Below are 71983 nucleotides of genomic sequence, written 5' to 3' on the forward strand. Positions count from 1 at the left end.
TTCACTCATTCATTCATTCAACTTCTGAACAATCAGGTAAGCTTTATTGACTATTTATATATGCAAACAGAAAGATCTAAAATGTTGCACAATCCACTGGAGACTTTCCTTTTTTAATCTTACAAATAGTTGTATTATGTAAAATTTTTACAAATTTTTTGTTGTTTTTCTTTTCTTTTTAAATTTATTATAATTTATTCAGATTACATCTCCATTGTTATCCCCTCATTGGTATCTTTATCTTCCCACCCTCCCTCCCTCTTCCACCCTATACCCCTCCCCTAGACCTCTGACTGAAGGGAACTTCCTCTCCCCCCATATGACCACCACCTATCAGGTTTCATCCGGATAGCCTGCACTCCCTTCCTCTGTGTGCCACTGGATCCCATGGTGGGGAAGTGGGGTGGTGGCTCACAATTAGTTATTAACTCCAGCTCCAGGGGATCTGTTGCCATCTGCTGGCCCCCACAGGTACCTATACACTGATGGGATACACACACATATGCATTAAGAAAAACAAACAAACAAAAAACACCACTAATGTATCCTCAGGAAGCAGACTAAACTAGAGAAGAAAAAAAGCAGAAAAGGATAAGTCAGTAAGATGAGAGAGAAGTCATACGATTTTCATTAACCTTTTTTTTTTTTGGTGTTTTTTAGTTTTGATTTTGTTTTTGTTTTGTTTTTTTTTTTTTTTTTAACAGGATTTCTCTGTGTAGCTTTATCTATCCTGGACTCACTTTGCAGACCAGGCTGGCCTCGAACTCACAGAGATATTTGCCTCCCGAGAACTGGGATTAAAGGTATGTGCCACCACCGCCCAGCCATTAATTTGTTCTTTAATAATTACTTTTACAATACTCTCTGAATGGCTAGATCTAGGAGTTGGGACTCGGCGTGATCAGAGTGTGCAGAAATCCTTGTCCCCAGCAATTCTAAGCTTAGGAGGTCTCAAATCAGAAACACACGGAACAAGCCAGTAGCACTGAGAGTAATGCAGAATGCTGGAGAGGAAGAGTCAGAGTGGGCCACCCTGAGAAGGCAACCTTTACAGAGACCCGTGAGGATGCGCCGTGCAGGCACCTGGGAGGAAAGCAGGGAGGTTTCAAAAGCCACATGCCATTTCCTGATTGTTCTGCTTCCTTCTTGCAGTTTAGATGTGAGCTGCTTTAGCCACCATGCCTGCCTGCTGTCTGCTTCCTCTTCACAATGATGGTGATTATCCCACTGGAACCATAAACCCTCCTCCTCCTCCTCCTCCTCCTCCTCCTTCTTCTTCTTCCTCCTCCTCCTTCTTCTTCCTCCTCCTCCGCCTTCTCCTTCTTCCCCCTCCTCTTCTTCTTCTTTTAGGTTTTCGAGTCAGGCTTTCTGGGTTTAACAGCCCTGGCTGTCCTGGTGTCCTGGACTCCTTTGTAGAACAGTCTGGCCTCGAACTCACAGTGATCTGCTGCCCCTGTCTCCCGAGTGCTGGGATCAAAGGCATGTGTCACCACACCCAGTCAGCCTTACTTCTATAAGTTGCCTAACCCATAGTGTTTAGACACTAGAAAGTAACTAGTAGGAGCCTCCCTGTCACAGCAGAAGAAACGGAGGCTAACAATGATGGCACAGCCATCTTCCTAAGCTTGCAGGGCTATAATAGAAAACAGCCACATACCCAAACCTGCGTTCTTTATGCCACACTCCTATGCCCCGAAGCCAGATATCGTGGATAAGTGGGAGGCAGATGAGGGAGACTGTCCTGCTCTGGGTGCAGGTAGGGCTTGGAGGCAGCAGGAGGGCCTCTTAGCTAGAGATCCCAGAGGGAAACGATGAACTAAGCTTGGGAGGCAGATGGCAAGCAGATGTTGGTGCCTTAGCATACTGGAAGGATACTTCTAAGTTTCAGCCACTGGCCTACGGGGGCTTACTTTATTTGACTCAGGGAACTGCAGTGCTAGATGCTGCCAGGAGCTGCCAGCAGGGATGCTGACAGCCTGTTTCAGAACCCCCGTTGGTCTGCCACTCGCAGAGCCTATACCCCTACTCCTTCCTGTTTAAATCCTCCTAGTTCCCAGACATAACTGCCCACTGTGCACAGCCTTTGTCAAGAGGAATGTTTTCCCTCTTGGTTCATCACTAGTACCTGGCGGGGTGTGTGCGTGTGTGTGTGTGTGTGTGTGTGTGTGTGTGTGTGTGTGTGTTTGGCGGCAAGAGTACCACACTTTCAGCAGATAGCCAGGAACAAGCTGGCTGAGGAAGCATGTCAGAGTTCAGAGGAACTAACATTCCTCTCTGAGGTTCTAATCATACACCCAGGACTAACGAGTAGAGACCATCAGATCTCGGCACTCAGGCATCCCTGCTGCATTTGGCCTTCCTGTTAGCTCTTTGCTGGCCTCCTCGGCCCAGTGGAAGTGAGAAGGCCACCACTCCTTATGCTAACAACCAGGCAGGCTCTGCCAGAAGACGAGGTGGGGAATGCAGACTAGGCTCCAGACCACAGAGAGCTTCTGCTTCTTGCCCAGGGAATTTGAGGTGGGCCCTCTGGACTCCCCTCCAGGGATAGGCAGGAGAGGTGACAGGGCCCAGACCTGAGTGAGCAACAGTTACCTCTGTTTGAGTGGCAGTCACTTGATTGATCAGCAGTCTCCAAGGGGACTCCTGCCCATGATTAAAATGGCCCAGGTGGGGTTCTGCTCAATCAAGTGGTTGGGTTTCTTTTTCCTGGGAAGGGCCGGCATGGATTTTGGGTATGAGGAGAACGGTCTCTTCACCAGTGTGGCACGGACTTGAGATACTACACCCTGAAACGTCTTGCCAAACGCCTTGCCATAGGGCGCGCGCGCGCGCGCAAGACAGAGAGAGAGAGAGAGAGAGAGAGAGAGAGAGAGAGAGAGAGAGAGAGAGAGAAGAGTAGCTCTAGTTAATGCTTTCAATCCGATAACATACTTCTGTTAGTCCGTGCAGGTTGCAGCAGCACAATACTGCAGCCGGGCGGCCTGTCTCCAGAAACTGAAGACCAAGGCAAGGGCAGATTCAGCTCAGTGTCTGGGTCATAAACGTCCCGTCTTCTCGCTGTGTTTGCAACGAATGGAAAGAGTCCAGGGGCCTCTTTTATAAACACGCTAGTTGCATTTGTGACTCAATGTTCACAGCTAATCCTACGAACACTGTCACCTTGGGTGTCCGTTTCCAAATCTAAATTTAAAGGGGACATAAATCTCCAGTCTGTAGCAGTGGTTGGATATGTGTCTCCTCCCTCTGAATTGGCTGTTGACTTGGTGAGCAGAAGGCCCAAGAGCAGGAGGAAAGCACTAAGTTGTGTATAGGAGGGTTCCCACTAGACACCCAGCAAATAGTTCAGAAGAACCCTTTCAGAACAGAGACTACGATGACGCTAGAACCAAACCAAGCCAAACCCAAGTCCACTGGCAATTCTACACCTAGCAAAACTATCTCCAGGTGTGAAAAATAAGCAAAATAAATTTTTTTTTCCCAAAAAGGCAGAGATTGAGGCACTTTACCACAACCAGACTAGCCCTTGGGAAAATACTCAAAGGACTCCTATTTTAGAAACAAAATTTTGTGGCCTAGGAGATGGCGCAGTGGGCTCAAGGCCAAGGTAATGTATATTGTGAGCTCCAGCCCTTGTGGTCCCAGCGCTCCTAAGGCAAGGTGGGGGGAGCAGACTGGAGAACCTCTGAGGCTGGGAGGGTGGGAGGAGCTAGCCTGCACAGCAGAAACAAGACAAGACAAGGCTATCCCCTGGCCTCCACATGCTAAATTTTTAAGTGAATTGTTAAAAATAAAAGTATAAGCCAGGTATGGTGACACACACTTTTAATCCCAGCACTCACTCAGGAGGCAGAGACAGGCAGATCTCCAAGTTTGAGGCCAGCCTGGTCTACAGAGGGAGTTCTAGGACAGCCAGGGCTACCCAGAGAAACCCTGTGTCACAAACAAGCAACCCCCCCCCAAGAACAGAAAGAAAACAAACAAACAATATAAGAAAAGAAATGAATAACAGCAACAATAAACAAAAATACAAGGCTGAGTGTAGTGGCGCACACCTTTAGTGCCAGCACTTGGGAGAGGCAAGTGGATCTCTGTGAGTTCCAGGCCAGCTAGGGCTACATACTGAGATCCTATCTAAAAATTAAAAATTTAAGAACTAAAAGTAAAGGAACACTGAAATGGAAAGAGCTCTGCCCAACTTCCTTTATGCAGCCAGCATTATTCATACTGAAACAGCGCGCACACACACACTATAATAGCACATACAAAAGATCAAACAGCAAGGTCAGGTAGGGTTCCTCCCTGGGATATGCAGATGCTCCAACAGAAATACACAATGTGCTACACTGATAGGTGAGGGGGGGAAAGCTTCAACAGACACAGAAAAAACATTTGATAGGATTTACATTCGTTCATGGTACAAAGAAAAACAACTCAGAAGATTAAGCTTAGAAGGAAAATCACACACACACACACACACACACACACACACACACACACACACACACAGCGCCAGTATCAGACTGAATGGGGGAAGGCTGAAAGCATTTCCTTTAAGATCTGGAATAGGGCAAGGATATCCACTCTTATTTAATAAAGTATTGGAAGTTTTAACAAGAGCAATTAATCAAGAGAAACACATGGCATCCAAATTGGAAAGGAAGAAGTTTAATTATCCATGTTTGCAGATGACATGATTCTACTCATAGAAAGAACCAAGTATTCAATCAAAAAATGTCTGAGTTATAAACATAGTTAGATATTTAGCAAAGCTAGAAGATATAAAGGCAACATATAAAAACAGTAATAGCTGATGCACAAATAATGAACCACATAAAGAGAAATTAAAAACAATCTCATTCACAATATCCATGTAAAAGTTTATGATGAAACTTACCAAGGAAATAAAAGATCTCTACAATGAAAATTATAAAACAGCGATGAAAGAAATTATATAGGGCATGCCAAGAAAAATGGAACAATATGCTTTACTTCATAAATAGGAAAAACAGTACTATTATAATAACCATACTAGGGCCGGGCGTGGTGGCACACACCTTTAATCCCAGCACTCAGGAGGCAGAGGCAGCCAAATCGCTGTGAGTTTGAGGCCAGCCTGGTCTATAACGTGAGTCCAGGACAGCCAAGGCTAAAGAGAGAAACCCTGTCTCAAAAAACCAAACCCAAACCAAAACAAACCAAAACAAAAACAAAAAACAAACAAAAACAAAAAACCAACCATACTATAAGTAAAATCTATAGTTTCAATGCAATTCTCATCAAAATATCAACAACTTTCCTCACAAAAAATACAAAACAATTTCTAGTTAATTTGGAATAAAAAACAAAACAAACAAATAAACAAAAAATGGGAATAGCTAAAAAAAAATCCTAAGCATCATTAAAAATAAAAGAAGGGAAGGAGGAAAAAACTAGAGGCATAGAGCTAAGGCAGTAGCTGGGTGGGGGAGCACTGCTTAGCGTGCATGAGGTCCTAGGTTTAGTCCCGACACTGTTAGAACAGCAAACAAACAAACAAGAAAACACTGTCTTGCTGGGCAGTGGTAGCGCACACCTTCAACCCCAGCATTTGGGAAGCAGAGGCCAGCCTGGTCTACAGAGGGAGTTACAGGGCAGCCAGGGCTACACAGAGAAAACCTGCCTTAAAAAACAAAACAAAACAAACCACTTCCTGGAGAATTTGGAAGTGTCCCAATATCTAATTTCAAAACACATTGCAAAGCTATAGTAACTAAGGCAGCAAGATACCAGCATAGAACAGACACACGGGGCTACGGAGCAGAATAGAGCAGAATAATCTGAATTCGTGCAGCTGGCTTGTTGCTTTCAAAAGGCACCAAGCACAAATATCTGAGAAAAAGACAGTCACACCACTAAATGGTGCTGGCGAAACTGGATCTGCATATGCAGAAGTGAAAACTAGATCTCTCTCTCTAGTGATAGGACAGAACTCAACCCCAAATGAATCACAGACCTAAATCTTAAATCTGAAACTTATTACAAGAAAACTTAAGAGGGACACTTACAGGTGTGTCCACCCTGAGACCTGTAGTCTACATGCACTCAGGAGGCAGAGGCAGGCAGAGTTCTGTGAGTTCAAGGCCAGGCTGGTCTTACAGAGTGAGTTCCAGGACAGCTAAAGCTACATAGAGAAACCCAGTCTCACCCTCCAGCACCCCCCCCCCCGAAAAAAACAAAAAAAGAAAAGTTAGGAGATTTTTATGTGTTTTGCTTTTGTAATTTGATTGGGCAGGTCTTGAATATGAACTTGCTAAGCGACAATGTCATGTTGCAATGACCAAAGGCTGCGGGAGGCTGGCTGTAAGCAATGATGATGTAGGCAGGACCAGAGGCACAGGTAATCGGATTATGTCAGACTATATTATATACAAGAAGCTCCTGCCCAGCCAAGGAAATCATCCGCAGTGCTGAGAGTTGGAGGCTACATTGGCAAATTAGAAATCTTATAAGAGATGCTGCCCAGAAGTCATAAAGAACTCAAAGATGAACACCAAATGTTTAAATTAGGCTAAAGAACTAGGGGCACCTCAAAAGAAGGCATATGCAACGTCTAGCGCCTGCATGAAGAAAGCGCCCCGTTTGCAGTCATCAGAGGAACGCAAATCAGATCCACAGTGAGCTACACTGTAGGGCACTGTCCTCTCGGCTGCTGCCATCTTCCTGACATCAGCTATGCCTGCCTGCAACAGTCCATCACAAATGGGCCTGGGGATGCCCTTGATAGTCCAGCCATTCTTCCCAGCCGTTTGTGTGCAGTTCTACACAAGGCCCCAGGGCTTGGGGAGGGGCTAGCATGTGCACACTGAGGAAGGCCTAGGGGAAAGGTCTCTATGAGGACATGGCAATGCTGGGTAAAGATTTTGCACTGCAGCTGTTTTGGGGTCCCCTGTGCTCCTTTCAGTGCCCCCCTCATCTATGCTCTATAGAGAAGTCTAATAAATTGGTTCTCCATTAAGAACTGCTCTTACTTTACTTTTCTTTAGGACCATAGGAGGAGGGGGAGGCATTGCTCACATCTCCAGGGAAGGAATTTTAGCCACAGATATTATCTCCCCCACATTGAAAGGCCATTCCTGGGGCCTGGCGGGGGCGGGGGCAGGGGCGGGGGTAGGGGGAGTGCTTGTAGCATAGTCAGGATCCAAGTTTGATCTCCAACACTCATATAAAAAGCCAGGCATGAGCTGGCGGTGGTGGCGCACTCGGGAGGCGGAGGCAGGTGGATCGCTGTGAGTTCAAGGCCAGCCTGGTCTACAAAGTGAGTCCAGTACAGTCAACTCTACACAGAGAAACCCTGTGTCAAAAACAAAACAAAACAAAAACAAACAAACAAAAAGCCAGGCATGGCGGCCTGTATTTGTAATCTCAGCACACGTGAGGAGACACTGGAGCCCTAGGCTTAGTGCTCTGGTCCAGCAGGCAGGCCCAGGACCCAGTGAGAGAACCATCTCAAAAAACAAAGTGTAGAACTTGGAAATGGCTCAGTGAGGAAAGTTGTCGCCTTGCGATAATGAAGACATGAGTGGGATCCCCCAAACCCACATGAATATGGGAAGTTCACCGCATACAGCAGAGGGATGCTATCATCAAAAAGACAGAAACAAGCGCTAATAATAGCGAGAAATGAAGGATGAAAGTATAGCTGTATAGCCAGGCATGGTGCATACACCTTAAATCCTAGCACTTGGAAGGCAGAGACAGGTGGATCACTGTGAGGGCAGCCTGGTCTACAAGGCAAGTTTCAGGACAGCCAGGCTACGCAAAACAAAAAACTCAGCCCCAAAAAACAAATGAAAAAAGCCTTCTATAACTTATATGAAAAATTCATATATACATATGCACATGTGTATGCACAGAACATATTTGAGTGCTATAAAATAGGGTGCCCATTATGACACCATAAAGCTCAATTATGACATCACAATTCTCTATAATGGCATCACAAGTATGAATTGTGGTGAGGAGATGCTCCATTGTGCCATCACTGCATTAAATTATGACACCATAATTCACCGTGTGCTATCACACTGATGCCCTGTGTTACCAAAGGACTCCACTTCGCCATTACAGTGTTCCCTGTGTCATCACTGCCCTGCTGTGTTGGCACAATGAGCATCATGGTGCTGCAGTTGAGACACACTTTACATTGTGATGGCCAAGTGGTGCATTGGGACGTTCCAATGGAACATTCTGATGTCCATAGCCAAATGGGGCACTGTGGCGTCACAACAGAACACTGACTGAATACTGCAGCATCATGAAGGTGCAGTGGAGCATCATAATGTTGTAACGAGGCATTCAGTACTCACAGTGTAACGCTGCCCCATCATGAAGGTGCATCCTGGCGTCATTGCAGGGCATTGTGATGGCACAATGGTGTATTGTGACAATGTGAGGCAGCATCACAACGAGACAGGGGGACATTCTGATGGCAGGGAAGAGAGCACTGTGATGTGATGCTGTAACTCACGTTCTGATGGCACCATGGTGAACTTTGACATTATCATTTCAACCTAGTGATGGCACAATGGAGCCCTGAATCTTGGCAATTTACATTTGTGATATCACAATAGAGTAGTGTGATGTCATAATTGAGTGGAGTATCCTGACGCAATGGCGAATACTGATGCCACGTTCACATTGTCATGGAAAAATAGTACAGCAATTTCTCTGCTGATGGCACGACAGTTTGTGCACTGCCTAATCCCCAGGAGATCATCCTCAGAGGAGGAAACAGGGAGAGAAAAGAAACTATGTTTATTAAATTGTTATTGCTGTGACAAAAAAATACTTTAGAAAAACAATTTAAGAAAGAGAAGTTTATTTTGTTCATGATTTCAGGTTTCAACTCTTAGTTGGTAGGATCCATGCCTTGGGTGGAAGAGGGAGCTGCGGTGGGCTGCTTATCTGACCCCACCACAGGGAAGGGAAGGGAAGGGAAGGGAAGGGAAGGGAAGGGAAGGGAAGGGAAGGGAAGGGAAGGGAAGGGAAGGGAAGGGAAGGGCTGAGAGGAAGAGGAAAAGGGGGGAGGGAGGGAGGGAGGGAGGGAGGGAGGGAGAGAAAAAAGAGAGAGAGGGAGGGAGAGAGAGAGAGACGGAGAGAGGGAGAGAGGGAAGGAGGGAGAGAGAGAGAGAGGGAGAGAGGGAGGGAGAGAGGAGAGAGAGAGAGAGGGAAGGAGGGAGGGCAAGAGAGAAAGAGAGAGAGAGAGAGCCTGTTCCCAGTGACACACCTTCTCCAACAAGGCCACGCCTCCTAAGTCTACAATACTTCTATCAACTGGGACCAATGTACCAAGGAGGCCCCACTCTCATCCACATCACCACAGCCGAGTTCTGGCCTCCCCGAGTACCAGCCACGCGCATGGTACACAGATACATGAAGGCAAAACTTCCATATATAAAATAAAATAAATTTAAAAGAAATGGAGATAAACCGTGCTTTCTTCAAGGCCATTTTGTCCCTGTGACTAGAAGTGGAAGGTTTGAAACTGTCTTTTTCCTGTTCTTAAACTGTGATGTACACTGGACATTTAGCAGGGGTGGGGTGGGGGCTTTAACCGATGTGTCTGTGTGGACCCCCGGCCGACAGATTCCAATATGCTTGATCAAGATTATCTGAAATCCCCTCGGTCGATTTCAATACTAACTCGGGCTTCAGACTCCACTCCTCACACACGAAAAGACACAGCCCCTCACTAGCAAATGGCTTGCCAGACATCCATTCATCGACTGCAGCCAATTTTCTCTGATGTGCCCTAATAGGAGGGAGCTGTGGCATGGATAATAGCAACCAACAAATAATTTAAAACTAATTTCTACTTGGTTTGGGAATGCAGCATGTGACTTCCTGGCTGCCGACTGGCCTGGCTAATTCAGTTTGGCTCAGATGAATGGGCCTTTACTGAGCTAACGAAACAGCTCAGCGGAGGTGTGGAAGGAAGCCTGCCAACTGAAACGTGCTCTCCCCAGACTTGCAGACACACAGTCACTGTGTGGTTGAGGGGACTTTGTAGGGTGGGACCCAGCCTGTGAAGAGGTCATAGGCGGAGTGGGCTCCCTTTGCCCCAAAGCACTTCTGTGACCTCTATATTGTCTATTACCTCCCTAGAGAGAAGAGGATGCTGAGGTTCAGAGAGGCTGAAGCGCACTACAGCAGAGCCAGGATAGATGCAAGCTCATCATAGCAAAACCTTTCTCCCTGAGCTGCTACATGTCCTAAAACAGGTGCAGACGATTTGGGTCAGACCCTTGGATCTGTCCTGCCAAATGAACTCTGCCCCCAAGGTTCTCAGCTCAGTGTAAAGGTGGTGGCAAGGAGATCTCAGGAACATGCTGGAGGCAGCAGGAGACTCCTCCCCTGACTGAAACAACAGCCCCAACTGCCACTCCGAAATCTGCCACCCGTGTTAGTGCCCAGGCCGTATCTTCGAGGAATTGAGCTAGTCCCCACCAATGAGTCCAGTAAGGACAGGAAGGTGGCTCCATTCCTGAGAGACATGGAAGCTTTGTTCCAGCTTCCATGGCTTCCTGGAGCATGGACGCCTCCTGTCTTCCTTTCCGTAGGGTCTGATTGTGACCATCCTCTGATGGCCCAGCCAGCCTTTTTCAAAAGTCCTCACCACTACCTCTGGTCTCCCAAGAAGACCCAGGGCTAAGTTAGCTCTCTTTACTTGTGTCCCTACTTATGTGGGAAAGGAGAGGTAAGACTACTATCCTGGAGGATGCACCAAACAAAAGCTGGCCACACACACACACACACACACACACACACACACACACACACACACACCAAAACAAACAAAACCCAGCTGTTTGCCTTTATCACAGGCCTCAGTGCCTGGAAGGAAGGCAGTTTAAGTAACGAGTAGTTGATTAGCACTTTATAAGGAAGAATCAAAATTTAAAACCAGGTGCGATGGCACACATACACCTAGCACTCTGGGAGGCAGAGGCAGGCAGATCTCTGTGAGTTCGAGGCCAGCCTGCTCTACAAAGTGAGTCCAGGACAGCCAAGGCTATATGGAGAAACTCTGTCTCAAAAACTAAAATAAAATATAACAAACAAACAAACCCCCAAATTATTGTAGTTACCTCATCTAGAAATGTTAGAAATTCATTCCTACTGTCATTACACCTTTGGGGCAGACATTTGATAGTCAGCTTTCTACTGATGTAATAAAAAAGCCAACTTAATGAAGGAAAACTTTATCTTAGCTTATGGTGAAAGGACCGGACAAACTCCATTTTGAAAAAGAAACTCCATTTTCTGTTAAACCTAGCCAAGGGCTGAACTCAGATTCCAGAAAAACCACAAACTAGTCTTAACAGAAAAATATTCCCTAGCAACACAATCAGCTCCCCTTGGGGAAAGTCCGAATATACTCTCTGCTGGTCAAGCTGACCAGCAGGTGGCCTGGCCCATAACAACAAGCAATTAGGAGAAGCCAGGTCAAAGTTCCTAACACCGCCATGACTGCTTCAACCAATCTTTTCTATAGGCCAAACTCGCCCCTACACCTATTCCCCAACTACAAAAAGCCAAGGCTTGTAACTCCCTGCTTACAGCTTTTTCTGCCCAAATGTCATCCAATCATATACTGTAAAACCTATTTCTTTGTTAAAACCTAAAAAAACCCTCTCAGTTGAGACTCGAGGCCACTTCCTGGCATCTGCTGTGTCAGTGCATTGGAGGTATGTCCCGGGTTCGAACCTGCAATAAAGACTCCCTTGCATTGCATTTGGACTTGGCTCTTGGGTAGTCTGTTTGGGGAGTCTCTCAAAATTTGGGCATAACATATGGTTTCTGAGGGTTCATTTTATATAAGTAGGCCCCACTGTTTGGGGGGCTTGTGGCAAGGTAGGACATCAAGTAAGGTAATGCATAAAAGAACAAAGCTGATGCCTCATGGCAATGAGGGGGGAGGGAGGGGAGGGGGGAGAGTGAGAGAGAGAGAGAGAGAGAGGTATGTGTGTGTCAGGGTTTCAATATACTCAAGGACACACCCCCAGTGACCTAACTTCCTCCGTTAGGCCCCACCTTTTAAAGGTTCCTCCACCTCCCCAACAATATCCACAGACTTTTAGCATATGGGCTCTTGGAGAACATTTAAGATCAAAACTGTAAGTAAATACAAACACTGCAGCCTCAGGAAGTGCCCATTAGAGCCTCTCATCATCTTCTGCTCCAGAAGAAGGGACATAGATAAGGGATGTGTTGACACTGGCTCGCCAACACCACTGAATGTTGCTTTGTGGGTACTAAGCCACTACTGAGAAACAGCTCAGGATAATTCCCTAAGGGTTGACTGAGGCAGTGGCTCAGTTGGTAGAGTGCTTGTGTACCATGCGCAAAGCCCTGGATTCCATCCCCAGCAATGAGTAAATGGGGCAGAGTGGTGCGTGCCTGTAATCCCAGCTCTGGAAGGTGAAGGCAGGAGGGTCAGAAGTTCACAGCCATCAGTTACATGGTAAGCTTGGGGCCAGCTTGGGTCATATGAAACTTCATCTCAAGAGAATATTCATTTGGTATAGAACCAGTACACAAAATATGCAAGCATTAAACATAAAATACAGTGGAAATTGAGAACATGTTTATACTAACTGCCCCGTCCCGCGGGGTCTTCAAACGGAACCTGGGAGGGGGATGTAAGGCTGAAAAAGAGACAGGACAGGGAGACACGAAGAAATGGGGGCAAGTCTGGATTCTGATCAAACCCTGTTTATTGAAAAATTTTACAGAGTTTTTATAGGGTCTCAGAGAGGCAAGGGCAGGGTTGCTATGGAAACCTAATGGCAGCTATTCTGCTCTCTAGCCCAGTAGTAAAAACTTTACGATAAAGGAGTAAACTTTGAGAGAATGTAGCTGATAGCAAGCGGGTTCCTAGGAGCTAATGGGGACGCTCCGCTATATATCTCAGTAGGAACAACTTCAAGCATAGGGAGGTAAGTTCTGAGGAATGCAGCTGCAGAGATAAGGTAAGCAAGCAGTTTCTCAGGATGGGGACTGAGTGGTGTGGCCTCGGGCTGACCCTCAGCTTGCTACATGCCAAACAGAGGTGTAGAAAATGGAGCCTATAGGCAAGCTGGAATTGCCTATGTTTTAGGCCAAGAGCCACTAAGGGTGGCACCTTACACTAACAATGAAACAGATATGTGTCCAGGAAGAAATTTAACAATAGGTCTGTAAGGTCTGTATGGTAATACCCTCAAAAACCTTGCTGAAGGGCAAATACTACCAAGCAAACAAAACAACCACTTCTGGAAGTTGAAAGAGCTTATTCTCTAGTAGAAATAATGCCAGGCGGTGGTGGCCCATGACTTTGATCCCAGCACTCTGGAGGTAGAGGCAGAGACAGGCAGATCTGTGAATTCAAAGACATTCTGGTCTACAGAGCAAGCTCCAGGACAGTCAAGGTTACACAGAGAAACCCTATCTCAACAAGAACAACAACAACAACAACACACACACACACACACACACACACACACACAAACTCCACAAAAATACAAACAAAGCAAAGAGGTAACAAATAAGTGACCAATTTTCTCAATTGTCCATTTCCTACTTACTTGACTCTTCAGTGACACTGTATTAACCACAGTCCTTTCTCTCCCGTAATTCAGACACACTCACCCCTGTGGCTTGCTCATCCTGGGGGGACAGCTCTCCTCCCAATGCCTCATGCCCTCCCAGTGAGGGCAGACTTTCACCTGCAGTGGCTGTCAGCTCCCTTCTCCTATGGAAACCAGCCAGTCCCAGGCCAAGAAGCCCAGTTTTCCCCTTTGTGGTCCACGTTTATCTGTTCTCCAGTCTGGATCCTCCTGCCCTAACTATGTCAGGGCCACTTGGAAGCACTTAGGGGCAGCCCCACACAGCTCAAGACCTGTCCTGAGATCGGTTTATGCAGCTTTTATCTTTTTCTTTCTGTAAAAGACCAACTCAGTAGTGCTGTCTCAGCTTGACATCCACTTGAGGGTTGGCTCACGTATCCCCGTGGGATGTGGGATAAATCTAACTCCTTTCTCTCCTTTCTTCTTCTTCTTCTTCTTCTTCTTCTTCTTCTTCTTCTTCTTCTTCTTCTTCTTCTTCTTCTCCTTCTCCTTCTCCTTCTCCTTCTCCTCCTCCTCCTTCTCTCAAATGTTACATCCTGACCAGTTTCCTCTCCCTCCTCTTCTCCTGGTCTCTCCCCCGCCTCACCTCCCCTCTCCCCTAGATTCATTCCCCCTCCACTTCCATTCAGAAAAGGGCAAGTCACCCAGGATATCAACCAAGCATGGCATATCAAGTTATAATAAGACTAAGCACATCCCCTCATATCAAGGCTGGACGAGGCAACCCAGTATGAGGAAAAGGGTACCAAAAGCAGGCAAAAGAGTCAGAGACCATCAAGCTACACTAACATAATATATATGCAGAGGACCTAAGTCAGACTCTACGCAGGCGCCCTGGTTGTCGGTTCTGTCTCTACGAGCCCCTATGAGCCCAGGTTAGTTGAGTCTGTAGGTTTTCTTGTGGTGTCCTTGACCCCTCTGGCTCCTACAATCCTTCCTTCCCCTCATCCACAGGATTCCCTGGGCTCTGCCTACTGTTTGGCTGTGGGTCTGTGCATCTGTTTCTATCAGTTACCAGGTGAAGCCTCTCTGATGATGGTCATGCTAAGCCCCATCCAGTCTGTAAGTGTAACCGAGTGTCATTAGGCAGCATTTCATTGACTTTTTTAAAAAGTTGGTTGTGTTTTGTCCCATCCTAGGTCTCTGGGCTATCCAGCTAAGTGCCTCCAAGTGGCCCTGACATAGTTAGGGCAGAGGATCCAGACTGGAGAACAGATAAATGTATCCCACAAAGGGGAAAACTGGACTTCTTGGCCTGGGACTGGTTGGTTACATAGGAGCTGACAGTCACTGCAGGTGAAAGTCTGCCCTCACTGGGAGGGCATGAGCCATTGGGAGGAGAGCAGTGCTGTTACAGTATTTTGTATCTGTTCCACCTACAAAGCAAATAACTGATACAGGGAGACTGAAATGTACTTTAAAGCTGGCAGCACTTTGCCGGGCACAGTCTAAACTGACTCTAATTTACTCGTAAACTAAACAAACTACTCTAAACCTTATAACATACATATAGTCCAAGCACTTGCTACTATGACCCCTGGACCAGTCCTCGTCAAGTGCCCCTTATCCTCCTCCAATCGTCAAAACTCTCTCCTCCCCCTCCAGGAAGTCCCGCCTTCCACTTCCTGTCCTTCTGCCCAACTGATTGGTTAAACATCGCTTTATTGACGGTTGATACGTTCACTCAGCATTCCTCCACACACAATGCCTCCAGGATGAGCAAGCCTCAGGGGTGAGTGCATCTGAATTACAGGAGAGAAAAGTTTGGGTCCTGGGCCTCCCTCTGGTAGCATGGGTCTCAAGATGCACCAGTAGTTGGGCAGTCCCACAATTTCTGCGCCACCCTTACCCGAGCACATTTTCCAGGCAGGACAAATTGTAGGTCAAATGTTTGGTAGCTGGGTTGGTGTTCCACTCCCTCTACTGGAAGCCTTGCCTGGTTAGAGAAAATGGCCTGTTCAGGCACTGTGTCCCCCATTACTAGGGCTTTTCACTACTGTCACTCTTGTAGATTCCTGGGAGTTTCTACCTGGATCCCCAAATGGCCCCTAATTCCAGTCATCTCTCCCTGTACTCTCTCCCTCCATCCCCGCCCCCCGCCCCCGGGCAACTCATAAAATCTATTTTATTTCCCCTTGCCAGGGAAATCCATGTGTCCCCCCTCTTGAGCCCTCCTTGGTACTTAGCCTCTCTGGGTCTGTGGAGTGTAGCTAATATCCATTTATAAGTGAGTGTATAGCATGTTAGTCTTTCTGGGTCTGGATTCCCCACTCAGGATGATTTTAATTTTTTTCTAGTTCCTCATTTGCCTGCAAATTTCCTGGTACTTATTTATTTATTTAGGTTTTTTGAGGTGGGATTTTTCTGTGTAATAGTCCTTGGTTGTCCTATATTTTTGCTCTGTAGACCAGGCTGGCCCTCAAACTCACAGAGATCTGCCTCCTGAGTGCTGGGATTAAAGCTGGGTGTTATTTTCTTTTTTAAATAGCTGAGGAATACTCCATTGTGTAAATGTACCACATTTTCTTTATCCATCCTTCAGTTGAGGGACATTGTTGTTTTCAGTTTCAGTTTCTTGGTTGTTTCCAGTTTCTGGCTGTTATGAATAAAGCTACTATGGACCGGGCATGGTGGTGCACACCTCTAATCCCAGAAGGGATTAAAGAAGGTTAGAGGGGAAATGGGCATAGAGCTCTATAGGCTGCTTCCTGCTGATTAGGGATGTCGAGTTCCTTGAGGAACTCCCATCTTCCTCATTAGAATCTCCAGGCATCCAGCAGAGCAGCAGTAGCAAGCATAACGGCAGGATGAATCAGCAGCAACCGCTGCCTTCTCTTTGGTGCGCCCCGACTCTCACTACATACACACCCTGTTGTTCATAGTTGTGTCAGAGTACAAGAGGGAGGGTACTTCAACGAGGAACTACTTGGCCTCGTGGATTCCAATCCAGGCTGAGCTAAGCATCAAGGCAGGGAGTGTTCTGTAGGGCAAAGTATCTCACCTCGTGGCAGCATGGACTGTCACAGGAGCAGAAGGAACACAGGACACAACGCGGCTCTCCTAGGCATACTGCTAGTGATCCCCTCCCTCCGGCTATGCCCCACCTACTTTTTACCACCTCAGACTCAATAATTTCCCCAAAGCCCATTGGCTGGCAACCAAGGCCCAGATGAATGAGTTTGTGGAGGACATTTCCTGTTCAAACCATACTGCTCCACCCCGGCCTCCAAATCCTCAGCTCTACTGCATAATGTAAACTGCATTTCGTACAGTTCTCAGGCTTCCTAATGCTATGGCCCTTTACTACAATTTCACATGTTGCGGTGACCCCAACCACAAAATTATTTCATTGCTACTTCATAATTGTAAATTTTCTGTTATGAATCATAATGTGAATATCTGATGTGCAGGATATCTGGTAATGTGACCCCTGGGAAAAGTCTATCAACACCCAGCCCCTGCCCCCGGAACAGGTCCTGACTAGCAGGTGAGAACCAGCGTAGGTACATCTCAAGTGCCTATAGTCCTAACATTTCTGGCACAGCTGGAAAGTCCAAGTTCAATCTTTTCTGAGACTCAAGGTAAGCTGTGAACCCTCCACCAAATTAAAATCGAGGTTCATACTTTCAGCATGCAAGTCCAGAGTATGCACGCACTCCCATCCTGAAGGAGAGGAATGGGGTGCACAGATGAAGAATGGGATTAAGGCAAGAGAAAACATCATCTCTTGCAGCCCTGTGCCTGGCATCCAGGTGCACTGTGTGATGTGAGACCGGCAGGGCGTAGGCGGCCATAGGGCTTCTGCCCCAGGCTGGCATGCTCACTTCCCACATTGGCAGATGGTTCCTGGGGCCTCTGTTGTACTTTGGCTTCACCCTCACAGCTTCACACATAAACCTCTCAGGGACTGCGTGCAGGGATTGCACCCTCCTTCTAGCCTTCAAGTCTGGGTGGTCCTCCATGACTTCCTAACACACATACCCTGCATGCTTAGCTGGCATCCTATGGACAATGTCAAGGCCTGCTCTTAGATCTAGGAAGATATAAGAACCTGCTTAAGTGACTGCTTATGGGAACGTTTTTCTACTCAGTCCTGGGTGAGCTCTCTTCTCAAAACAAACTCTGAGATGAATTAAAATCTTTGCCACCTGAGAACCTGAGGTGGGGATAGATTCATTTCTAAGGGGCACTCAAGGCATTGTTCCTACTGCCTGGGTATACACCACTCACCCCAGGCTCTTCAACAGTGCACTTTCCTCCGCCCTAATATGACATGGGCTCCTCTTCTGGGAAAACTTTGTTTTTCTTACTTTTCAGCTACCCCTTTTGCTTTTCGTCATATTGTAAACTTGGCTAAGAGCCTCCAGCAATAATTATGCAATAGCCTAATTTCAAGGCTACCTTGAAATTTCCTGTCAAATTAATTCATTAAAAAAAAAATTCAGCCTCAAAATCTAGAGCACAGGGACATTTTTTCTTAACTAGAATTTCATATGAGTGTCCCCACGATCACTCTACTGTTCATCTTCTTACCAGCATTCCCAGTCTCCTGATCTCCATTTTAGCCTTCTAAACCTCTTCTGGATGTTCCTCCACATTTATTATAAAAACTAGTTTTAAAAAAACAAACGTAGAAACCACATGGCCAAGTGGTTACAGCCATGGCCTCATTTCTCAGAATCAGTTTTCTGAGTTCATCAGTCTTTTGTCACTATGACCAACAACTTAAAGGAGGAAGATTTTTGGTTTATGGTTTCAGTCTGTGGCTGCCTGTCACTATCGTTTCGAGGCCCGTTGTAAGAGAGAAACACCATGGAAGAAGGTTGTGCTGGGGAAAGCAGCTCACTCCGTGGCACTCAGGGAGCAGAAGAGAGAATGCACCCATGCCAACAGACTTCCTTCTTCTCACTTACAAAAACTTTAAGAAATATTAGAAGTGCGTTCATCTGTGTGCACACACCCATGAGCGTGATTGCTACAGTGTGTGTGTGTGTGTGGTCAGAGGGCAACTTGTAGGAGGTGGTTGTCTCCTTCTACACTGTGGGTCCCAGAGATCAGACTCAAGTCCTCAGATGCACCAGGAAGTGCTTCTACTTGCTGAGATATTGTCCTTTATCCACCCCAGCCTGCAGGGTGGTGCCACCCCCTTCTGTAATAGTCTCTCTCTCCCACCCAAACCAAAGCATTTTCTTTTTAGCTAAATATTTACTCAGCTTTTACTAAACTTCTCAGTTATGCCTCAACCCAATCAAGTTGACAAGACTGATCATCACAGTTAACGTGTCAAAGCAAAACAAAAACTGAGTACAAATAATCACAGGGAACTGTGAGTGAGTAACACAGGCTGGCAGGGTAAGGGAACAGGTAAGGAGAGTGTGGAGGCAGGTATGGTGTAATGGGCTGGGTCTTTTTTTTTTTTTTAATGAATAGGTATAAAATCTAGACTACAGTCCTCAAGTGTGAAAGAAATATTGTCAGCAATTGAGCATAAAATTTGAACTCTACTTTGCCAAGGTAGAACCGTAAACTTCAATTAATTCGGGGCCTCACCTGCCCCAGCCTCTGCCTCTAACATTGTGGGATTTATTTAATACCTAGGCGTTAGGGCGGGCTTCTAGGAAGACCCGGGCTTCTAGAAAGATCAATCACCTGCTGTGGCTTCAGTGATGTAAGCCCTCCTGAGTCTCTTCCTCCCCAGGACAGTGATACTCTATTGCTGTTTGCCAGGTGTAAGCAGGCTGAGTCACCACGGAGCTGAGGATGAGGGCTAGAGGATGAGGGAGGTGACCTGGGTTGCATAGGTCCTCACAAATGGGGGGCGGGGGGATTAAATTACAATGAGCACTGTATGTTACAGACGCAGGGTGTAGCAGGGGCACTGAGGAGAAGGCTTTGCGGAAGTACTGTCGGGGTGAGAATGGGTGTTGGTGTACAACACACTGCAGCAAGAACAGCGGGAGCAAAGCTGAAGCTGGGGCGAGACCACACCTGGCTTCCTGACGTCATTAGGAACACTCAGGGACCAAGAGAACAAGCCTCAGGAAGAAAAACAAAAAACAAAAAACAAAAACCACATGACTGGAGATTAAACACATCACAGGGCTGGCTCCAATGACCATAGGACAGAAAGGAAAGTGATGCTCTTGCCACCTCTGTGGTTATTTCTCTGCTATCGGTCAGACTTGTAAGCTGGCCCTTCACACTCTGACACTGGAGACGCTGAGATTTCTAAGGTGTGCCCTTCTTTGTTTCCCTAGCTGGAGGGTTAGCGCACCATTTGACTCTGCTGTGGATTTGTTGAACAGCCATGCCTTTTCCTGGGCAGAAAGGCCCTGGGAGGAAGGAAGATGGGAGATTGTCCAGTGGAATCCTCTAGTAGAGGCAGCAGTGCCTGTGAGAGCTGCATCCCTGGCGGTCTCTCACTGCTCCTTCCCCAGGTAGAGTGTGGTGGACCATCAGTTGCTCTCTTGCAATCACTCAGTTGCAGCTTAGCAGCAGCAAACAGCAAGCAGGAAACACCAGGTGGCTCAACTTCCATCGGCATGCGCTCAGCTCCCCACAGCAGTCACGACACATTCCCCAGGCTTCCTGCCAAGTCCTCAACTGGAATTGAACTGGTTTCCAGAGTTGGTTTTTTTTTCTTTCTCCTGGTTTTTGAAGCAAGGTTTCTTGTGTGGATCCCTGGCTATCCTGGAGCTCACTCTGTAGACCAGGCTGGCCACCACTGCCCAGCTTTCCAGACTTCTTAGTACATTCATACGATACTCTGTTGTAGTCTAAGTTTGCATTTATTTCAGGCCCTTCTTCATGGCAATGCAGTATTTTCCCACTGTTTCTCTTTAAAATGGCCCAGCAGTTGGGAGGTGGAGGCAGAAGGATGATGAGTTTGAAGCCAGCCTGGGCTACATACTGAGTTCCAGGCCAGCTTGGCTAATGGCCAGATCTTGACAAAGGTGGGGTGAATGGGGCTGGCAGGGGGAGTTGTTTTCACTCTGGATTTCTTTTCCCTTTGGTGTTCCAAGTGCTGTTATTTCCTTGGAATGGACTTTTCCCTAAGGAAGAAAATCTGTTGACTTCATATCATCTGCACAGAACTGTTTTTACTATGAGTTCTCACACAACTGTTATTTAGCGACCCCCTGCGGACATGGTGGCCTGTGTTCTTGAAAATATCCACTGTATCCGGGAGGGAGAACCAGTCGTTTTGAAAGGGACCACTGCAGTTCACTCTGGATCACGGTGAGGCAGCAGTTCCAAAGAGCTTGCCTTCCAAGATGGCAGTGCATTCTGTGTGCTGGCCAGAGGGCCAAGGGGCTAGGGCTAGCTTTTGGACTTCCCAAATAACCCCATGAAATGACAGCACACCAGGAAAGGAATTACCTAAGAAACCATTTCCCATTGCTCTCTGAATTTTCTTAAACTAAGAAGTCACCATTTGAGTTATTACCAGCAGCGGCAGCAGGCGGGTGTCGGAAACCCGCTGGCAGGCAGGTCCTGTGAGACACAGGCCTAGCAGTGTTTTACCGGGGGTCAGCACTGAACTAGCTGCAGAGGTGGAACAGGCCCCAGCAGCTGCAAAGACAGTTCCACCATTGCTGCCTGATCACTGGGTTTACAGCGGCAATTCTTCCCAGGAATAAATGGAGTCTCAGACATTCCTCATGGTGAAGGGATGGCAAACAAACACCAAGAATGCCAGCCAGCCTTTATTTATAAACCTTGGGCAGTGGGGAGGGGGTTTTGAGAGTGAATGTGTCTGATTTGCTATGGCTAAGGGTGCCAGGAAACTTAATCTACATACAGTGTTATGGTATCCCATTTACAGTCAGTAACATGGGGCCCTATCTCAAGAAGGAGAAAACAGTACTTAATTATCCTATGTGTGAAGGGTAGGATGCTTCTAGGTAGGATTCCAGGTCATTTGCTGGAGGCTAGGATCTCCTCAGCACAGGGTGGGGTTCTTCCAGGAATTCCCTGTGCTTGAACAGTTCCTTATCAGGGAAGAGTAAGGCCTGTAATCTTCCCAGAGGGCTATGTGAAGCTCTTTACAAGATCTGGGGTTACCAGAGCAGGTGGGGTGAGGACCTCCCTGAGAAAAGGCAGTCTACCTTCATAAACTGAGCGCAAAGATGGCTATCTGGAGAAGTCAGACTTCTACATTCTCCAGCGGAGTCCCACAGATGTTATTCAACTACAGGATGGAAAGATTTAAGACTTTGGCTGGCCTAGAACTCATTCTGTAGACCAGGCTTGCCCTAAATTTAAAGAGATCTGCCTGCCCCTGTTTTCCTGAGTGCTGGTATTAAAGAGATGTGCGACCATGCCCACCATTATTTATACTTCTGATCAATAAACAGATTGTTATTAACGGAGTTTTGCTTTTGAGACAATAGGTCTCAGGCCATCTTCACACCTAAGATTCTCATGGGCCATCCTCCTGAGCCCTGGGACTACAGGTGCACATAACTAGAGAGAACGTCTCAGTATTTTATTCTTCTCACTGCAAGGCTGTTTTACAAAATAAGCCAGGAGCGGATGGTCAGTTAGTGTTCTTGGATTAATCTGGTCTTCATAAATCCAGACTGACCTCTGCTGGCCAGACCATTAATCAGTCACCATTTTTTTTCCCCTTCTATTTGGGATAACAGAGTCAGAAAAGGGGCATTTACCCCTAGTTATGTCTAGCTGGATTTATACAGTTAAATTTAAAAATATTAAGCCCTCCACATCATCTTCTTTAGACACACAGCTGTCAGGCAGGTGCCCATGGGCAGAGGAGATTAATGAGGTTAGGTGGGCTGCTCAGGCCAAAGGCTCCTTCCTCTGTTCTGTTTCTTCCTAGGTGGCCCAGGCTCGCTATACTACATTTAAAATACACAAGCAGGCTTGGGTCAGGGGCCGTCAGAAGCTATACAGTCGTCACTGCAATATCCGGTTCTCATCTACAACGAGGAATTCCCTACTCTGAGGTGGTCTCCTGTGTTCCAGCTCAGCCAGAACAGGAAAGGCAAGTCTAGTGTGATGCATATAGGCTGAATTTTGGTATAAAGCCTGTGCTCTGAGTCATAAAAATTGCAAAAATAACAGATATACCCATTTCTAATATTTTAGTTCTATTTTTCCGTTCATTAAAAAAAAAGTTGATGTGAGCACTGCATTTATCTATGTGTATAATGTGCACACCTAGTTCCTGGGAGGCCAGAGAGGGCACTGGATCCCCAGGAACTGGAGTTCTAGGGAGTTGCGAGCCTCCCCACGGGTGCTGGGAACGGAACCTGGGACCCTCTCTGTGAGAGCAGCAAACGCCAACCAGGCAACCAGGGCTCTGTGTAACAGAGAAACCCTTTCTCAAAACACCAAAAAAAAAAAAAAAAAAAAAAAAAAAAAAAAAAAAAAAAAAAAAGAAAGAAAGAAAGAAAAAAAAAGCGTAGCAAACACTGTGCCATTTCTCCAGCCCTCATTTCTCTTTCTCTCCCCCCCCCCCCCCGCCCTTCTTTCTCTCTCTTCTGTTTTTTTGAGACAGGGTTCCTCTGTGTAGCCTTGACTGCCCTGGACTCCCTTTGTAGACCAGGCTGGCCTCGAACACACAGCGATCCGCCTGCCTCTGCCTCCCAAGTGCTGGGATTACAGGTGTGCACTACTACACCTGGCTTCCAGCCCCCAATTCTAATACTTTAAAATACAGTTCTGATTCTTAAAAAGGCTTACTTTTAGCTGGGAAGAGATCTCAGTGGTAGTCTGTTTGCTTTGCATGTACAAAGTCCTAGATTGAAATCCCAGCAACTGCAAAAACACTTTTAATGTTCTTTTGTTGTTGTTGTTTATTGATTGATTTTTCTTTTTCTTTTTCTTTTCTTTCTTTCTTTTTTTTTTTGGAGACAGGATGTCTCTGTGTTGTCTTGGCTGTCCTGGACTCACCTTGTAGACCAGACTGGCCTCAAACTCACAGCAATCTATCTGCCTCTGCCTACCAAGTGTTGGGATTAAAGACATACGCCACCACTGCCCAGCATTTTGTTTTATTTTTTTGGGGGGGGGTCACATGTTAAAATCTTGAAATCCCAAGCTGCATTGCTTATCTTCTCCCTCGCCCTCAATATTTGTATAAGCACAAGTTTGGTTATATTGCCTTACTTAGCAGACTTCCTTCTTTTAAAAAAGTATTACTTTGTGTTTGAGTGGACACAATGCATATAGTGTGGGTATGTGTGTGCTACAGCCATTGTGTAGAGGTCAGAGGACAATTCTGTACAATTGACTCTCTCCTTCTACACTTATGAAGGTTCTAGAGCTCAAACTCTGGTTATCAAGTTTGCAAAGCAAGGGTTTTTATGCTCCGAACCATTTCCCTGATTTCTTTCTGCACCTCCCCCCTTCCCTCTCTTTCCCTCTTTCTTGGCCAGTGCTGAGGATATTAAAAGTAGGGCTTGATGTGTTTCTAGGTAATAATCTACTGGAGCCACACCTCCAACCTGGCTTTTCTTTGAGACAGTCACTCTGATATGTAGCTCAGGCTCACTTTGAGCTCTCAGCATAATCCTGGCTGGTGAAAGAAACTTTTTGGCTTCCTTACAATCTTAAGGTACCACCATCACTGTGCGGTCTGTCAATGACCAAAATGACCTGAAGCCGCTGATGACCACACATCACGGATAGGCCAGCTGGTCTCTGCAGAATGCAGGCAGGGCTGCTAACCTACAGCAGTTAGGTGGGAGTGGTGTGACGTCTCTGGATCAGTTAGTCCTTTCCAGAGAAAACACTCAACTTATCAACTACAGGACAAGTTCCACTACAACTGAGACAAGAACCAAGTCATCAAAAGTAAAATATAAAACAGAGTGAGTTTACAACTCCAACGTTACTAAAAGTATCTCTCTATTATATCACTTTTAGAGCTTTCATTTCTTTCTCCAGAAAGTGTTTTTAAAAGATAAAGTTTTAGCCGGGCGTGGTGGTGCACGCCTTTAATCCCAGCACTTGGGATTAAAAAAAAAAAAAAAAAAAAAGATAAAGTTTTTATTTTTTTGGGTTTTTTTTTGTTTTGTTTTTGAGACAGGGTTTCTCTGTATAGCCTTGGCTGGTCACTCTGTAGACCAGGCTGGCCTCTAACTCACATTGATCCACCTGTCTCTGCCTCCTGAGTGCTGGGATTAAAGGCATGCTTAAAAGATAAAGTTTTAACTTGGGAAATAGATTTACATAAAAGGAAACTGATGTGTAACTTGGCAATTAGACACTTACAGTGCTCTTATTTGGTTATTTATGTGGTAGAATACTGTTATTGAGTCTCCAATTCTCAACAAAATACCTGAGAAAATCAATTTAAAAGGTCACTAATCCTCAGTGACCTCTTTCTACCATCCAACCTTGCCATGACCTGATGACCAAGTCTTTAGTACGTAAGCTTTTAGGACATTTAAGATCCAAAATAGGGGCTGGAGAGATGGCTCAGTAGTTGGAAGCACCACCCGCCCTTCCAGAGGTCCCAAGTTCAATTCCCAGCAACCTTATGGTGGCTCATAACCATCTGTTTGTAATGAGATCTGATGCCCTCTTCTGCAGATAAGGCATTCATATGCAATAAATAAAATAAATAACTCTTTAAAAAATCCAAAATACAGGGCCTAGAGAGGCAGCTCAGTGGTTAAGAGCACTGTCTGCTCTTCCAGAAGATCCAGGTTCAATTCCCAAAATCTACATTGCAGTTCACAACTGTCTGTAAGCCTAGTTCCAGGGGATCTGACACCCTCACACAGACATACAAGCAGGCAAAACACCAAAGTACACTTTAAAAAAAAAACCAAGATAATAACAAATAATTTCTATTTTAATCAATTTCTTTACTATAAGACAAAAAAAATTTTTATTTGATTTATTCAAATTACAACTCAATTGTTATCCCATCCCTTGTATCCTCTCATTCCTCTCTCCCTCCCACTTTCACCCTATTCCTCTCCCCCTCTGTGACTGAGGGGGACCTCCTCCCCCATTATATGGTCATAGGCTATCAAGTCTCATCTTGGTAGCCTGCTTATTCTTTCTCTGAGTGCCACCAGGCCTTACCACCACAGGAAAGTGGTCAAATATGGGGCACCAGAGTTCATGTCTGAGTCAGTCCTCGCTGTCCACTCAACTGTCCATTGGCTAGATCTGAGTAAGGGTTTGATGTTTACTGCATGTATTGTCTTTGGTTGGTGCAATAGTTTGAGCAGAACCTCTGGGTCCAGATCTGCCCATCATGATGTTCTTCTTGTAGGTTTCTAGGACCCTCTGGATCCTTCTATTTCCCCATTCTCCCATACTTCTCTTACCTAGCGTCCCAATAGGATGTCCTCACATCTATCCCAATCTCTTGGTAAGTGAAGACTTTTATGGGACATGCCTCTTGGGCTAGTGTCCAATATAAGTGAGACTATACCATGTGAGTCTTTCTGCTTCTGGGTTAACTCACTCAGTATGATCATTTCTAGTTCCATCCATTTGTCCACAAATTTTGGGATTTCCTTGTTTTAAATAACTGAGTAGTATTCCATTGTGTAAATGTACCACAGTTTCTTTATCCATTAAAATGCATTTTTAAATATAATTTTAGCATTATGGTAATTTTGCTATGGAAAGTAAGTTCTATGTTGCAGAAAAGATAAAATTCTTCAAAACCATTAACTAGTTTATTCACTTTTTTTCCTTTTGGTTTCTTTTGAGACGGGGTCTCTCTGTGTTAGCTTTGGCTGTCCTGGACTCACTTTGTAGACCAGGCTGGCCTCGAACTCACAGTGATCCGTCTGCCTCTGCCTCCCGAGTGCTGGGATTAAAGGCGTGCGCCACCACTGCCTGGCTATTTATTCACATATTAGAACGAGTGAGCCAGTGAAAATCCTAGAGGGAAAAAAAAAGACGGCATTCTGTCAGAAGAAATAATTGTATTATATCCTCACTGAATGTGCTTTAAAGTCTAGAAAACTAGACAACAGTGGTAAAATAAGGTTTGTGTTTGGTCAAAAGGAGCAACACATTAATTAATGAGACCAGTTGCCTAACAGTGTCACCCCACCTGGCCTAGACACAGGTCACTATAGTCAGATATTCCTGCACAAAGTGGGAAGCAGGCAGCACTGTGAACCAATGGCAAATGGGGACAAACATTCAATGAAAAATAAGTTAGGAAATGAAAATATGTCAGAATTCCACTGGAATGAAGACAAAAAATGTTAAGGGAATAATATAAGGATAATCCTACAAAATTACGAATGGGAGTGTGATCATTTATAATTCCCAGGAATACCCAAACAGCGTTCATAGGGAAACTGAGGAACAGACATTGAAGCAGATCTTTAAAAAGACTAGAAAGACCCTGCCCACGCCGCCTGCCTACCCCCTCCTGGCCTAGTCAATGTGTGCTCACCTGCTTGACCAGCAGGCTCTGTTCTGAGTATTCTGTCTCTTGGCTCTATAGTAAATTCTGAGGTCCCTCATGTCTACTCTTTTTTAGTTTTTGTTTTGTTTCTTGGTTTTTTGAGACAGGGTTTCTCTGTGTAGCCTTTGCTGTCCTGGATTCACTTTGTAGACCACATTGGCCTGAAACTCACAGCGATTCGCCTGCCTCTGCCTCCCTGAGGGCTGAGGTCACAGGTGTGATCCACCGTGCCTGGCTCTCATGTCTACTCTTACACAAACAGAATTTCAGCAGAATTCTATTTACCGGCCAGTCTCCAAACCAGTTGCTGTGCATTTTATTGATGGTTCAGGTATCTGCTCATATGTACCTCCTTTTGCCCAAAGAAGAAAGAAGTTGACAGTAGATCTGTGCCTAAGAACTAGGTGAGAGGGAAGAGCAAGATGGCTCCGTGGATAAAGTGCTTGCTGTGCAAGGATAAAGACTGGGATTCAGACTCCTGGCACCCACATGATGCATGTGACCCCTCAGGGCTTGGGAGAGGAAGTTGAGAGCCCTCCAGGTACACTAGCCAAGTCAGTGAGCTCTAGGCATAGGAAGAGACCCTCGCTTGTAAACAAGTGAAACACAACTAAGCCATCTGACATCAACCTCTGGCCTGCATACTCAGTGCACACGTGTGCAGGCAGCCACATGTGTGAACACAAACATACACATGCACAAATACCACATACATATACACATGCTGGTTCAGGGAAAGAAGAGAGAGGGGGGGAGTGTAGGGCACATGGATCGTGCCACCAGGAAAACTGGCATGGACTGTCGGGGTGGAGCCTATGCAAGCCCTGGGAATCTCCAACTTGAGACAGGCAGGAGGAAACTGCGCCCCTCCCTGTTCTGTGGCTGCGTTTCACTTAGCACTTGTTCACCATGGACTCGATGGACAAAGCTGCTTCACGAAGAAGGATCTTCTAAGAGCTGCTGTTTCATTGGCGTAGCTCTGAGCTAGGGGAGCTGCCATGCTAAAACCCTCGGAGAAGGCCTTCTCCCTCCACACCTCCAGCTGACGGGAGTCCTGCGCACCCCATCCATTCCACAGTCCACTCCATTCACCTCGGCTTGGAGGGGACAGAGTGGAAACTGGAACCGCGTGGTGTGTGTGTATGTGTGAATATCTGAGTAGGTCTTCTGCTCTAAAGAGTGGCTGGTACTCAGAGTGGAGTCCGGGAGGACACGTGTGTAAGAACAAGCCGGTGGAAGGTCCGGAGTCCACAAGTGGGAATGAAAACCAGCTTACTCTGCCATTTATTTCCCTGTGGCGGCTACTGCATGAACATGCACTAGGGCTCACAGTAACGACACTGTGCTCAGTGCATCCTGTTTTCTTTCAGTTCCTCCAACCTGGCCTGCTCCCTTGACACAGAGCTCAGCACATCTCTCCATGTCGTCTTTGCTACCTCATCACCTGATCTCAGTTTAAGCACCACCTCCAGTGAGTTCCCCATAACAACCACGGACTTCTTCATTGATACTTGCTGAGAGCATCCACCCTGGTCCTTCCAGGCACTCGCCATGCTGTCATGTAGCGCTGAGTCAACGTGAGGTACCCTGCTGCCCACTGCCCAGACTGTAAGCTCTGTGCTGTGAGGACTGAGCCTGTTACTCTAAACAAGCCCACACAGCAATACCTCAACAAATATTTGTTGAACAAGCAAATGAAACTGCTGAGCTTGGAAACAAACAGAGGAAACCGTGGATCATGGGGGGCAAGCCTTTCGGAAGGGGTCCCCAAATAACATGCATTTGCTGCTCTCTGCTTAGCGTGACACACCTGGGCCTTCCGTGTACTTTGCGGCTCAATCATGACGTTGATAAGACAGGGTTTACTTGTGTCTTGCAGTGCCTGCCTCAGCGAGTTTTGGAGTTCTTCTGGTGTTTGGACAAAATACCCTTTGCCTCCAAATGCAGTCATGACCTGCTCGTAATGCGAATTTGGCAAGAGACACATTGGAGGGATACTGTAAAAGCAAGTTGTAAGTCAATAAAATTAAAATCTTTACATTTCTGGAAAAAAAGTAAATTTCCAAGATTATCTGCAAAAAATTTAAGCTGACCCATAGGACATACTTTTTTCCCAGAACAGCTCTATATAACAGTGGTATGTAACACAAATGTAATTTCCCCATCCTCCTGTTATTCCATCTCAGTATTTTCATGCCCCCTTGGTTGAGCTAGCTGACCCCCAGGCTTTTCATTACTCTGTCAGTGACGACATCCTCAACAGCTAATGTGACAATATCTGATAGGTTACTGACGGGCTGTTGGTTGGGTTTTGAGACAGGATCTCTATAACCCTGACTGACCTGAACTTGCTGTGTAGACCCCCAGAGCTCTGCCTGTCCCTGCCTCCTGAGTATTAGGATTAAAGGCTTGCAACACCATGCCTGGCTCCCCACTACCCTAGATTTTTTTTTTTAAACTTAGTTCTTTTTTCCCTTTAGGGAAAAACAAAACAAAACAAAACAACAAACACAAAACAAAAGCCCAAACCAACCAACCAATCAGTTGGGCACTGGACTCAAGCCTTAGAGACAATCTCCAACAAGCCCTCTGAAAGCACTTTAAACAGCATTTGCACTTTAATTGTTGGATGTGGACAATCCTTTCGATCTGAAAGCCTTCAACTTTGAAGTCATTAATTGCCTCAATTTGTTGAAAGGCTCTGGGTCTTGTTGACACTGAGTTTTCAGTGGCTCAGTGAGATTCAGGTTAAATACTAAGTCACCTGGTTGCGGGCTGTGATGTGTGTGGTCCTCAATCATCAGGGCACTAACTGGCTGTGTGAAAGAGCAGTCTGGCCCGTGTCGGTTGTCATCTAAATCATCAGGGCACTAACTGGCTGTGTGAAGGAGCAGTCTGGCCCGTGTCGGTTGTCATCTGGTACAGCTGGCTGTTCACCACACAGAACCAGCAGAGGGCATGGAATAACACACTCCTGCCCCATTTTCCCCCTTGTTTTCAGAGAAAGGAATTTGCCATATAGCAGATTGGTCTGGAACTCAGTACATAACTCAGGCTAGTAACCCCAACTCTGAATCCTCTTGCCTCACTCTCCCCAACTGTTCAAATTGCAGCTTTCCTATTTTCAATTGAGTCTTGTGTGTGTGATGGAGTCTTGATATATCCTGGACTCATCAGCTCAAATGTCCTTCCTGTCCCAGCCTCCAGACAGAGTAGATGGACTACAAGTGTGTGTCACTACATCTGCTACCTGTATTTATTTATTTATTTATTTATTTTTATTGTTTCTATAGCAATGTCTAATAGACCTTTCTGTAATGACAGAGATGGTTTATACACAGTATGGAAGCCACATACTACCTGTTACTATGGGTACTTGAAGTTTAACTAAACCAAAAAATTGGATTTTTAAGAAAGATTTAAAAATTTGTTTTGTTTTGTTTTGAGACAGGGTTTCTCTGTGTAGCCCCCACTCTCCTGGAACTCACTCTGTAGACAAGACTGGCCTGGTCTCAGGGATCTGTGTGCTTCTGCTTCCTGAGTGCTGGTATTAAAGGAATGTGCCATTATGCCTAGGAACATTGTTATTTTATGTGTGTGAATGTTTTCCTGGCATATATGTCCTTGGGCATGTATGCAGTGCCCACAGAAATGAGAAGAGGGCATCAGATTATCTGCCACTGAAACCAACAACTGTCAACAACTTCTCTACTAAAGATGAGGGGGAACTAATTTTTTTTTTTTCTTTTAAAATAGGAGACAGGGTTTTATGTAATTCGAGCTGGCCTAGACTTGCTATGCAGCCAAAGAAGACCTTGAATTCTGAGCTTGCCTCCACCTTCTGAACAATAAGACTACAGGTGTGTCCCAGCATACCCAAGGTATGAAATGCTGGGAGCAAACTAGATTTTATTTGTATATCCATGGCTAGTTCTAACAGTTGTAAGTTTAACTCTGCCTCAGATGATGAATAGTTAGCTTTGTGGTAAAAGAAAGATTTTTTTTTTTTCTTTTTCAAGGCTGGGTTTCTCTGTAGCCTTGGCCATCCTAGACTTGCTTTATAGACCAGGCTGGCCTTGAACTCAGAGATCTATCTGCCTGCCTCCGCCTCTTGAGTGCTGGGAGTACAGGTATGGGCCACTGCACCTGGCTGAATGGAAGATCTTTACATTATAAATAACATGCCAGCACATGGTTAATCTTGGTTGTCAACTTGACCACATCTGGAATCAACACCCAAGCATCTGGGCATGCCTGTGAGATTTCTCTTGACTGGATTGTTTGAGGTTGGAAACCCACCCTAAATCTGGGCCACACCTTCTGATGGCAGCCAGTATCCAAGGACAAGGGAGAAGGAAGCTTCTGTATTCTGTCTGCTTGTCCTCACTCTGGCTGACACACCCATCTGGACTGCCACTGAGGCATTCCTTCACTGGCATCAGAGCCTGCTTCAGGACTCCAACAAACACCAAAGACCAGCTGAGACACCTGGCCTCGTGGACTGACCAACTCTTGGGTTCTGGGCCTTTCCACTGGAAGACAGGCAGAGCACAGCTGCACTCCACTCTAATAAACTCCCCTTTAATATGGGCAGGTTCTTATCTGCACTCACGAGCTCCGTTCCTTGGCTGACACAGCATCAACAGCCCTCCCTGGTGTGGTGTACTGTAATTATGCACTGGTTTGAGTTACTCACGTTATAGCAGCTTCTTGAAAATTCAGCACTGTTTTCCAGGTGTCAGCATCAAAACCTTGGTAAATTCCGTTATTGTTCACCACCAAGAGCACGATTGGCAGGTTGTACCTAAAGTGACAGTGAACTATGAAGACACCACTCTTTCTAAAGCAGCTTCTTTTCTTAAAGCTGACATTTTCACTTAAAAGTAGACATTTTTCTAGAAGAGTTTTTCAATAGAGGAAAATAAAATCAAGCATTTATTATCTTAATAAAAAAATAACCAAACCATGATTGAAACATCACAGTATCGGAGTGTTACCAAGACGAGGGGCTGGTAGTCTGCTTAGCTATGGACCTTGGATAAAACCAAGAAAAACACCTGTACTGAGTGCTTCAGTGACAACAAGCCCCTTCTGGATGCTATGGAGATACAGACAACTCCCACCCAATCTGCATCTCTCATTGAAAATAACATGGCATGATCAGTACAGAGAAAGAGTATCCAACAATCAAAGAGTATAGCAAAAGTAAAAGAACTAAAAACGCTGAAAAAAAATATGGTTTTCATATATATATCTTATATAATTATATAATATGATATATATCTTATATAACTATGTAATAATATATACTATATATATATTATATATAATTTCTGAGGGCTGTGGTAATCTCAGAATTAAGTAACATGAAATGTTCTCCACGCTAGAAGGGAATTACCCCCCCTCTGAAAGGCTAAAGCGCCTTCAGACATCATCTTTTTGGCATCTGTCAATTGGTTGTCAATTTAGACCTCTAACAGACCATACTTCCTCCTAATATACTGGGTCATGTAGCCCAGGCTGACCTTGAACTTGCTATGCTATAATCCCAAGTTCTGGGACTACAGAGTGCATCAACAAACTTGGTTTTCCCTTTGATCTTGATAGTTTTACATACCAAAGCTTTGAAAGTCCCAAAACATGATTCACAAAACCCTACTAAGAGCCCTAAGTAGAAAAGTTTTACTATAGCTTGAATGCAGCTGGGTTAGGGGCTGGCGGAGGCCTCATGTTGATATGTTGGGAGTTTCTAAATGGGAGCTTATACTAGGACCCTCAAGACACGGGGCTGGGCCAGGACACCTGCTTGTGAGGTGTTAAGTTTTCATATTTATGAGAATGAAATGCTATGATTTATGGCTCTTTTACCTGCAGATGGTTTCCACTTCCATGCCTGAAAATCCAAAGGCGCTGTCTCCTTCCACGCAGATGACCCGCTGCCCAGGGCTTCTGTCTTTAGCCACTAGAGCAGCTGCAATGGCAAATCCCAAGCCAACTCCCATTGTTCCAAAGGAACCAGCATCGAGCCTGTGACGAACAAAGCACATGCCATGCAGTGTGGAGTTCACACAAACCTTCCAGTCTATATTTATGTGGCTTATGGAAAAAATAAACAGACGTTTTTCTTTAATAGAACGTTTTTTGTGAGGGGGAAGCAGCATGAGAGGAAAAAGCCCCTCGTGGTTGCCTGGATGACTGAGAACATTGGATATTCAAACGATCATGTTATACCCAGGACCATGAAGCATTAACACTATAAAATCTCACTTAAGAACACACTTATGAGCTCGGTTGGCATGGTGGTGCATGCCTTTAATGCCAGCACTTGGGACGCCGAGGCAGGTGGATCTTTGTGAGTTCATGGTCAGCCTGGTCCACAAATCTAGTCCAGGATAGCCAGGGCTACACAAAGAAACCCTGTCTCAAAAATCAAAACAAAAGAAAAACAAATACAGCAGTTATGAGCTAGGCAGTGGTGGCACTCATCTTTAATCCCAGCACTTGGGAGGCAGAGGCGGGCAGATCTCTGTGTTCGAGGCCAGCCTGGTCTACAGAGCTGTAGGAAAGCCAGGGTTATACAGAGAAACCCTGTCTCAAAAAACAAAAACAAAAACAAAAACAAAAACAAAAACAAAAACAAAGGAATACAGTTATGTGTGGCTGGAGAGACAGCTCAGAGGTTAAGAGCACTTGTTGCTCTTGTAGAAGACTTGTAGAGTCTGATTCCTAATACCCACACAGAGGCTTACAGCAACCTCTAACTCCAGTTCCAGGGGATCCAAAAGCCCTTTCCTTATCTCTAAGAGCAACAGGCAGGCATGTGGTGCCTATACATATACACAGGCAATCACTCACACACATAAAATAAACTAACTAGACCTAATAAAAAACTTAAAATGGAAATACACTTATGAAATATATTCCTATACACTAGACTTGTACACTTTGCAAATAGTTGTCTTCATCAGCATTACTGTGGCTTCAAATGAACACACTGTCATGTCATTCTTTGAGTCTCACCTGTGGCGAGGAAGGTGGTTCTGAAGCACAGTCCGTCCAATGTCCATAGTGTTGGCTCCCTCACTTACTATAAAACAGTCTCTGGGCAACTGTTCTTGAACATGGTAGAATACTGTGTAATAATTCATAGGGAGGGATTTTTTGGAAGCTAATTCCTAAAACAACAGAGGTGAGTATACACTAAATTACATTTCAGCATAATGAAAATTACCAATGTCAATAGGCTGTTACCAACATTATTGTGGAATGAATGTCTCAGTATGCCAATATGTTACCAATTCTCAAATGGCTGAACAGTCGCTGCTCTGTGGACTGTGACAGTTCCAGTTTGGGACCCAGTGGGTAAGCTGGGGAATCTCCCATGTCCTAATGAATTGCTGCATCTTACCATATGAAATGCCTGCAGAAGTCAATAAGTAAAGATGGCTGAGCCACACTGGGTTAAATAAGACAGGACAATCTTACTTGTGCACTCTTGGAAAAACACTGTCTTATGTAATTTTCAGAATATTTTTATCTAAAACATGGCCCTAAATTTAAAACTAAAACGTTAGGATTACAGAAGATGATCTGAGAATATGGCTCCTCTCTCACACACTGTAAAGGAGATGTGTTCTGTCTGCTGTTTACAAAGTCCCTGAATGGCAGAGACTAGCAAGGTACATGTCCTCAGACGGCTGTAGGCCCACCTGCTAGCACTCAGAGGAGCCACTGGGTTTAATCAGCACCAACCCATCTGGTCCCAGCACTCACCTCATCTGTGCTACCCTACTGTACTGAAGATTATATACCCAAAGTGCACAGAAGACTCGGACATCCCTAGAGCAGACAGAGGAGCAAACATTGAGGAGTAACTAATAATAAACTTTAGATATTTTTATATTTTCTACAACAAATGCACATAAAATAAAAATAAATTAAAAAAAGAAAGAGAAACTCTAGATGTAGACTGAACACTGCACCCAGCTGAACCAAGACACACACACTAAAAGAAAGGAAGACAAATCCAGAGTCACATCTGGTCTTGAACTCAAAGAGATCCACCTGCCTCTGCCTCCTGAGTGCTGAGATTAAAGGCCTGGGCCACCACGCCTGGCTTCACTGTTGGGCTTCTCCCAGCATCCCTTAGTCTGTACTACTGCAAAGCATAGCTGGCTACCCTGTCCTCTACCCTGAACTTTCCAGCCCAGGCAGGGGCTTCCCATCCCCCTTCTCACTATATAACTCAGACATTTGGCGCTCGTGTGCGCGCTCTCTCTCTCTCTACCTCTCCTCCTCTCTCTCTTTTATCTCCATACTCACCCCTTTCTCCCTCCTCCGCGCCTCCCCCTGCATTACTTCTGAGAACTGCTCCATATGACCTTGCGTCTATACACTGTAACATGCCTTGCATTAGCTTATATCGCCGCTTTCAAGCATGTTTATTATTCACTGCCATTTTTTATTAGCTCTTATCTCGCTTTCTGGCTTGTGGGCCTTTTGAGAGCTGTGCTCCAGCAGCACCCTTTTTGCTCCCCAGGCTTACAGACAGCAGTGCTCCCTAAGACAGTCTCTACCCTTTATGGGGGGACTAAGCAACCCATCACCCCAAGGCTCCTGGACTTCCCCTGGCCCCATGTTACCTGAGACACAGCTTCATTGCTCTTTATTTTTTCCCTCAGAGTCTTCCACCACTTGCTGGCTGCGGGGAACTGCCATGGGGTTTTATCAAACTGTTCTAAAAGCTTAAAAAAAACAAAAAACAAAAAAACAGGATAATCAAAGACATTTCTTTCCTTTTTGAAAACAAACTTGAGTCATAGTAACCTAACAATCTTTAGGGAGGCTTATGACACACCGCTCTCCCCTCACATGGCCCACACACCTGCTTCTCTTCCTGCAGTGAGCAACAGATGGCCAATCAGTGGGTAGCATCAAGAGCCACAAGACAGACCAAGTGCTGCAGAGTGGCTGCACACGTGACAGGGGTGGCATCTGCATCTCAATGCTGTGCAAGCAACACAACACTATACAAAATCAAGTGGTAAGTGTGACCATATTTTACCTCTGGCCACAGTGAAATGTATCCATTACATATAAGTAGGAAGCTGGACAACTCACCAACTACAGTTTGAAGAATAAAAATCTCTTTATTACCTGAAAATATACTGTTAGATTTTCCCACCGTGTAAATCAAGTGTAATTCCTTTAAAAGCTATATTGTAATTTTTCTCAGAAAGCTGAATTCTAGTTAACTGAATTCTCATTTGAATGACCTTAAATTTTTATGAAGTTAAATTAGCGTTCTGAAATGCTTAACTTCCACACATATAGCAATACACAGTAAGCTGAATTTACCAAGTTCAAAAGCTGCAGTTAAAGTAAGTTTTCATCATAAAGTTAGTTTAAAATTGATGTTACTGGACATGCCACCAAATGCATCAAGAACTGTTTGTTTGAGGGACCAACCCACAGAAGCCAACAACCAGAGAAGGGCTCTTACCTGTTTAGAAACAGCAGTTATGTCTCCTAGCAAAGTCACAGAAGGCCTTACATTATTCCCCAGTTCTTCTGCACAGATATCAATCTAAAAGGGAGAAAAGTCTGAAGAACAAGCCATGTTTGCTCTTTTTTGCTTTGGACAGACTTTAAAATTTATTTTTATTTTACATTTTATTTGTGTTTTGCCTGCATGTATGCCTGGTGCCCAGAGAAGACAGAAGAGGCATCAAATACCCTAGGGCTGGAGTTACAGATGGTTGTGAGCTGCCATGTGAGTGCTGGGAATTGAACCCAGGTCCTCTGGAAGAGCAGCCAGCTCTCCAGCCCACTGTTTGCTCTTCAAAACCTTTAAGAAGGACTGTTGTGCTAGGTATGGTGGCACACGCCTTTAGTCCCAGTACTCAGAAGGCAGAGGCAGGAGGATCACTGTGAGTTCGAGGCCAGCCTGGCCTACAAAGTGAGTTTAGGACAGCCAAGGCTACACAGAGAAACACTGTCTCGAAAAACAAAAACAACAACAAAAAAAGAAGGGCTGTTGTGATGCCTCAGTGTGAAAAAGTACTTTGCACCACACCTGATGACCAACGCCCATAGGCTGTCCTCTGGCCTTGGCGCATGTGCACACACACACACACTCACACGTGAACACAGACATGCATACACACACACTAAATGTAATTAATAAAAAATAGTAAGCAATGTTGTTTAAACATTTTTTAAGAAGGCTAAAGAGATAGCTCAGAAGTCAAGAGCCCTATTTGCTCTTCCAGAGGACCAGGTTTGATCCCCAGCATGCACAGGGAGGCTCATAATCATCCCAAACTCCAGCTCTAGGGGATATGATGCCCTATTCTGGCCTCAGGGGGCCAGAAACATACATGTAGAGTCACAAGGAGAGGCTAGAGTACCTTCCAGACATTCAGTTTAATGGCAGGTGAAAGCAGAGTCCTTTATAGATTTCCAAAGGCTGACACAGTTTTGGCATCTTAAAAAAAATATTCACCCCATACCAAGGCTGAGGCTGTCACTCCAATCTACCATCCTACTTAACCCCCTCTCTCTTTCTGTCTTTAAATATACCTGAATTGTGAAGATGTAAATTATGCTTCTCAAACTATTTGAAACTTGACTTTGAAAGCTTTTCTGGTTAGAATTAGCACAAGATGCTTTGTAGGCTTGAAAGGGCAGCTTACTTTGGTACCTGTAATTATGTTAGATAATTTGAAAATTCTATTTCTGTGAGAAGAGAAAAGGCTCTTTACAAAAGCCAGAAGACAGTTGCAGGGCTTACAGCAGCTGAGAGGGAGAACAAAGAAGCACAGAGCTGATCTGAAGCTCTACTCTGAGTACCTGAATAAACTTCACATCTGCCCGATATCTTGGAGGCAGACCAAAGTGTAATATCCAGTTGAGTCTTGCTCCAAATAACACAATCACATCAGCAGCCTGCAAAGCCCTATTTAAAAAGACAAAACAAAACAACAAAAACAAAAACTCTGATTTAACAACAACAAAAATCTGTTGACACCTTGGCTGTCCTGGACTCGCTTTTTGGACCAGGTTGGCCTTGAACTCATAGAGATCTGCCTGCCTCTGCCTCCCCAAGTGCTGGGATTACAGGGGTGTGCCACTGTGCTCGGCCACATTGACACTTTTTACTTGAATTGTTCTAAACGTCTTAAAATATTTTCAAAGTGAATAATGTGGAGTTTCTAGAGAAAGGTTGATCTTTCGGATTAAGTGTTGGAAGGCTGGCAAGGTAGCTCAGTGGGCAGAATGCCTGCTGTGCAAGCATGAGAACCCAAGTTTGGGTCCCCAGCACCCCCATAGGTGCACATCTGTAAACTGAGCGCTGCAGGAGGGCACAGGTGCTGACAGGCGGATCCTGGAAGCCAGGTGCCGAGTCAAAGTGGCAATCTTCAGGTTCAGGAAGAGACTCTGCCTCTTTTTTTTTTTTTTTTTCCCCCGAGACAGGGTTTCTCTGTGTAGCCTTGGCCATTCTGGACTCACTTTGTAGACCAGGCTGGCCTCGAACTCACAGTGATCCGCCTGCCTCTGCCTCCCGAGTGCTGGGATTAAAGGCGTGCGCCACCACGCCCGGCTCGAGACCCTGCCTCTTACTGAAGGTCACCTTTGGCATCCACGTGTGCATGTGTGTACTGACACGCCCCGGCACATACCACATCGAATCTATGCATACACACAAGGACACAGTGCTCTATTATTTTGTTTTGTTTGAAGATAGCGTATTGCTTTAACTAAAGCTGGTCTCAAACTTGTGCTCCTCTTCCCTCAGCCTCCGAAATGCTGGAGTTATGTGTGTACAACACTATGCCTGGATGTGCTTTTTGTTTTTAAGTGTTGCCTGGGATGGGACCAAGACCTCATGCACTTAATGAGCTCCTAACTCCTATACAGCATATTTCATACTGACTTCTAGGAGCAGATATTTATAAATGTCACTTATATTCCAGAATTTCGTTCTGTTTTTTTTTTTTGTTTGTTTGTTTTCAAGACATAGTCTCATGTGACCAATGTTGGCCTCAAATTTTTTATGTAAGAGGATGACACTGAATTTCTGATTTGTTTATACCTACGTCCTCGGCGATGGGGTTAAAGACATGTGCCACCATGTCCAATGTATGCAGTGCCGAGGTTCATGCCTGCTAAGTACATGAGCTACACCCTCAACCTGGAATTGCTTTCTAAAATATAGTATGTATTTTCACCAAATAATTCATACCAGGTTGGGTTTTCACAAATTTGCAGTTACTTGATCATCTAAATTTGAGTCATTTGCTTTGTGAAGCTTCCAAGGAGTCTACAGATGGCACTGTGAGCACATCGCTCCGTAGATACCAGAAGGCAGACATTGTTTTAGTGTGATTCCAACTGGACAATTTACAAATACACAAAAAATGGAAATTGGGTAAGAGTCCAACAACTTCCTCTCCTCAATGAAGCCATCAGCACACGCCCACTCAAGGCTCCCAGAGCTCTTCTTCTTCCTCTCTCCCTCCTCCATTTCTTCCAGGGAAGCTGATCCAAGTATACTTATTCCAGACCCCACTAGCCTGTCCCCTCCATCCTGTCTACCCATTAATCCCTCCCTTTCTGTCCTCTCTTATGTATTTTTTCCCCTCTTTTATTTCTTTTCCCTTCTTCCTTTCAGTCACTCCAAGCTTCCTTCCCAGCTACGTTCCTTTTTCCCCCGTCCCTCTCTTCTTCCTTTATTTCTGAGACAGGGGTTCACCACCCTTCTGCCTCAGCCTCCAAGGATGTGCCACCACACCTGATAACGAGAGGCTATGTGATATAAATAATTGAAGGTTTTCTTCTAAAACCACAAGGGCCAGATGAAAACCAATAGTAACTTTTAAAAACTGAAAGGTTCAAAAACAGGTACTTTAATTCCAGCACTTGGGAGGCAGAGGCAGGCGGATCTCTGTAAGTTCAAGGCCAGCCTGATCTACAAAGGGAGTCCAGGACTGCCAAGGCTACACACATAGAAACCCTGTCTCGAAATAAAACAAAACAAAAACAAACAAACAAACCAGGTACATTTAAAACTCCAGGAGCCGTTTACAACTCTTTTCTCAATTTATCAAAGTCACAAGAAATTAATCTATTCTAAAATCTGCCAAGCCATTGTATTTAAAACCTGGGATGAGGCTGGGCGTGGTGGCACACTGCCCCCCTCCCTTCCAAGACAGGGTTTTTCTCTGTAGCCCTGGCTGTCCTGGATTTGCTTTGTAGACCAGGCTGGCCTCAAACTCACAGCGATCTGCCTGCCTCTGTCTCCCTGAGTATTGGGATGGTGCATGCCTGGTCTACAAAGCAAGAAAAACAAAACAAAACACCTGGAAAGGCACACACCTGGATCTGGCTGCAGCTACACAATTTGGATGATTGTCAGGAACAACACCCTTGCCCATAGGGGTGGGCAGAAACGGCAAATTGCACTGCTCCACCAGCTTCCTCATACTGTCCTCTGCATGGGAATAGGCAGCACCTACAAGAGATGCAAATCACTGGAAGAGTCAGATACACTTGCACTGGGAACCTCAAACATTTCATGTGAATTTGCTTCTAGATCATAAAGCCTCCCCTACCCCTGCTGCATAAACATCAGCTTGAAAGCAAAATGAACACATGCATGATGACAGCAATTCTGAAGAACTACCTCTACACAAAACAGCATCTTGTATCTCCTGCTGCTGTCTCTGCCCTGCTTTATGCTCTGGGTCTCCTAAACCACTACCCACAATTCCCTGAACATAAGTGGGCAGAAGACCTTTGTCCTGAGGGACGAGGACTATACTGTCACAAATTGCTCTACATTACCAGCAAGCCTCTTCCACAGTCTGCTGTGCAGGGTGTATGAGTCTCTAAAGCTCTTCAGATCTTTCCAGAGTCTCTACAATGCTGCGGCTGTAACAGGACTAGCCTAAGCAGGTACATACCTGTCTGTACAACTATATGCTACAAAGTAAAACATGCTCTCAAGGGCACTGCAAACAACTTACTGTTTTGACATATAGAATGATTTCATTTCTGAAGTCATCGTGGCCACTATTATTTTTAGCTATTTTCTTTAGAGCTAACAGAATACTATCCACTTCTCTATGGAATCCTATTAATAGTACAATGTACACTTGAAATCAGGGTGACATTCATCACTAAAAGGCCATCTTACAATTCTTTATTATGCATATGTGATGAAAAACAGTCCTTTCTATGTCAGCCAGTAAGTTTTCTTTTCTTTGTTTATTCGCTTTTGAGACAGGGTTTCTCTATGTAGCCTTCACAGTCTTAGATACTGGCTCTGCAGACCAGGCTGGCCTCGAACTCAGAGATTCACCTGCATCTGCCTTCTGAGTGCTGGGATTAAAGGCGTGGGCTACTGCTGCCCAGCTCCAGACTGCTTTTTAATTCTCTTTCTTGTTTTTAGTATCTTTGAATACTCAGTTCTTTCTTTGTTCCCCTTGCTTACTTGGAAAACTGCTATTTTTTCATTGTGCAGCTGTGGTGTCACATCTTCTGGACCCCTTTTCACACAAAGCCTCTCTGTCCTGACACTGTGTTTCCCTTTACTGTCAGCGTAGACCACTATGAGAGCAAGGGGACTGCTCCATCACTGTGGTGCTGCAAGTGTGAGCACGAGGCCCGAGTCTGGATCTAGGCATGGTGGCACACGTCTGTAATCCTAGCCCTGGGGTGGAGACAGGCGGATCCCAGGAGCTCACTGGCCATAGTCTAGCCAAACTGGTGAATTCTGGTTCAGTAAGAGACCTTATTAAAAATAAATAAATAAATAAGGAGGGTCAGAGAAGATACCTGATGTCGACTTTTGGTATCCACATATGCACATGCATGAAAGCATACACACATACACACGAAATAAAAAGAATTTAAAAATGTACTCCTTTAATCCCAGCACTCATGAGCAGAGGCAGATGGATCTGTGAGTTCAAAGCCAGCCTGATCTACATAATGAGTTCTGGGACAGCCAGGGTTATGTAGAGAGACCCAGTCTCAAGAAGACAAAACAAAACAAAATGGTAATAATTTAAAAATTAAGAGTATACTAACCCAGAGTGGTGGTACACACTTTTAATCCCAACACTCAGGAGGCAGAAGGAGATGGGTCTCTGTGATTTTGAGGCCAGTGTGGTCTACACACTAAGTTCTAGGCCAGCAAGGACTATACAGAGAGAGACTGCCTCAAACAGAGCAAAACAAACCGAACACTGGCTTACTACACGTATTTGTCATCTGGGGTGTTTCCTCCTGGTTAGAAATGATTATTTCACTGTATGCTTCATGGACATTTTCTATAATTGCTGACTTCTTATAAGTACTCATCAGGAAATGTTTGCTCAAGGAAGAGTGAAAACTAGAATCCACATTCTTTGCTATTTAATTATGTCCTATTTAGGTAGCTGTTCCGTTATAAGGCAGGTATGAGACTCAAAGCAACTGTTTGCCAGTCAAAAATATCAATACATCACACAAAGCAATGGCCTCAGCACTGATCTCAAGCTTTTTCCTTCACTGACCCTCTCCCTGGGGCTGGAACCCAGGCTATAAAAGCCAACATTGTAGCACCGAGCTCCAGCCTCAGCATCACCACCTTCCTTAAAACTATTTCAGTCTGTGCGCAGTTGGCTCCTGAGCAGCTGACACTCGATGAGCACGGTCATTGGAGCAGCAAGCAGACACGAGCCCCAGTTCTCGGAGGTGAGTTCAAAATCAGCCCAGGGTACATGGGAAGCTTGAGGCTAACCTGGGCTACGTAGGAGACTGATCCTGTCTCAAAATGGAACACAAAATAAAAGGAAAGAAAAACAATAATAATAAATTAGCAGGGATATAAACTGTTCTGTATGACACGTAAGGGGTAAGCAATTTGACAACAATACCAAAAGCCCTCCAGATATCCATACCTTTTAATTTAGCTATTTTCTTCATTTTCATTTATTTATTTATTTATTTATTTATTTATTTATTTATTTATTATTTTTTCGAGACAGGGTTTCTCTGTGTAGCCTTGGTTGGTCTAGACTCTCTTTGTAGACCAGGCTGGCCTCGAACTCACAGAGATCTGCCTGCCTCTGCCTCCTGATGCTGGGATTAAAGGTGTGCGCCACCACGCCCGGGCCTAATTTAGTCATTTTTTTTCTGGGGCTCCACTATAAATCCTAACTATGGAAAAAACCCTCAAGGAAGAATGCTTGTCACAGGTACTATAAACAAATATTTGACAGCAAGTGTCAATGTACAGGATCCAATGGTAAAACTGTGACTTGGAAATAAATTTAAGAAAAATATTTATGCCGGGGGCAGTGGTGATAGTGGCACACACCTTTAAACACAGCACTCAGAGGCAGAGGTAGGCATATCTATGTGAGTTCAAGGCCAGCCTGGTATACAAAGTGAGTTCTAGGACAGCCAGGGCTGCATGTCTTGAAAAACAAAACAATACACACACACACACACACACACACACACACACTAAAATATTAAACTGCCTATATAGCATGATCATAGTATGTAAAATAGACAGTAAAAAATAAAGTACTGAAGGTTAAAACCAGTTTCTAAAAGTTTTCTAGATTTCCATAGTATTTTGCAATATAAAAAGAACACTTATTTCTAAGTCAAGAAGTGAAATGTTTTCTTGTAAAAGTAAGGTCTTCTGTGCCACTGAGGGTCAGTTCCATGATTTGGAAATGGGTGAAAGGAGCATTTATCCCAATTACAAGCACTAGACACATAAGCAGGAACGATGAGGAAGACAGTGTCTACGGAGAAGCGGCCTTCCCCCGGCCTGCGAGTCGGGAGCTCTGTCTTACCTTTCCCAATGATGAGCAGGGGCCGCTCGGCATTCCTAATAACGGAGGCTGCCATACACACAGCAGAGGTTTCTGCCATGCTAACTGGAGGTGGCATGCAGCACTCCTTGTACCTGGAAAAAAAGATGATGTTATAATAAATTAAAAGAGGCTAGGGGCTGGAGATGGCTCAGCAAGCAAAGGCACTCACCACCACGCTTGGCGACCTGCAGAGTTCAATCCCTGACTGGTGAGCAGAGAGAGCTGATTCCAACAAACTGTCCTTTGCTTTGGCCACTAGAGCATGTGTATGCACACACACAATTAAATGCTTTAGGCTGAGAGTGGTGGCGCACACCTCTAATCCCAGCCCTCAGGAGGCAGAGGCAGGCGGGGATCTATGAGTTTGAGGCCAGCCTGGTCTACATAGTGAGTTCCAGGACAACCAGGGCTTAAAAACAAACAAACAAATAAATAAATAATAAAAAGATTATTTTGGGGGCTGGAGAGGTAGCTCAATGGTTGAGAGCACTGGCTGCTTTCCGGAGGTTCTGAGTTCAATTCCCAGAAACGACATGGTGGCTCACAACCATCTATAATGGAATCTGATGCCCTCTTCTGGAGTGCAGGCACACATGCAGATAGAACATTATATATAAAATAAACCAACTAGTAAATAAATAATTAAATGCTTTTTAAAAAGCGGCTAATTTAAAATTTTCCTACTGTGAAAATTTCAGATTTTTCATAAAAAGGTAGAAAAACAGGGTAATACATTCTATATACTTGGCCTGGCATAGTGATGCACACCTTCAATTCCAGCGTTCAGGAGGCAGAGGAAGGCAGATCTCCGTGAGTTTGATGCCAACCTGGTCTACCCAGGTTGTTCCAGGTCAGTCTGGGATACACAGACTGTACCTTAAAAGCATATTCCATAAACTCAATGTGGAGAGTCAATGAGAAATCATTTTACCACATTTTATCACCACACACACACACATGCACACACATGGACCCCTCCCCCAAGGAATCATTTGAAATTCGCTGCAGGAACCAGACCTTTTATTCTCAAGAGCTTGCAAATGCAGCTCTTAAGACAATGGCCCACTTTTATACAAGTATAGAGTCCTATGACGTCTAGCAAGCTAAGAGTCATTCCTTAATATCAGCTAATAGCTCTTCAAACAGATAATTCACTGAGAGAAGTCTGGGTCAATGGCACCACAGCAGGAACAGTAAAAGAGAAAACAGTAATGGCTAAAATAGAAGTAAACTAATACATAATATTATGTACCATTTATTCTCATTTGACTTTAGAAACAACAAAGCAAGGCAGTACTCTTAGCTCATTTGTACCAGGCTCCCGATGGCATATGGCAGAGATGCCCCAGTACTCTGTCACCACCTTACCATTCCCGGTTCCACGCACCAGTAAACTGAAATTAGGGAGGCACCACAGCAGGCCTGCCTGAAAGAACTATGAACTCTGCCATAGTTCAGTATTTCTGAATACTAGGCGCTCACTGTGACAGGGCATTTGCTCTCTCACATATAAAAATCAGGGTCTATACTATCCAAATATCTAGACAAACCATAAGATAGGGCATCAACCTCTACACAAATCCTAAAGGAAGGTTACAGACTTTTAACTTAGCTAAGTCTCACTGTCCTTCATTCCTCAGTATTTTTGATTGTCATATGCAAATCTATACATAATGGTTGTCCTTGTGTCTGATTCTCAGAGATAGAAATTACCCAGAATACGGCCTGTAGCTGTTAGAGAACCATCTCTGTAACGTCAAGGTTCACAGAAGTTGCATTTAGGAAATAACGATAAAACAATGCTTTAAACAACTTTAGAACATGCGGGTGTAGCGATGCACATCTTTAATCCCATCACTTAGCAGGCAGAGGCACAAGCATCTCTGTGAGTTTGAGGCTAGCCTGGTCTACACAGTGAGTTCCAGGACAGTCAAGGTTTTGAAGTGAGACACTGTCTCAAAACACACACACACACACACACACACACACACACACACACACACACACACACACACACCCCTATCAAGCATGTTATGACCAACTATAGCAGTATTGCAACAGATATAATGTGCATGAAGGCTCAGGACAGTGGTACACACCTATAAGCCCAGTATTTGGAAGTGAAGGCAGAGGATTGAGAATTTGAAACCAGCCTGGACTATATAATGAGATCCAGTCTCAAAAACCTCTAAATATAAAACTTAACACATACAGTAAGTATGCATGATAAAAAGTCAAGATACTAAATGTTAAAAATGTCACTCCTTAGATAAAAAGACTTCTTTGGGGCTGGAGAGATGGCTCAGCGGTCAAGAGGACTGGCTGCTCTTCCAGGACCTGATCTGTGTTCCCAGCACTGCAGCAGGTAGCTCCCAACAGCCTGTAATCTCAGCTCCAGGGGATCTGACATCTTCTGACCTCTACAGATACCCTCACACATGTGGCACGCACACGCACGTGCACACACACACACACACACACACTCACACACACACACTCACACACACACACAAGTAAGATCTTTTTTTTTAAAAAGAATTACTTCTACATATCTGGATTTTTCTAAAAATGTTATAAAAGAAAAAGTGTATTTTATCTCTAACTCAAGAAATGGCACTCAGGGCACTGATGGACCACAGGAGCATCTTCTCCAAGGTGAGTGATACCTGGTGTGAACCTTTCCTTCTTTTTTTTAATGCAGTGATTATTTAAGAAATAAAAGTAAAACACAAGTCACAGAAACACACTTCAGAACATCTTAAAGTTACGGAGATAGCTACAGTGATGCTGAGCCCTAACAAATTTTCACCAGTCATGTACCCCATCACCTCTCGGCTTACACTAAGATGCCTGCCAATAGCCCATACATTAATGCAGATATATAATGCAGTTACTGGGTGAATGACTTCAAGTGAGGAATTCAGAGAGTTCTGAGAATGAGAGTTAGTAATTAGATCCACAGTTACTAAGTAATACCATTTTAATGAAGACAGCTAAGCACTAAGCAGTTGGCTAGGATTCAACTTAGTTACAAAATCATCAAAAAATATTGAGACACTTGGACATTAACTGATGAACTGCTAGATAAATTCTTTTTAAAGAGTTAAGTCTGTCAGCCCAGAATTAAGGAAGAAGTGTACATCATCTTACTTTACAGAAGTCACATTCTCCTGGAGGGTCACAAAGTCTGCAGGGATGTCAATGTAACAAGCGCCTGGCCGGCCATAGATGCTGCTCCTCACTGCCTGCGCTTACCACAAATGAAAAGATTTTTTTTTTAATGACTTAATTATCACACTCTTCTTGAAATTAATTTAATTTAATGAGCACTCACTTTTCTTGAGATATTCTTAGTTGGAGAAAAAAGTTATAAAAGTTGAACTGTCCTGCGTTAACTGTGTTTTGAAAGATAGTGTCATCTGAAGGGGATAAAGACTCCCCGTAGGGCTCTGACATGCAGCTGACTCACTTCAAGGGTACCCATGAGGCTCTGCGGCTGCCTACGCTGGGACATAGGCTTTCACCTGCTCCTGGGCGGAGGTTTCAGAAACTATGGCAATATGTGTCAAATCAACCCTGTAACTCAGGGTTTTGAAATAGCTCTAATATAACATCACAGAAAAGTATTGCTAATATTAATATATATGTTATTTAATTAACTAAAAGATGATTTTACATGCAGTAGTCCCAGTATTTTTGCAAATGCTGAAGAGATCACTGCCCCGGGCTTATTACACATATATCAGTACTTTGCTCTAGTTAAAAAGATAATTTAAGGAACTAACTTACAGAAGAAACTTTTTCCAAAGGTAACTTACTTTCTTTCTTTCTTTCTTTCTTTTTAGTTTTTCAAGACTGGCCTGGAACTCACAGTGATCCACCTGCCTCTGCCTCCCAAGTGCTGGGATTAAAGGTGTGCGCCACCACACCTGGCACCAAACGTAACTTTCTTTACTTCTGCTTTAATATTAAACGTAAAGGCAGTGAACACTAGAATGTAACTAGCTTTTGAACAATGTTATTTTTCTCAGACTGGGTATATTCTTATCTTTCCATCAAGAACAGAAACAGCAGAGCTGAGGTGTGGCTCTGAAGAAGAGCGTGTGCTCAGCATATATGAGGCGCTGGGCCCAACACCCGGAAGAGCTTACAGAAGTACTGTACCTTTTCAATAACAAAAGGAATATGTCCTATGCTGCTTGGCCGGGCAGAGAACTTGCTATATAATCTGCAAGCTTCAACCTATATAGAAAATAAAAGTCATTTAAATTCAGTTCACAATCATATTGCTCTCATAAAGGAAGACAAAATCTTTAAGTCATTGCTTCTTATTACATTTAGAGGCAAGATAGAAAAAATAATGTGGTTTTTGCTTTTGTGGGTTTTTTAAAACATTCGGATGACAATCAAATTTCTTCCTCAGGATGATTCTGGAAGCAACTGAAAACAACACACTATTTCCATTTCTCAGATGGCAAAAATGAACATAATACACACCATGTTCCATGTAGCACAGGCTAGGACAGGCACTCACTAACTGCTGGGGGTATAAACAGAAGGGAGGCTGACCAGGCCTACTGAACAGAATAAACGGGCCAGTCTGTGGGCCCAGCGTGCCTTGCTCGCCTGTTTAGTCGTCCGTTTGTTTCTGCTGTTTCCCTTTCATGCACTTGCTGCTATGTGTGCTGTGGGGAACGTGGGAGTTGATGCTCTGCCTCTGCACTGTCTGATGCACTCTGAGAGACACGGAGAAACTTTCTCTCCACACTTTTCAGTGTGAGATCTATGGAAGGATGACAGCCTCGGTCGCTCAGGCTGCCGTCCTTCGGTTTTCAGATTCTTATGCTTATATCCTTCAGTTCTAAGAACTTATGAGAAAAAGATACTTGAATTTTAAATCAAGCTGTGTTTTCATTTTTAATTTCATCTAATACACCACTATTACTTTTAGAAAAATATACTTTAACAGTTGACATTAATGCTCTGCTTCCTGCTTTTTATCAATATATTTTTTGTAGTAACTTCAATTTTTTCTTTTAAAAAATTTTATACTCACTTGTTTCTTCTCTGTGTGTGGTGGTTTGAATGAAGATGCCCCCATAGGCCCAGAAGGAAGGGCACAGTTAGGAGGTGTGGCCTTGATGGAGTAGGTGTGGCCTAGTTGGTGAAGTGTGTCACAGCCCATGGGTTTTCTGAGGCTCAAGCCAGGCCCAGTGTCACTTTCTCTTCCTGTTGCTTGAGCATCTGGCTCAGGATTTAATCTGGACTAAAACTCTTAGCTCCTCTAGTTCCATGTCTGCCTGCATGCCACCACGCTTCCTGCCATGATAATACTGGACTAAATCACTGAACTGTAAGCCAGCCAGAATGAAATGTTTTCCTTTATGAGAGTTGCGAGGTCATGGTGTTCTTTCTCTGCAATAAAGCCCTGAGACGCTGTGTGTGTGGAGTGAAGACGTGATGTGACGTGTGGGGGCTGAGCCTCCTCCTACCATGTGGGTTCTGGGGACTGAACTCAGTTGTCAGTTTTGAAGGCAAGTACACTGACTCACTGTGCTTCCTGCCTGCTCTAAATTGCTGTTTTGTTTTGAGATGGGGTCTTGCTAGCCTAAGATAGTCTCAATTCAAGATCTTCCTGCCTCAGCCTCCTAACTGTTGGGAATATTGGTGTGTGATACCACACTCATGTTTATTTCTAAATTTCCCTTCAATTACTTATCAATTCTGATTTTCTGGATACATAAGCATCATTTAAATACTGTTGTTACTTTACAATTAACCAATAAAACTTTGTTTTTCAAGAATATAAGGTCATAATTTTACCATTAAGTTCTATCTATTTTATAGTAGTTTGTTATTTAAAACTCTGTATGAAACACTGGGTATGGCTCAGTGGTAGAAAATCTGCCTAGCATGTGTATTTGTAATTACATATTTTTATTTGGTCACTATTTTTTTCAGATTTATTTAATTCTGTGTATGAGTGTTTTGCCTGCATCTATGGATATGCACCATGTATGTGCCTCGTGCCTGTGGAGGTCAGAGGAGAAGGTCAGATCCCTGGGAACTAGAGTCATGGATGGTTGTGAGTCACTGTGTGGGTTCTGGGATCAAACCCAGGTCCTCTGCAAGTACAGTGCTCTTAGCTGCTGGGCCATCTCTTCAGCCCTCTGCAAGTTATTTTTGAAGCTACAACATTTTGTTGAGAAATTAATTTTTTCAACTTTTCAAGTACTTTCTTTTCTCCTAAAATAAAAATAAGCATATACCAAGTCTGATGATTTTGAAAAGTTTTGTTTGTTTTTTGTTTGTTTGTTTTTTAACTATTTCTGTAAAGGCAAGGGATATATCTCCAAGCCATTTTCATTCTTATCTTTCTTACGATGAGAAGGACGTCACAATTTCAGATTACAAGTCAGGTCAATTTTGGGGGGACTGCAGAGGTGGCTCAGGGGTTAACAGCACTTACTGCTACTCCAAGGGTCTGACACTATTGCTCTCCGTGGGGACTTGCACTGACATGCACATACCTACATGCAGACACAGACACAGACACACACACACACACACACACACACACACACACACACACACTTTAAAATAATAAAATACATCTATTTTAGAGGCTAGAGAGCTTGCTCAGTGGGTAAGAGCACCCAGAGGACCCGTCTCACCACCCACATGGTAGACCACAGTCATCTGTAACTCAGTTCTAGGGGATCTGACAAACCCTTCCGGCCTTCATAAACACCACAGACACCACTGTGTATACATACACAGGCGCACCTGCAGCAAAACACCCATATAATAAAATGAAAATAATTAAATCTTGCCAATGTTGGTATATTTCCTTAGATCTTTTTAATTATACATTTGTGCTTGTGTATGTGAGTGCAATGTCCACAGGAGCCAGAAGGAAGCGTCAGTCTCCCCGAGAGCTGGAGCTGCAGCTGGCTGTGCTCTCACTTCTACAAGAGCAGCCAGCGCGCTTAACCACCAACTCCAGCCCCTAAGCCTTTTCTTAACACAACCTGACACTGTCTTGTTCAGAAAGTGACCTCACATACTTGTTTCTAGTTTACAGATTTTTAAAATTACATTTATTTAGTGTGTGTTGTATGTGAAGTGTCATGGCATATGTGGCAGTCAGAGAACAACTTACGGGAATCAGCCGCTCTCCTCCCACCATGTGCGCTCAGGCTTGGAGATAAGTGCTTTTACCACTTTCTCTTGCTTGCAATATAGATTTTTTATTTTATTTTAATTTTTTTACATATTTTATAAATTGTGTTTGTGCGAGTTAGTTTTTTGCCAACTTGACACAACCTAGAGTTATTCAGAAGAACCTTAGTTGAGAAACTACCTCCAGAGATTGCCTATAGGCAAGCCTACAGTGCATTTTCCTGATTAATAAGGTGGGTGGGCCCAGCCTACCTGGAGGCAAGGCAGGCCTGTGCAGGAGGTCCTGAGCTATATAAACAAGCTGGGTGAGTGAGCCATAAGCAGCAAGGCAGTGAGCAGTGTACCTCCAAGGCCTCTGCATCAGCCCTGCCTGACCTCCCTGGATGATGGAACAAACCCTGTCCTCCCCAAGTTGCTTTTGGTCATAGTGTTTCATCACAGCGACAGAAACCTTGACTAAGACAATGTGTTTACTTTCAGTGGGACTTAATTGCTGCTTGGATGTCAGCAGTGGATACCTGAGGAAACTCCTGGAAGGCTCCCATGGTTTCCTGATTTCTTTCAGAAGAACCACCAATCACAATCAAGGGCCTGAAATGGTAATTAAAAAAAAATTATTACAAGTGAGAATATATAAAACATTCAGCAGGGTCCAATGCACAACAAACAGTCATTGTAAGTGACTCAGACAGAGAACAGACACACAGAGAAAGCTCCATCCTTCTTGAAAAACTGGATGTTAAAAAAAATTTAAGATGCAGTTTGATGGGAGAGATACTGTCCTCAAATTCACAAAAATGGAAAATATAAAGCAGCAGATCTCAACCTATTGGGGACCCTTTTGGCAAACCTCTATGTCCAAAAATATTTACATTACAATCATAAGAGTAGCAAAATTACAGTAATGAAGTAGCAACAAAAATAATGTATGGTTAGGGGTCACTACAGCATGAGGAACTGTACTAAAGGGTCTCAGCATTAAGAGGGTTGAGAACTGCTGATGTATACAGTAAACACTTTGCTTACGTCAGCTTCACCCTTCCTAGATGCTTCCAGACACAGTGACAGAAAATCAATTTTATGCCTTTACTATTCCTGAACCAAGCTCTGTGGGTTGTGCTCTGACCTCCATATGCCAGGCCCTGTGTGTGTACACATACACACGGAATATAAAAAAGCAAACAGAAAGAATGAAAACAACACCCTTCACATTAAAAAGATGACTACACTCTGAACTGATTAGAACACAATCCCCTTCGCCATAGCTCAAAGAAGGTTAAAGGTAAGGATGGAGGGTAGACATTAAATGGCCCACACAGCAGGCTTTAACAACCATAAGATAAATGTTTTGCTAACCAGGCAGAGCAAGATGAAGAATATGCATTCCTACATACTAAGCTATAAATAACAACAACAAAAACTACTCTTAGCTAGGTGTGAATACAGACCTATAATCCTGCCTACTCAGGGCAGAGGCAAGGGGATCACAAAGCTCAAGGCCTGCCTGGGCTAAAGGAGTTCAAAGCCTCCTTGGCCAACTTAGTGAGATATTCATATTCTCTCTCTCTCTCTCTCTCTCTCTCTCTCTCTCTCTCTCTCTCTCTCTCTCTCACACACACACACACACACACACACACACACACACACACGAAGCTTAGCTGGACATAGTGTTACATGTGTTTAGTCCCAGCACTCAGAAGGAAAGTAGGTTTCTTTAAGAATTCTAGACTTGTCTGGCTTAGTAACACCTTTAATCCCAGTACTTTGGAGGCAGAGGCAGGCAGATCTCAAGGGCAGCCTGGTGTACAGAGCAAGGTCCAGGGCAGCAAGGGCTATAAAGAGAAATCCTGTCTAAAAAAATAAAAGGAGGAGGGGGAGGGGGAGAAGGAGAAGAAAAAAAAGAAGAGAAAAGAAGGAAGAGGAGGAGGAAGAAGAGGAGGAAAAAGAAAAAGGAGGAAGAGGAGGAGGAGAAGGAAGAGGAGAAGGAGGAAGAGGAGGAAGAAGAGGAGGAAGAAGAGGAGGAGAGTCGTAGTAGTAGTACAATTAGAATTACATTAGAATTAGAATTATTCTAGACCAGTCTGGCCTATAAAATATAGTAAGGCCCAGGTTCAATAATTAACAAAATTTAAAGGTACTTCTTCAGTTAAAACTACATATATGCTCACATATACAAACACATACACAGAATGAAACTCTAAAATGTTTCTCTCTTAGTAAAGGAGCTAATAGTGTTTTTTATTATCCTCAAATTGCATATATTTAAAGGCTATATAACATTATGTTTTGTTATCCATAGTGAACTGATGCTATAGTCAAGCAACTTAACATTTATCATGTCACAGTTACTTTATTTATATGTCATTAAGTACCCCCAAATCTAGTCTTCCTAGCAAATTTCCAATATTCAATACAAAATTATGAACCATTGTCCTCAGGCTTTGTCCCTGAGGTCCTCCTGACCTCCAGCCCACTTCCCAGTTAATTACCTTCTACTTTGTTTCTAAGTGTTGCAAAGTGGATTTTTGCTTTCCCAACTCTTTCCACCCTAGAGCAGTTCTACTTGGTTAACTTATGCAAAGACACATTGAAGAAGCGTTTTCAACAAGAATGCTTTAATTACCAACAGTTCATGTTTGCATTTGCCATGCCACCCAAGGCATGGATGAGACCTGGGCCAGAAACAACAAGGCATACTCCTGGCCTAGAAGAAAAGCAGAGATTATCAATGGCAGATCAAACTGAGCAACCATAAAAGATGAGCCGTAAGTGCCAGCGATCTCAGCTGGAACGTGCCAACTACCCATTCATATTATGCTAGGGTTTCCATGGAAACTTCTTGATGGGCAAAGGAAAGTCATATAGGTCTTTACTATAGCTGGTAAACAATTATTAGAATATCTTAATTTAAAAAGAATAAGATCAAGTTTCTTTTAAGATATAATGTACACTATTACTTTCACATTACAGTTTACTAACCTCTTCAGATTTTGCTCCAGTTACATCTGGGTTAGAACAAGTTGATTACAGAAGCAAATTTTGACAGCCACATATACTTTCTATGATTAAAAAAAAATTCCCAACAAATAAGTACAATATACTAAATCTTTGGGAGAAAAAGTGATTCTGGATGCCCGGTTTTCCTCCAAATCTTGCTGAATGCTTTCTCTGGCCATAGCTTCCTGGGCCCCAAGGACTCAGAAATGAGGAATCAGTGTATTGTTCAGTTCACTACTTTACACTTCTAACTTACGACTCTTTTAAACGTTAACATCAACACAGTCCTCACCAGAGATTAAACGCCCCTAGAACATTCTACAGTAGTCATCATATTCCCTGTGCAGTTTGACATGATATGGACTCCACACCCAGTCACTGAACACTTAAAATGTGGCCACTAGTTAGAATGTTACTTATTTTGAATTAGCTGTAAATTGCTGCTCATTGCTAATGCTACAATACTAGACAGTACAACTCTAAAGTTTTCAAAATAAAAATTTCAAAATTAACTTTTAGTTTGTTAAAATTATCGTTCCAGAATCAATTAAGACATCAATGACTGTAATTTAAAATACTTTCCAGGGTCAACCAAAAGATTGAACCATTGTTTGCATGTAACATGTTTAAAGTGGCAGAAGTAGGTCAGAGCCTGGTGTATAGCCCTAACCGCCCTCAGGCTCACATTCAGAAGGTCCTATGAAAAGGGAGGGAAGTGAGATCTTGCTTGTTTATATTTCTTAGTATTTAATTACTAACTTCAGTTTGAGAAGTAAAAAGTGTCTTACTAAAGCTTATATAAGTGGCAAAAACATAAGGTATAAATTTTATCAGAGGTCTAAATTCTACCTTAAAATATGTGAATGTAGAAAAAAGTAGAAAAAAACCTTAACGGTTGTAGAATTATAGTAAATTTAGTTTTTCTTCCTTATATATTGTCTATGTTTTCTAAAATGGTTATTTTTTAAAAGTATTAATTTTTAATAAAAAATGAGAGGTGAGTAATTAGCTAACAGAAGTAGATTGAAATATGTACTAGCGACCTCATTTTGGAACTGAGTCTTTTGTATATAATGGCCTAGGAAGTTCTCATTTCTTATTAATATTCTCTTCTATAATCTTTTCAAGACAACTAGGCTTTCCATTGAAACATACATTTATATTTCTACCCAAAACTCTCAAAGCATTAAAAACGAAGCCAACTTTGGTTTACCTGCCTGTTAGGTATCCAATCGCAGAGGCAGCATAACAAGCCTACAAAGAAAGGACAGCAGGACTTAATGAAGCATACAGGACTCTTGGGTATAAATACGAGAAAATCTATTATTAAAAGAGGCATGTTCAAGAAGGCCTTTGGCAGCCGGGTGGTGGTGGCGCGCGCCTTTAACCCCAGCACATGGGAGGCAGAGGCAGGCAGATCTCTGAGTTCGAGGCCAGCCTGGTCTACAGAGCCAGTAGAGGAAAGGAAGAATTGGAACATTACTCGCTTTTATGAGATGTGATACCATGAATTTCAAGGACTGGCTGAAGAATCTAGGTATCTACATTTCAGTTTTCCAAGGAGATTGTCAATAGTATCTACGCTATTCATCTTACCATCTTACATGCGCTTAAGGGTCTTTAGAGTCAGTGGGAATGTCCTCTCCCTTACTGAGCATCTGCGCCTTCCTTCATGCCTCAGTTGTTTGTTTAGAGCCTGGTCTCCTTACTCAGGTTGGCCTTGAATTTGCTATGTAGCCCGAGATGATTCACTGTCAGCTTTTCTGGTGTTTTTTATTTTTTTTAAATTTTTTTTGTTTTTCTGTATTGTTTCCTATTTTATTAATTTCTGCTTATGCATTATTTAACTAGTTCCCTTACATCCGACTTGCTTTTCCTTTCCTAGTGTCGTGAAAAATAAGCTGACAGCGTGGTTTGAAATCTTTACTGACAGGTTCACTTCAACTATTTCATCTAAAACGTATTTTGGCTGTATCTTATGAATTATATTTGATATTTACCTTTTCATTATCACCCATTTGCACATTAGGGTCTGTAGTGGTGTCTGTATTTTTCATCATGGTAATCTGTGTTTTCTCTCTTATCCCTCATCAGTTTGGCTTGAAGTTTTCAGATACTTACATGGACCAATGACTGTTGCTTTATTTTAAAGGTGACTTTTCAGTCCTCCTGTTACTGAGTCTGCTTCCACATGGTCAGCTTACACATTGCTCACTGTTGTTTTTAATTCTTAGCAGGCAGTGTGGTAAAAATTTTCTTTATGACCAACATGGTTTTTTGTCTGTTTTGGTTTGAGACAGGCTCTCACTCTGCAGCCCAGGCTGGCTGTGACCATAGCCCAGGCTGTTCTTGACTATAGGCCAGGCTGGCCTTGGCTGCACCGAAAATCTCTTAGGTCTCGTGAGCTCCGGCTTATATCTGGGAGTCCCCATGCTTGGCCACTTTTCACTGAACTGAATTTCATCCAGCTTATAAAGAAGACAGGAAGCACTAAGTTAAATTAAACACAAGATGCCCAGGAGAAAACGCTGAGTGCATTTAAAAATTATTCTTTGTCTAGGACATTATAGTACTACTTGTCATATCTTTAAAAATAATAGCAAATTGCATAAAATGTTTGCTAAAATTAGTATACTTATTCGTACAACATTGAGAATAGAATAATTGTCCACTTATGGCGGTAAAATATAAAACATATACAGAAACTATACTACTCTAGCATATGCCAAAAGTTGAGAAGCAATAAATTTTTGTTGTTGTTCTTAGAGGCAGGGTTTCTCTATGTAGACCTGGCTGTCCTAGAACTCACTTGGTAGACCAGGCTAGCTTTTAATTCAAAGCTCCACCTGCCTCTACCTCCTGTGTACTGCGATTGAAGGCGTGTGCCATCACCGTCCTGTGAGAAATCATTAACTTTATTACCATTAAACAAACAAACCAAAAAGCCTCTACTTTTATATCAAGTATAAAAGCATATGTTTCTGTATGTCCATAGCACACACAGTTCTCAAGATATCAAAGTCTGGCGTTGAAGTGTTCTGCTTCTGATCCCAACCCCCCTAAATCCTACTGTGTGACTTCTGATCCCGGCGCCCCACATCCTACTGTGTGACTTCTGACAAGCTGCTCTGCACCCTAACTTCATCAGCTGTAACATGAACGAGATTCAGAGCACTGCTATGAGGATGAAATCAGTGGTCTCTCACAGGTGAAATACTTAGAATACAGGTAACCTCCTGACGGTCTGTCTACTTTCTGGCCACACGAGTGTCTTGACTACTCTAGGAGCTGGTGAACAGTAATCAAGCGATTACATGTTCTTAAATCCTTCTGAGCCGTTTTGCACACTCCCTTTGAACAACTCCCATCATTAAACCCACCATCCTTCCTCCTAAATTATTCTCTGTTCTCAACCTCAGTGAGCAGCATTGTCATCCAGTCATATGAGCCCCTAACCTAGGAATCACCTCTACAAGAGCTAGCCTTTTCCTTCCTCATAGGTAATGCCTGCTCCCTGACATCGTCTTCTGTGGGACATTCTCAGAAGACTATATTTGTCTGTTTATTTTGGTTCTGTTGTTGCTGTACTAAGGAAATCCACAGCACCAGGCATGTTAGGCAGTACTCTACCACTGAAATATAACCCAAGCTCTCACGGTCTCAGCTGACCAGGCTGGCCCCAACCCTGAGATCGTCTGTTGCACCTCAGCAGGTGTAGGGATTACAGTTGTGAGGCACAACCTTCCCATAAGCATCCTTTGGCCCACCCATCCGCCCTCACAGCTTGCCAGGCCTCTAAGCTGTATTGATACGGCAAGGAACACACAGTACCTCTTTGAAGAATCTTTCCTGTCTCAGCAAAGAGAGCCAGTCACACCCTCTGGGCTACTGCGATTGCTCATATATGCATCATTATCCCGGGCCATCTTTTTTGTTTCTTACCCTCAGTTTTCCCAACTGAGCAACTTGGAGTTTAACAATAAACCGTATTTCTTCTCTGTGTCTCTCTCTCCCACTGCTCATGCCACACACACCAAGCACACTCAGTGCACCTCTAAGACACGAAGAAGAAAGCAGTGACAAACACGCTGCTTCTGGGAAAAGGGTAAAATATAGGCCAACACCTAAACTTTCTCATGCAGGTCAAAGAACAGAAGGTTGTTCCAAGTAAGAAAGCAGAAAGGCAGGTGTGAGCTCAGTGGCAGAGTGCTTGTTTGTTAGGCACGATGTCCTAAGAGGGGGCAGGGTGATAAAAGTGTAAGCAACACAGAGCTAATACCTACCAGTTTTCAGACTAAAAACGCACTCCCTATACACTTCAAACCTTGTTGAAAAATGTCTTTCAATTAGTAAATAACATAGTAAACACCTATATTACGCAAAGATCTCAATCAAGTCAGCACTGTGGGGGATACAAAAACAACGGAACCATAACTTCTGCTGCACTGGAATTCACAACTGACGGCAGGGAAAAGGTGGCAAGAGCAGAGGTCAAAGGGCAGCGGTGGAAATAAAAACAGGACTTGCCCTCAGCTGGAGTGACAGTATTATAAAATAGATTCTTGTTTGGTTTTTTTGTTTTGTTTTGTTTTGTTTTTTGGGTTTTTTGTTTGTTTGTTTTTCGAGATGGGGTTTCTCTGTGTAGCCTTGGTTATCCTAGCTGGCCTCGAACTCACAGGGATCCGTCTGCCTCTGCCTCCCGAGTACTGGGATTAAAGGCCTGCACCACCACCGCCGCCTGGCTTCCTGTTTTTTTTTTTTTTTTTAAGATGTATTTTCTGGGTGTGTGTGTATGCATCCATATATACATGCACCGTGTGTGTGCCAGAATAAAGCATTAGACCCGCTAGATCTGGAGTTACATGAGGTTGTGAGCCACCCCATGGATTGCCAGAATCCAAACCCTGGTCTCTGAAAAAGCAACAAGTGCTGTTAACTGCTGAGCTATTTCCCCAGCCCCAATTCTTGATCTTTTACACTTGTGTGTGTGTGTGTGTGTGTGTGTGTGTGTGTGTGTGTGCGCGCACGCGTGTGTGTAGGTCAGAGGACAGCATGAACCCGTTATCTCCTTCACTCCTCCATGTAGGTCCAGGAGATTATGCTCAGGTTATGAGGCTTTGTAGCAAACACCAATGAACCCTTTTATCTGCACCAGATTCCTGATTTTTTTTTTTTTTTTTTTTTGCCAATACAGCTGAGAGAAGGTAAGGTTGAGCTGCCAGAGGAAACGCTGCAAGTGGGTTCATAAAGTGTCTACTTTGCTTTTCCCTCGTCCAGAGAAGCCCCTGAAAGGGTTGGGGCAGAAGGCGGAGGGAAGGCACTAGACTGGGCTCTGAGAGCTAACATCTCTAGTACCTTTCATCTTATGCAGCATTAGTCCTGGCCTTCAGTCATTCAGCCCGCCCCTCTCTGAGCACCCACCATGCACACGAACCGCAGCAGATACTGGCCATACACACTTGTAGTGATGAAACAACACACCATCTCCTCTGCTAGAACTCACAGCCTAGTTGTGAATTAAGAGCATCCCTTTCAATCCTAACATTTGGACGAGGCAGAGTACACTACGGCAGAGCACTGCAAGCACAGATCCGAAGTCAGGGTACCCGGGTTCAAAAGTCTGACTTAGTCTCTCAGCATCTCACTTTCCTGTCTAGCCGTGCGGGCGATGCTTTAGACGTGACAGGACGCTGTGGGCAGGGCATAGCTGCCTGCCATTCGGCGACCTGTGTCCACACTCACCGCTTGCTCGTTCCTCATCCCAATGTACTTGATGCCCAGTTCCTGAGCAGCAAGGGCGATTTCAATCACGGGGATGCCTACGACGCCGAACATGTACTCCACATCCTGGGGGGTGGGGGTGGGGGGTGGGGAAAGACACTGAGAAATAAAAGCAGGTCACCAGGTGAACCAGCCTTCTAGGCCTCCCGGGAGGTCCAAAGGAAGGACCAGCAGGGCTCCCGTCCCCTCCTCCTCGCCCTCCTCCGTCTCCACGAGAACGCGCGGTCTCTCCTCTCCTCCCCCTGCACCCGCCCCAGCCCCCGCCTGTTTCTGTAGAGCCTTTCACTGCCGAGGGATCCATCGTACTTGCGTTTTCAGGGCCTGGGCGATGACTTTAGCACCGGACACCTGCTGCTCGCTACCCTCTGCCGAGTTACTTTCTGGCATCTTCCACCTAACGTTACTTCAGACTCTGTAGTCAAACTAGCCTCAGATCGCTCGCTGCACGCTGCTGGTGACACCCGCTTCGGACAGACAGGAGGGCAGCCAACCGATTTAAGTCAAAGAGAGAAGGGGCGGGACTAAGGGTCAGAGGCCACCATGTAAGCACGCCCATTCTCCAATCAGTCTTTTCCCAGCTCCGCCAGCAGCAGGAGGCGGGCCGAGCCGAAGGCCGTGGCCTAGGCGGAGCAGGTAAGAAACCCAACTTCTGAAGCTGCTCGCCACGGTTTCGTTCTCCACTACCGTGGAACCCAGCTCGGCCCCGCGTCCAGCGCATGGCACGTGCGCACCTCGAAGGTAAGGGGTGTGGGGGGGAGACCAAGCGCTCGAGAGGAGGGGGCGTGGCTCCAGCGTGAGTCTCCGCCCCCGCGCCGTGGCTTCTCACTGACTGGGCGCAAGCTGCGCAAAGGCTGTTGGGACGCGGGTGTTTTGGAGAGTCTAAAGTCGAAAAAAAAAAAAAAAAAAATGAGCCTGGTCTATAGAGAGAGAAAGAAAGAAAAAGACAGACCTTTGGGCTGTGTTATACTTCTATGCCCTCTGGTTTCGTAACTGGGTTTTGCACGCCACAGAATGTGCATGTTTCGTAAGTCTGTGAGCAGAGCTCTATTCTTTATCGTAGATGACACCACGCTTGCTCCTCAAGAGATAATCTTGCCCAGAGCTTTCTTAACGCCGCTGCTGTCTCTGCTTGTTTTTTAAAAAATGCTTTTTGTTGTTGTTCCAGTTGGGTATCACTAAGGTCTGTTAGAGCAATAGTTAATAATTAATGTATGATTGCTTAACTTTTACCAAAGTAATAATGTTGGTTACTTTCGACTTAGGAGTTCAAGGCTAAGACTGCTTGACCCTGGAAACACAAGCTGTATAAGCAATAGTCAATTCATGGCGCCTTACACCAGTCCCCTTCTCAAAACAATCACTGGAAGATCTCTATATGAAATGCAAACTGAGCTTTGGTTGGAGAAAAAAAAAAAATCACTGTAATTCAGATTAAGTTGTTTTGTTTTTTAAGGATCAGTCTTCAACTGGCCAATCTTGCCATTTAGCAAAGAGAAAAATCATCAAGCTGGTTCTTGCCTTCACCTTGCAATTCAAGCATTCCACACTTCCTTTGACTGTATTTATTCATCAGAATGATATGAATCCCCCTCCGAGAGTCATTCCTGTGCCACCAACGGCAGTATCCCAGGACCTGTGATTTATACAAAGCTCTCTGTGTGGACTTTGAACGTACTAATCTTATTCTCTGCTATTTTCGTTGGCAGTATGCTTGGGTTTTATTTGTTGGATATTTTGTTGAAATTTGGCATTGTAGAGCTAGGTGCAGCGGCTTATACCTTTAATCCCAGCACTTGAGGGGCAGAGGCACATGGATCTCTGTGAGTTTGAGACCATCCTGGTTTACCTAGTGCATTTCAGGACAGCCAGAGCTATGTAGTGAGACCTTGTATCAAAAATAAATAAATAAATAAATGGAAAGAAAAAGATTTTGACATTTATTATTTATTACTCAAAGGAAGAATAATTAAAAAAAAAATTGAACCTAGAACCTTGTGTATATCAGTCAAGCACTGTACCACTGAACTATGTCTCCAGCCCTGACTTTTAACTTTCTTAAAAGACAGAAGGCTAGTAGGTTGGAAAGACGGTTCAGCGGTTAGAACAGAGGTTGATTTCCAGCACCCACGTGGTGTATTACAAACATCTGTATTCTGGTTCCAGGGAAATGGATGCCTCTTCTGGCTTCCAAGGGCACCAGGCTCACACATAGAGCACAGACACACATGCAGGCAAAACAGCCATACACATGAAATAAAATTATAATAAAAAGTAAAGAAAAGGCAATATTGGTAGCATGCTCTCCACAGGGCAAACCCAGCCTCCAGAGTCCAGATAGTGACTGTTTGAGGGATCTAGGCTTGCTGTTGTGAAGAATGGCTTGACAACTTTCTTCCACGTGGGTGAAAACAATATCTAGGTAACCGAGTGATTTCATAAGAGTTGTACTCAGGGTGTAGCGATACATAATGTCTGTATTCAGGAGGCCAAGGCAAGAGGCTCACAAGTCTAAGGCCAGCCTGGGCCACAGAGTGAGACCCTGTCTCAAAAAGAAATTATTATTTTTTTTAGAGAGAGTTGCAATATCAGGCCTAGAGAAGATTAACTTTCTTTTTTAAAGTGATTTATTTATTTATTATTTGTACCATAAGTATTCTGTCTGTGTGTGTGCCTACAGGCCAGAAGAGGGCACTAGATCTCATTATATATGGTCCTGAGTCACCATGTGGTTGCTGGGAATTGAACTCAGGATCTTTGGAAGAGCAGACAGTGTTCTTAACCTCTGAGCCATCTCTCTAGCCCCGAGAACATTAACTTTCAAAAAAAAGGCAGCTTATATAGGCAGTGACTCAATGGACCCCCAAAATTGTGATTTTTTTTTTTTTTAATTTCAGTCACTATACATGTACATTAGGAATTCTTGTGTTCATTTAAAAAAAAAAACAGATTTATTTACTTATTATGTATACAATGTTCTGTGGGCATGTGTGTCTGCCCACCAGAAGAGGGCACCAAATCTCATTATAGATGGTTCTGAGCCATCATGTGGTTGCTGGGAATTGAACTCAGGACCTCTGGAAGAATAGATAGTGCTCTTAGCCTCTGAGCCATCTCTCCAGCCCTTCCCCCACCCCCATGTTTATTTTTAAGCACACCCTAGCTGAACCTGTGAAAAATAGCCCATGCTTTACCAAAATGTGGTGCTTGGTTATCAAATAAAGAACAATTTAGGGCTATATGTTTTTCTATCTTCATTTTGTTCCTGTGACAAATACTGTGACGAAAAGCATGTTAGGGGAGGAAAAAGTTTGCCTTATCTTACACTCCCAAGTCACAGACCATCTTTGAGGGAAGGTTGTCGGAGTAGGAACTCAAAGCAGGAACCACAGAGCAACAGATTTTTCTGACTCACTCTGGCTTTCTCCCAGACTCATGTTTAACTAGTTTTCTCATACAGCCCAGGGCCACCTGCCTTGCAGGGTAGGCCCTCCTGCAGTGATTAATAATTATCTTGATTTGCCCCCCACAGACAAGCCCACAGGCCAACATGGTAACGACAGTTACGTTATGGAGACTCATGTCTCAGGTGACCCTAGGCTGTGTCTGGTTGTCAGATGGCTAAAAATGAAGTTGACTGACAATAAGAGAAAGTGGAAACTGAATGCCTATCTTCTTTTCTGGCATGGAGACTGAAGCCAGCGCCCTGTGCGTGCTAGGCAGCTACTATAGCACTAAGCTCTTACTTTTTCATGTTAAGACAGTGTTTCACTAAGTTCAAGTCCAGGTAGGCCTTGAACTTTCAATCTTTCAGGCTCAGTCTTCCAAGTAGCTGAGATTACAGAGCTATGCCACCTTCAAGCAAAAAGCAAGGAACAAAAATAAAAAGGAATCTATATAAAGCGTTGGTTTTTTTTTTTTTTTTTTTTTTTTTTTAACCAACACTTAAACCATACTGTAGGAAATATGTCACCAGAGACAGAACAGGTATAAAATAATGTAATAAAATGGTGGGTTGAGTGAAACAGATTAAGTTGATTTTGTTTACTTCTCATTAAGTTTATGAACTGTATAGTAGCTAAGCTTAGAAATAGGGGGAAAAACAATGGATAACAACTTTATATTCTGGAGCTATCAGGGACATCTTAGTAATAACTCAATAATAAGAGCTCCCAGCGCCTGTCTTATCGAAAGGCACCGAGCACGTTTCCCTGGTACCCTTTGACCTAGAAAGAGCTGGATTCCTGCCCAAGGCCTGAACTTTGTTTGGCAGTTTAATGCCCTGAAGCCGGGAGCAGTATGAGAAGAAAACAGGAAGACTATGATTACATAAGACAGTGACAACTCTGTGTGTGGCGTAAGGACATAATGGCTTAGCAACAAAGTGTTTCTCCTTGGAATAAAACTGCGAAGTTCCCAAAGTATGGGGTTGAACTGGGGATATTTTCATAATGGAAGACGTAAGCCCATAAGCTTGTTTCCTCATCATAATGCTGAGCTCCTTCTTGGGCCTTATAAACAATTTACTGGTTTCTTCCTTTCTTTTTCTTTTTTTTTCTTTCTTTCTTTCTTTTTTTTTTTTTTTTTTTTTTTTTTGGTTTTTCGAGACAGGGTTTCTCTGTGTAACAGTCCTGGCTGTCCTGGACTCACTTTTGTAGACCAGGCTGGCCTCAAATTCACAGTGATCTGCCTGCTTCTGCCTCCCGAGTGTTGGGATTAAAGGTGAGCGCCACCACACCTGGCAACTTACTGGTTTCTTATAGTTAATATCTATGATATCTTTCAGATACATGAAAGTATCAGAAGTTATCACATACCCATAAACCAGCCACTAGTCACCAAATACAGTGAGTGTGTGTGTGTGTGCGTGTGTGTCCCCCTCTCTGACTGCATCTCCCTTTCCATCCCGTAGAGGGAGCCTTTGAGTTTGATGTTTATGGTACCTTCATAATCTACATTTTAAGGGGTCTCAATCCATTTTCTGTTGTTATAACTGAGTATATGAAACTAGGTTTTTTGGGTTTGTTTGTTTAAGATTTATTTATTTCATGTATATGAATACACTGTTTTCATGCACACCACGAGAGGGGATCAGATTACTTTATAGATGGTTGTGAGCTACCATATGGTTTCTGAGAATTGAACTCAGCACCTCTGGAAGAGCAGCCAGTGCTCTTAACCACTGACCCATCTCTCCAGCTCGAGACTAGGTATTATTTATTTACTCTGTGGTGCTGGGGAGGCCATTGCTTTACCTTTGAATTACATCCCTGTCCTTTCCCCCTGCTTTTTATTGTGAGACAGGATCTGAGAGTTACCCAGGCAGGCCTTGAGCCCACTCTGTCCCCAGGCAGGCCTTGAGCCCACTCTGTCCCCAGACAGGCCTTGAGCCCACTCTGTCCCCAGACAGGCTTGAACTGGTGATCCTTTTGCTTTACATCCCAAGCAGCTGGGGATTATGGGGTCTACTTTACCAACCTTGGCCAATGGTAAGTAATTCATAAAGACGTTTCTTTTTGCCTACTGTTGTAGCAGCTCAGAAGTCTAAGAGCCTGTTGCTAGCATCTGTTTTGCGTGAGGATCTCAGAGCAGAAATATCAAAGAAAGGCAAGCAGATATATCAAGAAGAGAGAAAAAGTTGGGCAAACTAGAAATGGCTGACTCATTCCTAACCCAAAAGCATTGGTGAGGAGGGATGAGCCAAACACCTCCCTCAAGACCCATCTTCCAGCGAGGCTATGTCTAGGGCTCCAACACAATTGAAGGGAACACATTCAAACAGTTACTTATCTTTTCAGGGTATGAATAATGTACTCTGAAATGTTTGTGTCTTTTACACCTATGTGAGAGTATCTATATATAATACTGATGTGGGGAGTATTACCAGTTTTCTCAGAAGTTGTCAAATTATTCCCCAAAGTCTTAAGAACTTACATTCCCATCTTTGTTATATGAGAACTGCCCTTTTCTCTATCAATTGGAAACAATGCCTTTGTTTGTTTTTGCCACTCTAGCCAGGCATGGTAGTTAGTGCACAGCTATAGTCCCAACACGTGGGAGATAGAGCAGAAGGATAATGAGTTCAAGGCCATCCTCAGCTACCTAGTGAGTTCAAGGCCAGCCTGAGCTACATGGTATCCTGTCTCAAAATAAATAAAGAGATAGATAAATAAGTAAATGAACGTTAAAAACATGAAAGTTGGGGAGGGCTAGTTAGGAAGAGGGCTGATAGCAGGGAGCAAGGACGGGCAATAAGGGAGAATATGGTTGAAATGCAATATGTACATGTATAAAATATCACAGTAAACCCTTTGTTGTGTATACTTAGCCTACACTAGTAAAATATCAAAATACGATTGGTTTTTTTTTTTGGCCAGTTGATGGGTGTGAACTGACTTCTCATTTCTAAAGATCCTCTGGTTATGAATGAAGCCAAGTAGAGCCATGAGGCCTCTTCATCTGTCAATTACCAGCCGTGGAGTTGGCCCATTTCTTTATGAGACATTTATCTTCTTGCTGGCTTATAGATGTCTTTTTAAATTAATTAATTAATTATAATGTATTAATTAATTATAGTTCATTCACATTACATCCCATGGTTATCTCCTTGCTCTTATCTTCCTTTTCCTACCTCCCTCCCTCTTCCGCCCTCTTCCCCTCCTCTAGACCTCTGGTGGGGGGGCCCTCCTTCCCCACTGACTGTTCACAGTCTATCAGTCTCAGCAGGACAGCCTGCACCCCATGCTGCTTTCCATTTTGTTTTGTTTGTTTTGTTGAGGCAGGGTTTCTCTGGGTGGCCCTGGCTGTTCTGGAACTCACTCTTGTAAACCAGGGTGGCCTCCAACTCAGAGATCCGCCTGCCTCTGCCTCCGAGTGCTATAGATAGCTTTTACATGCCCTCAATGTTTGTCTCTTAACTTTTTTACAAACTTTGTTTTTGAGGGAAAGAAAAATTCCCTACTTTACCCAGGCTTCTCTCAAACTAGAAATCGACCTGTAGTTACTTTTGCAATGCTGATTTTTATAATTATCTGTGACAATTGTTTTCCTTTAAGTTTTATTTTTTTGTATCTTGTTTTATAAATGGTCCCCAATTTGAAGTTATTAAGCCTGCTTCTGTATCAAGAATTTTATTTTTTTTTTTGTGTTTGTTTGATTTTTTTTTTTTTTTTTGAGGCAGGTGGCCTTGTTTGGATTCATTGCGTAGTCTAAGCTGGCTTTGAACTTGGCGTCTTCCTGCCTTAGGCTCCTGAGTGCTGGCCTCATAGGTGTGTGCCACTATGCCAAGACTCTAATCTATCCAGTGACGGACCAGCAAGTCGTTCTTTAGTGACAGGGTCCTAAGAGGGAGATCAAAGGATGAGGCGGAAAAAAACCAACAACATAAAATCTGAGTTCTGGAGATCTCATATAAGCTTATGCCAAACAGTGTATTAAGAAGTACATTATCAAAAAAAAAAAAAGAAGTACATTATCAAAAAAAAAAAAAAAAAAGTACATTATCAAAAAAAAAAAAAAGAAAGAAAGAAGTACATTATCATGCATATTATATTACAGGGGGAAATGAGGCAGGGTTGGCAGAAAGCTGTCACACAGTGGGACGGTGTCAGCAGGGAGCTAATAAAGCAATGTTGCACAAAGGGAACACAAAATATCTCAAGAGTGTCATAGACAGAGCACACAGCAGCTTTAGGACCGAAAACTCCAGTCTCTTCAGGAGAAAAGCCGGGTTCCCAGGAACCAAAACCCTCACTCATTCCTGGCCCCAGCCCCAGACAAGATCTTGCCAAGTGTGTCCCTAGAGCTAACATTCTCTTTGTCTTTTCATCTGGGTCTCTGAGAAAGGCTTGGATTAGCCCAGCTCCCAAAAACCCAGAAATAGACATACACACACACGCACACGCACACGCACGCACGCACGCACACAGAGCAAGGGGAGCAGCACCTGCATTTGTGATTTCTATATAATATCTTTATCTGTTAGCTTTATTTGGATATCTATCCACCCCAAATTTAGTGATTAAAAGACTACCATTGGGGCTAAAAAGATGGCACAGTAGTTAAGAGCACTGTGTGTCCTTCCAGAGGTCCTAAGTTCAGTTCCCAGCAACCACATGGTGGTTCACAACCATCTATAATGTGATCTGGTGCCCTCTTCTGGCCTGCAGGTGTACATGGAGATAGAGCACTCAATATATATATATATATATATATATATTCTTGGGTCTGTGGTCATTTGCTTGTCACCTAAATTCTTACACTGGCAATTGACAAACAGGGTTGCTACTCGGGATATCTAACATACCTGCCACTGAAATGCTCATCTCTCACCATCTAGACACCTTGTTTCTTCATATATTCTAGAATGGAACAAGATTCATTGTATATACTGTTGTGTGTGTGGTAATGTCCTGTTAGCCACAACAGAGTTTGTTTTGGTTTTGATTTTGGTTTTGGCTTTTGTTTTTTTTTTTTCACCTTTTTTCCTGGGAAAGGCTTTCCTGTGTGGCATAACCCAGGCTGCTCTGGAACTCACTACACAGCCACCATGCAAACGAGAGCTCCCTGTAGTCCTCCTGCCTCTGTCTACGATTTGTCATTATTTTCATCTTTCTGTACTTATTATTTCCTCTTTAGAATCGCTTATTTTTATACTTCCCAACTCTCTCCATAATTAAGTTAGCTGATAACGTTCTATTTCCTTTTCTTTTTATCACAGAACTTTATTCCTTCAGTTTTCATTTTCTCACTGGATTTCCATTTTCATCCTGCTGCCTGCTTCCCCTAGCACTGCGGGCCTCCTTCTCTCATTCTTGGGACCTTTGGCTAGTTTTCTCAGGTCTAGGTTGCCAAGTTCACAGCAGTTGCATGCTGTTCTAGAAACAGAGCCTTCTTGTCAATTTTATAGCCGAGGCTCCTGCTGTAGTTCTTCCATCCACTTCCTGCTCAGCAGAACTTTGGCTTCAACACTTTTTTTTTTTTCAAGCAAGGCTGACAGCACTGATGAGACCAACACTCTCGCATTCTTACATTTTCAAACTTGTTACCAGTCACTTTTATATTGCAACCAAATCTTAACATCCTATGACGGTTCTAGGTCCTGTTCTCTTTTTTAGAAATGAGTCTGTAGGCTTTTGCTAGCATTGGTGCTATTGTGAGAAAGAGAAAGAACAGCCTGAGTTTTTGTCCTTAAAAATGCTTTTTTTCAGGGCTGACATGATGGCTCAGTGGCTAAAAGCACTTGCGCCTCCAGCTTCTCAGCAGTCACATGGTTGCTGGCTTATGACCATCCGTAACTCCAGTTCCAGGGGCTCTGACACCATCTTCTGGCCTCCAGGGACACTGCACACATGTGGTGCTGGCAAAACACCCATACACACCATACATATACAATGAAATAAATAAACCTTTGTAAAAATATTTTTCTTTAGCCAAGTATAGTGGTGCAAGTCTGTAGTCCTAGCAGGAGGGTTATGAGGCAGAAGGATGTGAGTTTGAGGCTAGTGTGGGCTACATGGAGACACCTTGCCTCACAAAACGAAACAAATAAAAATGCCTTTGATCTTTTGATTTGTCCCTAAAGTGATTTCTTATCTTTGGTAGGAAGAGCTTCCTGAGGCATGGCCTTCTTTTTTTGTTTGTTTGTTTTGGTTTTGTTTTTCGAGACAGGGTTTCTCTGTGTAGCCTTGGCTGTCCTAGACTTACTTTGTAGACCAGGCTGGCCTCGAACTCACAGTGATCCGCCTGCCTCTGCCTCCCGAGTGCTGGGATTAAAGGCGTGCGCCACCACGCCCAACAAGGCATTGCCTTCTTTTCTTGAGTTTTGTTGTCTTTCTGATCATTCGAATCTGCTTGTGTTCCTGGAGAGCATTCTTCAATTATTATCCTTAAATAATTTTTTCTGATCTGTTATGCAGTATTTATTGTATTAAACATTGTCTCAGTACCCACCATACAGCTTAAAATAAGATTCATTTACCGTCTGAAAGCTTCTGTGGGTCAGAGTCTGAGCGAGGCTGCAGAGAAGGTGTCAGCCAGAGGCCAGATTCTGCTGTTTGTAGAGTGATTTTCTTTTCAGCTTTTGGACTCATGGTGACTTGCCTATTTAAGGACAGCAGGAGGGTGTCACTTTTAAAGCATTCGCCTTCTTTTAAAGAAAGGCGGTTAGTCTAGGTGAAACTGGGATAATCTCTTTGGATAAGCAGAATTGATTGGCATGGGACTTCAGTTGCACTGTGAAATCCCTTCAAGTTTCATTCATTGTTGGCTAGAAGCAAAATGCCATTTCCATGTGCAGCCAAGGAGAAGAGGCTTGGTTATACAGGGTGTGCCTGATGGTGTGCCCACCGCACAAGAGCTTTTGCCTTCCTGGGTCTCACCCAGCTGCCATCCTTACTGGTCATTTTCTCTAGACTCCTTTTTAGTCTTCACATTCATGTTGTTCACTTTTCTATTTCTTGAACATTTCTGTCATTTATTTACAGTACAGACTGTTTCTGTATTTGTCTTAATTGCATGGGGGGAGCAGAGGCCACATGTAGAGGCCAGAGGTAGACTTAAGGTGGTGTCTTTCTCTATTGCTGTCCAGAATTGCTCACCGAACCTGGAACTTGCAGATCCAGCTAAACTGGCTGGTCAGGAAGCACCTGGCTTCGGCCTGTCTCCGCCCCCCAATGCTGGGGTCACAGAAGCACATCAGCATACTTGGCTCTCATGCGGGTGCTGGGATCTGAACTCGGGTCCTCACGCTTGTACACAACCGCTTTACCCACAGGGCTATCTCTCTAGTCTTAATTTTTAAATTTTTTTTCCCCACTTCTTTTTAAATCCCTGTCAGGTGACATTTCTATTCTGTTCCCCTTCCATGTTCCTTCCTTTCCAGTTTCTTCCTTAGTCTCTTCTTCCGTCCCTTCCTCTTCCTCTTCCTGTTAGTGCTTTCAGCCCTTGTCTATTTTGTGCTGGATGTGTGTGTGTGTGTGTGTGTATCAATTGTTACTTTCTTTTCATTCGTGGCAGTGTTTACTTACAGTTTTTATGTGGCAATTTTCTGGTGAGTAACCTTCCATTTCTTTTCTTATAGTGTTTTTCAAGATTTCTCCAACATTTTGTTTACTGTTTTCGGAGTGAGTGAATCCCCACTGTGCTGTTTGGGTTTGCTTGGAGCTTGTGTGGGAGGTAAGGAAGCTGTCTGTTGATAATTATCTTCTCTCAGCACTTTGGCCGTATCTCCCTCCTTTCTCTGATCCTGAAACGTATTGTTCAGATCATCATTTAAAAAAAAAAAATCACCGTATCAGTTTTTTTCAAATTAAAAGATGGTGTAGGGTGGGGGCAGCCCATGCCAGGCGAACGTGTGGAGGTTCTGAGAACCTGAGGCTGGCCCTCTCCTCCGCCATTCATTGGGATTTGTAGAGTGAACTCGGGTTGCCACAGTTTTCCTCACTCAGCCATCGGGACGATCCTAAACAACCGTATCTTTTTTGTATGTATGTATGTATGTGAGACAGGGTTCCTCTGTGTAGCCTTGGCTGTCCTGGACTCACTTTGTAGATCAGGATGGCCTCAAACTCACAGCGATCCACCTGCCTCTGCTTCCCTGAGTGCTAGAATTAAAGGAGTGTGCCACCACACCTGGCTCCAAAATATTTAGTATGTATTTATTTTGTCTTTTTCTTTTCTTGAGTCAAGGTTACCCTGTATAGCCTTGGCTGTTCTGGACATACTTTGTAGATGAGGCTGGCCTCGAACTCACAGAGATCCACCTGCCTCTGTCTCCCTGAGTGTTGGGATTATAAGTGTGCACCAATTTGTCTTTTTTTTATTTCCCCCCAATCCCCCCTCCCCCCGAGCTGAGAACCGAACCCATTGAGCTAAATGTCCAACCTGGTATCTTTAAAGAGAATTGTTTTCACTTAGGGAGGCAGAGACAAATGGATCTCTGTGAGTTCAAGGCCAGCCTGGTCTACAAAGTGAGTCCAGGAGAGCCAAGGCTACACAGAGAAACCCTGTCTCAAAAAAACAACAACAAAAATCACTGTTTTCCCATTGGTTGTGTCTGCATCTTCTTAAAAATCCACAGTTTCAGGCTG

General features: G+C 44.0%; 1 protein-coding gene across 1 annotated transcript; it reads right to left on the bottom strand.

Annotated features, from left to right (window-relative positions):
• Positions 1-26371: 26371 nt before the first annotated feature.
• On the bottom strand, positions 26372-60315 carry Hacl1 (2-hydroxyacyl-CoA lyase 1). The gene is made up of 17 exons (XM_051141643.1): positions 60204-60315; positions 59859-59963; positions 55330-55370; positions 53743-53823; positions 51638-51710; positions 48102-48179; positions 47088-47182; positions 43917-44029; positions 40438-40573; positions 37912-38017; positions 36563-36646; positions 35703-35804; positions 34081-34235; positions 32929-33087; positions 31757-31864; positions 28871-29057; positions 26372-26522 (listed from the first exon to the last, which is right to left on the bottom strand). Exons 1-17 carry the CDS (start codon positions 60282-60284, stop codon positions 26490-26492), a joined length of 1737 nt encoding a protein of 578 aa, XP_050997600.1. The 5' UTR covers positions 60285-60315; the 3' UTR covers positions 26372-26489.
• Between the last annotated feature and the right edge of the window lie 11668 nt (positions 60316-71983).

Source organism: Acomys russatus, chromosome 3 (genome assembly GCF_903995435.1).
Source record: "Acomys russatus chromosome 3, mAcoRus1.1, whole genome shotgun sequence".
NCBI classification, from domain to species: Eukaryota; Metazoa; Chordata; class Mammalia; order Rodentia; family Muridae; genus Acomys; species Acomys russatus.

Coding starts and splice junctions, on each gene's coding strand:
- Hacl1 (XM_051141643.1), bottom strand. CDS start 60,284: ATGCCAGAAAGTAACTCGGCAGAGGGTAGCGAGCAGCAGGTGTCCGGT. Junction 59,964..60,203: donor CCCAGGCCCTGAAAACGCAA/GTACGATGGATC, acceptor CCCACCCCCCAG/GATGTGGAGTACATGTTCGG. Junction 38,018..40,437: donor GTAGCTGCAGCCAGATCCAG/GTGTGTGCCTTT, acceptor CTTTTTAAATAG/GGCTTTGCAGGCTGCTGATG.